At 32.7% G+C, this 72,089-nt stretch overlaps 1 protein-coding gene across 2 annotated transcripts; it reads right to left on the bottom strand.

The window, feature by feature from the left end:
* Positions 1-33,537: 33,537 nt before the first annotated feature.
* LOC141719094 (uncharacterized) lies at positions 33,538-52,283 on the bottom strand. 2 transcript variants are annotated; one of them, XM_074521475.1, is made up of 25 exons: positions 52,146-52,283; positions 51,837-51,991; positions 51,605-51,714; positions 49,919-50,084; positions 48,976-49,076; positions 48,816-48,888; positions 48,555-48,690; positions 47,290-47,450; positions 46,578-46,702; positions 46,405-46,504; positions 45,851-45,947; positions 44,121-44,172; positions 42,002-42,103; positions 41,770-41,916; positions 41,505-41,667; positions 41,143-41,385; positions 40,896-41,059; positions 40,404-40,532; positions 40,163-40,280; positions 39,820-40,015; positions 39,576-39,687; positions 39,334-39,488; positions 36,052-37,522; positions 35,764-35,958; positions 33,538-34,403 (listed from the first exon to the last, which is right to left on the bottom strand). In XM_074521475.1, exons 2-25 carry the CDS (start codon positions 51,967-51,969, stop codon positions 33,930-33,932), a joined length of 4,923 nt encoding a protein of 1,640 aa, XP_074377576.1. In that variant the 5' UTR covers positions 51,970-51,991; positions 52,146-52,283; the 3' UTR covers positions 33,538-33,929. The 2 variants fall into 2 exon arrangements, with proteins under 2 accessions (XP_074377576.1, XP_074377577.1); XM_074521476.1 differs by having other exon boundaries at positions 51,837-51,988; positions 52,146-52,282.
* Between the last annotated feature and the right edge of the window lie 19,806 nt (positions 52,284-72,089).

Genomic DNA, 72,089 nt, shown 5'->3' with positions numbered 1-72,089 from the left:
CCAAGTTCAGACTCTTTACATCAAACCTCTTGACCAATGTCATGTCCCAATACACATGTAAATATATTACAATTTATAATAATCCAACAATTAATATTTATATGTATACATAACATGTACTTATATTATTACTGCAATGAAAATGAAGATGTTTGTATTGCAATGAGTTACTCCGACTAAAAGACCAATATATATATAGTTGTAAAACTGTGGAAGTTGGAACATATGAGTACTGTTGCATGCTGGCCACTAATTAAAAAAATTAGGAAATTTTGTCCTCAAGTCTGTAAGTTGGAGTACTGCATCTCTCTCGCGTTATGGAATATTCCTCCTCAAGCTTTGGGAGGCGGGAGTGGTGTGCACATGCGTTACTTATTTACAGAAAATCGACATATTTTCACTCTATAAATACCTCTGCTGAACTAGTGTAATTCATTGCAACTACTACTACAACTCCTTCTCTCGTTTCCACTGTACTTAACTGAACCCAAACTTTCTGTTAACATTTCAACAAGTAATTAGGTCTTTGGTTGGAGTACCAAATTAGTTTACATAAAATATAGATCTATCCAATTGGCGAACGATGACCAAATTCAGTGGCATTGTCTTGTTTTTCTTAATGTTGGTACTGACAAATGAAGTAGCTAACATTGACGGAAGAAAGGTGGCGCCTGGGGAAAAGCCACAGACCGCTGTGGAAGTGATGTCCTTGGCGGAAGAGGGTAAAGCTAGCGCTGGTAATAGTGTTGCAATCCCTAGCCGGAATGGTGGTCAGATAAGTACAAAAGATGCCGGAGACGTGGATGCTTTTCGACCAACTACTCCTGGACACAGTCCTGGCATTGGTCATTAATTCTGATATTCACCCTTAACCTTTGCTAACTGCATGGCTGCATGCATGGCTAGCTCAACCTAGGGTTTCTGCAGCAACAAAAAACTCAAAATATTGAACTGTAAATTTAGTTTTAGCTTTTGTCCTTCACAGATATGGTTGTATATATGCAGCCATATATATATATATATCTGTTTTTTCAAATTTTGTTATTTCCATTCTAGTGCGCATGCATTCTGTAAATTAATGTTTTACAATTATCAAAACTTTGTTCTTAGATAAGTCCAAACAAACTCCTTTTTCTTAGAAAAGTCAAGGCAAACTAGGAATACATGTGACATATATAGCATTAGTTTATTAAACTAAAATACGACCGGTTAACTTCCAACAAACTTTCAATATTATCAAATTAGAAGATTTGGAATCATATTAATAAATATTATAGTTATAATTTTAAACATTTACTAGGAAATAAGTAATTAATATGTGTCCCCGATTTCATAAGTAACCAATATTTAATTAGAGTAGTCATAAAATATGGACAAAAAGCACAATTGGTTAAAAATTATTCGCTTAACCCAAACCATGTATTTGGTTACGATTTCTAGTATATTAAAAAATTAAATCAGACTTAATAAAATATAAATTTTAATTTAAAATTATATTTTGATATGTTTACTATGTATATGATTATATAATAAAAATATTAATTTAAATTACATTGTAAAAAAAATATTGAGTTAATTGTTATTACATATATATAAGAATTTAGTTCACCTGTGCTTGAATATATACTTTATATTAGTATTTGTGAAGCAGGTAGTTTATTCAGATCCTTAGTCCATGGACGCCATATTTGAATTCTCAAAGACTAGCATGCTGCTATATTTTTTTGGCTTTAACTGCAACAGCATCAGCATCTGTGTTTTTAGTGCCAGTGTGCAACTGCATGACCATCCTTTTGCTAATTATTAAAGATTAATCAATATTTTGCATGTCAAAATTTTGGCTAATATTTCTTTAATTTCATTATTTTTAATTTAAAAGTTTGCATTTTAAATTTAAAAAATGATGACTTTTTACATTTATTTAATAGTTTTGACGTTAACCAGAGATTAACATTAATTGTAAGAAGAGTATTTTAACAATATTTTTATATTTTCAGTTTGCATATTTTCTTCAAATCTCACTTTCCATCCTAAAATTTTGTAATCCATATTATCAAAAAAGATTTAAAATTATCAAAAACTAATCGATTTATATTTTTGTCATATTCATGCTAGGATTTTAAAATTGGTCAGTTAGTTAATTTGGTTTAGTGTATATAACTTTTTGACACATAATTTTTACTATTTTGGTTGTATCTTAAGTTTTAAAAGTCAATTTATAAAATTTTACGACTCACAGGAAACTTATAAAATAATAAATTATTCATTGTTATTTTCACAATTATGATAAAACTGAAATCAGAAAAAAAAATATAGAAAAAGATGATTAAGAATTTTATAATACGATATTACTTTATTTATAAAATTTATAAATCATAAAAGTACAAGTTATTTATGTATTTAAGTATATATTTTAAGTATTGTACAAGTATATATCATATAATATTATATAATCTTGACAGTTTAAATTAATTTTCAAGTATTAGGATGTGACTATCTTTATTTATTCTCGTTAGGCTTATTTTATTCAGCTAATGATTATTTACTTTTTTTCTTAATATAATACTCCCTCCTTTACATAATTGAGGCTTTTATAAATTATAATTTCACAAATATTTTTAAAATTACATATATATATATATAAATTGAACATTATATTTCTATTTAGAAAAAAAAATAAAAAAATTGAGGTAACTATATTTTATAAGAGTTTTAAAATGCAAGCTGATACCTCATCCGCAATGTAAACAATTGGGTGGGATATATAAGAAATATTATACTTCAACTTATTATACTTCATTATAAATTAAACCTAAACTTGATAAAAGAAAACTGAATTATTTTAGTTAAATTTATTTATTTTGCTTAAATCATTTTGGAATATAAAGTGTTACGTATAAAGTTATAGATTCAAGATAAAATATGGGATGCATATTATAATTTATGTTTATATAATTTTTTTGAAAATATGCATTAAAAGAAATAAGCTATTGCAATAACGTTAATGTTTGATGTCAGAAATATTATAGGGATGTTTTTTGACTGCGTTTCTAAATTTCGGATTGCAAATTATTTTAGTTAAAAATATTAAACCTGCACTGAAATTCTGCAAAAAAATTGGATATGAACTGCAAATTAGTCGATATTAAATTATTATAATATATGCGTGTAATGTGAATACATGTGCTGATATATTAGTTTGGTTAGCGGTTGAGGCTGTTTGTGCGCGTGCGCGGTGAACTGTGAAAACTTGAAAGGTCAGGTATAAGGCTCGGTATCTGGCTGTCTGCTATAAAATATGCTTACCTAATTATTATTAAGTAAAAAATGAATCACTATTCTGAGATAATAGTTTTCCTCGAAAAGGTGAAGAAGATTTGTTACTCTCTAGGTTAGTATAGTTTTGATAATAATTTTTTAATTTTTTTAAAAAAATTAAAAAAATATTATGTAAGTATACTTTAAACTAAACAACTCAGTGGAATTTTATGATCCCCTAAACCATCCATATAACACATTTTAAGATTTTAGGCAACATGATATTAAACCACTAGTTTTAAACTCATTAACCTAAAAAGACTGTATATATGATTTGGGGATGCTGGTTAAGAACCTCTGGTTCTCGAACTTCAAAAGCTACATCAGATATGCAATAATCAATTCAGCACAAAGATACCATAACCTAGCTAGTAGCCCAAAGTTCACCTTGTAACTCCTTAGTTTTGATGATCACAACACAGCTTAATGTCATTGTTGTTTAAGTATCATGACAGCAAGCTATCATAAGACAGTAATCTATTTCAGCAAGCTATGATCACGATTGTCAGAATAACAGCAAGCCAAGATGCACAGTCCAGATTCAACAAGGAAGTCGAATTTCATGGAGATTTTATAGGATCTTCATATATATCAGTTGTAAGGACTTCTCTAATATAATAAACGTGCATGATATATAGAGATCTCATTTATAAAACGTTTTTAATCATTCAAATTGATTTCCTAAAGAATAGGAGTTTGTTTCTCTTTCAAACTATTTCTCCTATCTTCTAATTAAAATATTTTATCCTCTATAAAATAGAAGAGATATTTTCTGTACGTTGGACATCTTTCTTTCTCTTCTATCTAACGTACACATGAACGTTGGAAACCATCCCAACGATCTTACACGGTAGAATTGGATTCTAGCCGTTGTAATTTGTTGAGGCTGTTTTCAAATGTTAATGTGTGGTTATATATATGTGGTTTCTTGCAGTTTTTTTAAGAGAGGACGACTTTGCAAGCAAGAACATATACAACTCCTGATCTTTATTGTTTCTAAAATACTCTCGAGCTCTAATTATATACACGTGTTTTATCTTAGAGAGAGTCTATAGTTTGAGTTGTAAACTTTATCACTGATTTGTATTGTTCAAATTGTATTGATTAGTTGCTGGATAAGTTGGCTAGGGAAACAAGGGTTTAGTGGTACTTGCTAGAGGAGTTTATACTACGGGGTTGTATAGTACTTAGAGAGCAGGTTCTTAAACAGGGTTTCAGCAAGCCATTATCAGCAGCTGGGATAAAGGGAGATATATTGTTGTATCTTGTAGTTGTAAGCTTCATTGATCAATAATATATTCTCTTACCAAGTTGGTAAGGGACCAGGACGTAGACCATAGGGGATTAGGGGTCGAACCTGGCTAAAATTATTGTGTGTTCTATTTACTTTCCTGCACATTATTTTCTGCATTGCATTTAGTCATCTCAGCTTACTATCATTGTCAGATTATAGTTCAGTTGGTAAAATCTCAGTAAGCTATTATCGGGTAAAATCTAAAAGTAATCCTAGTTAGCCATAATCACCTATTCACCCCCCCTAGGTGTGGTTATGGACTTATGGTCATGCAAGGTAACAAATATTCACAAGTATGATTTCTAATCGGCAGTGCAACTTACGGCTAAAATTTAATAAACCTCATTTTCTTAACACTATGTATTGAGCAAAAACTAATAATTTGTGATCAGGCCCTTCATTGAATAGGGCAAATTTAGGTGGGGCACATTTTCAAGAATACATATTTTTATTTATATATAAATTTTAGTTAAAAATTTAGAAAGATATTTAAAATTTTAAATTTTAAGATTAAAAATATTAAAGAAAAAAGAGGTCGAATATAGTATTAATTATTATTTTGGGCAAGTGCTTCATTAATTTGAAAGATGTAAATATGACTATAAAAGTATGAATTAATTACTTAAATTTTAGAAATAAATTAAAACATATTACATATAGATACAATATTAATCGTTAACTAGTACTAATATTATCTAGACGTTCTAATTGACAAATAGAAGTACTCTGTTACTTGACGGGATAATATTTTCCAAACTATATCTATTTTTATTGATTACATTTAAAAAAATAGTACTATCAATTAATTTAAATAAGTTGACATGAATGATAAATCTAAGTTTTTGTTTGACAATTTTTTAATGCTGAAATAGGATAATAAATTGCGTAAATTAAAAATAAGGGCAACAATGTCATATAAAGATCGAGTGGATTAATACTTTATCTAAACAAAAAAGATATATTATAAATATTTTAATATTGAGTTCACTTCAAAATTTAAGGAAAATAATTTTTAATTAAATATTTATTATTTTATTTGATAAAATTATTTTTACTGGGGTACTTATTTTTATTTTAAACTGGGCACACAATAATTCCCTGTTTGTGACTGCACTAGTATGTCTAAGTAGAGAAACAAGCATATATTATCAAGGGGCGATTCACTGAGAAAGTATTGAATGAATCTATATAATCTTAAAGGCTAATATTGCCCATATAAGATTTACCCATAACCCATGACCCATAACCCATGATCCATGACTCATTTTAATTTTTTACACATAAAACTTTATATTATACACATATCCATGAATTTTTCACATTTATATCCACTATAACCCATATAAAAACTAAACTAAAATATCTATATATACACTCCCTTATTGTAGCAACTGAATTATACGTTCAAATTTATTTAGATTCTAATCATCGTAATCTTTGTCACAAACAAACTCAAACAAACAATATCTCTCAGATTTATCATTAATTTCTTTTTCTCCTTTCTCCTTTTTCACCCTTCTTATCTCTCAATTTTGTCATCGTCTTCTTTAATATATTATATATATATACATATATGTACGTAATGTATGTCTGATTTGTTTAATTTATTTGATTTGTACAGTATGAATATAAAATTGTTCCTACACCTATTGCTTCGAAGATGTAATCAGGTTTGTGTTTGTATTTAAGATTATCATTATATTTATTTCAAAACTAAATCTATATAATGCTTTCTCTTCTATTTTTTACATGTTTGAGTGACTTTTTAAAGCGTCTTCTTATTAATTTATTATTCATAATCCATATATACAGTATACTACAATTTCAGACGATTATCAAGACTCAAATTACCCATCAACGTTTTAGGCGATTGAAAGTTCTGATATTCTCCACTCTACTGGTATAGTTCCTTTTGTGTATTACGAATATGTAGACCTCTCATGAAAAAGGGGTAACACCGTATTTGGTTAACTGATTTAAAAGTATGGCTAAGTTTTAACAATAATTTCTTGGATATATTTTTGTATCGCATTTTTCACTCCAACTGTTTGATGTTAGTTCTAAACAACTTTGTTTTGATTTATTTGTAATTTTTTTGCAGAATGTTATACTTTTGTTGTTTAATTCGGTTTCTCTAATTTTTTTAATTATGAAACTTGAAGTATTTTTTTCTGATTATATTATTCTCCATATTGGTTTGAATTTGTGCAGACGCTGGGGATAAATCTCACCATGATTTCAAAAAATTTAAGCCATATATGTATAACTATTTAATTTCATCGTATGTTTGTCGAGTTTGAATCTTTTTATTTATTTTCAATATCAATAAATAGTTGTAGGTTACTATTTCATAGTCGTGTACTTAAATTATATAATTTGACCAGTGGTGTGCTATTATGTTGATACTCACTTATATCGTAGTTCTAGGCCTTCTGAATTGCAGACTGGGGAAGGTAAAAAGCTGATTTTCACCGATGAAGCAGCAGCTACTGGTGAAGATGTGACTTCATTTACTGCAATATTGCCTATTTATGTATGTAAGTGTTAATTTATGACTTTTTTATTTTAATTTTTGATGTTTACGGATGATATTTGACCTGATTTCAAAGGTTGTATATATGTATAGTGTTGATAATGTTTTTTTCTCTTTGAATACCTAGGTTATTATCCAAATCTGACTTTATTGATCCTCTTGATCACCCAACACAAATGTGGTTGATTCAGTTTAGTTTTTTTACCATAACAAATTTATCTGAAACTTATTTTAGGCCTTCCATAACACATGACTAATTCTCTTTTACACGAAGGTTTACTCGTAGTAAATATAAATTTAGAATTCGGTTATATAACTGTATATATTAGTAGCATCACAAACATCTCATAATAATTATATTGTACTCAATAATCATTATAGTATTTTGGCATATAAGAAGTGCATTATGTGATAACCCCAAAAATTTTGAATTTTTTGTAACCTTTATGAATAGTGATTTTGTTGATTATGCTGAATAAGAAAACTTTTCATGTCACGCTATGTAGGGGTTCTTTTATTGATATTCTGAGATCTTATTAGTATTCTATATGGTATATAAGTGTATGTTAAGATCGTCAGAATCCAAATTCGAACACTTTGATTTTTCTCGAAAACCCACCAGATACAGAAAGAATTGAGTATAAGGTAACATGATTAAAAGGATTTTAATTCAAGGATTATAAGAGAGGATCATAAAAGGAATATAAAATATTGAGAAAGGTTTAAGGGAACCTAAGTATTGAGATCCCGGTTATGATCCCTCAAACGATAAACGAGAACGAAAGTTAAGCGAACCGTATAACAGATAAGCGGTTATTAGCCAAGTAATTAGGGGTTAATCAAAGAGGTTAGTGGATGATGATGTCATCACACCAATAAGAAGAAGACAAGTGTAAGAAGATGACATAAGAAAGATGACATAGGCATAGTGACATAAGCATGACAAATGGAGGGATTGGTTGGTTGATTGTGAGCCATTCATTTTTTACCATGGTAAAAGTTAATTAACAAACAAAATAATATTAACCAAGCCAAGCAAATCATAACACAAAACTTGACTTTTCATTTCAAGAAAGCAAGCTCTCGGCCCCTTCTCTTTTTCAAGGAGAAAAAATCAATTTCCAAGATCCAAGCTTTGATAATTTGTGAGGTAATTATCCAAGGTTCCTTATGCATAGATATAGCTATCCTATGAATCTAAGCTTCCATTTCCTTTACAATTTCTTTTAATAAATCATTGAAGAAGAGAGTGAATAGTGTTTTCAAGAACTTGAAACTTTTGATCTTATGTTTTTGTTTAAATATAGCTTTTGTAAGGATTTTCAAGGGTTGTTTCAAGCTCCTTAGTACTTCTACTCTCCAAGGAAGGTATAATCTTATAACCTAGCCTTACTTTTGAATGTTTAGAGCTTGTTATATTTGGTATAGTTCATGAGAAGTATGATTCTTGTATATTTAGAGTTTGGTTGGATTTGTAATGAGTTTGAGTTGTAAATCTTGGATTATTGGTAAATGAACTTAAGTATAACTTTTAGTTGATGTTTGGGGATAGTATAAATTGGAAATCTTGAGATGTTGAGGCTGTTGTAGTGAGGTATAAATGGAGTTTGGTTGTAATGTTGATTGTGGGTTGATTTGTGGATTGATTGGAGTAGCTTAAAATTTGGTAATCACGTAAACATAGCCGTCGTAATGCCCGATATACATTAAACTATTTTTGTTCTTAACTTCAGGACCCGTGAACTCACTGTTAGATTCTGACCATTGCCTTGTTTAGATAGCTCATGTTACGAGCTTCGTTTTGATATGTGGTTCTCTTGAATCCGATGTACGGTTTAGGAGAAACGACCGTTTTAAGTAACGGCATTTCGCGAACGAACCATTACCCCTCGCCTTACTTTGAAACCTTGGTTAAGGCCCTTAAATGACTAAATGGAGTATGAAACAATTATGTAAAGTGGTTTAGGAAGTTGGTAGAGTACTCACGAAAGAATCGCCTTAAAATTCTTAATGGTTAATTTATTAAAAATGGTGGGGCCGAGGGTACTCGAACAACTTATGTGATTCGTTAAGCGTGGAAGTGACCATAAGCGAACGTTAGGGTTCAATTGGTTAAAGTCTAGTTTCTTAAGCGACCGGGGTTTAATTCCGACTTATGTTGTTGTTCATAGGTTATCGGACCCACTCTAAGCTTAAGTCTATACGGGAACACTCAGGCAAGTTTTCTACCCGTTATACTGTTGTTGTGATGTAAATATATGTATATGCATTATCTTATGATAAGTACATGATTGTTATTAGCAAATTTTGCGATATATTGGAGCATGCTGATATGGTATATATGCATGGCTGTTTCGTAATCTTGATATCTAATTGTTGATTCAAATGCTTATAAGTTGCATAATACATATGCTAAAGATATGCAGTAGTTGCGTATACCCTTAGTATAGGGGACCCAAAGGTGAACATTTTCTAAACCGGGAGTCGATGTTCCCGAGTATAATATATATATATATATATACTTATACATATATATATGGATATAGTTTTCAAAACTATCAATCGAATAAGGTTTATTCGATAACTTTATTTTATTTAATGAATATTATTTTGAATATTCATTCGAGGACTTATGATTCCGCTTCTTTTATTAAATAATATTCTTTATTTTATTAAAGAATAATGTTTCGATAATCAAATCTATTTTCGATTATTCAAATAAAGATCGTACTTTCGTCTAAGTATATCTTTGGTTATTTATTATTCAATTCAAGTATGAGTCTTAAAACTTCTACTTCAATTATTTTTATAGAGATTATCCTTTATGGGAATATTATTTAAATAATAATATTAAGATATTTTCTATATATCGGGACAGGTTTATTTCATTAAATCAGCATTACTCCAAACATTATTAAAAATGTTTTAGAGTCTTCAAAATGATTTTTAAAAGTTAGAGCGGATCCCAAAACTCATTTTTATATTTAAGATCTTCCTTTTTGAAGGGGACTTGAATACTCGCTCAAAAATCTAAGGGATCCGGCTGTGTGGTGTATTTTATATTTGCAACGAGGTTGCTGTTTTGATAAATGAATTTATTAATTACCCAACGTTCGGGAAGTAAGTCCATCTATTTGAGTCGGCATAAGCAACATGGGCTCAGTGGGCGTCCATGAAAGTGTAAGTGGCTCAGTGGGAGTCCATCAATGCGTAAGTGGCTGAGTGGCAGTCCAGCATAGGTCCTAATGCGGCCAGGGTGATGACTAGTGGGTAATTCGTCCATCTACTAGTAGAAAATATTACTTATTGGTATCTTTGCCTGATCAGCAAGATATCAGGTTTATGCCAAGGTTTTCTCCTTTCCAAATTCATTGGATATTGCAACTCTGTTTATAATTTTCATAACAGAGGTTTTCAAGGAGTGTATGAAATATATATATAGGTGTATATATATATCGGGACTTAATGAAGTATCTCGTAACTTCATTATTTATAATGATATTTCAAAGATTGAATTTATTCAAGTCTTTCCTTGTAGTCTCATCTATGTGATGAACTTTTGAAACTGATTATACCTTGAACGGTGGTACTTCAAGTAGTATTCGGAAAAGATATAAGTATATTGGAGTATCTTGTAACTTCATATTTTCAACTTATATCTGGTTAATGATTATCTTATGCATGACAAATATTTTCACAAAAACGTTGAGACAAGGTTAGATATATGAGATCACCTTGCAACGATATTTTTATACAGTTATAAATTGGAACTCTGTGTATATTATGCATGGAAGAGGACTTCCAAGATTTTGAAAAGTATATATACATATATGCTGAATATTTTGCGACTTGATCGCGTTAAGATATCAAACTTGGTTCATATCTGCTTGACCAAGACTTTCATGAGTATTATGATGAGAATGATCATATATTGTTAATCATTATATATATTATTTTGGTGGGCTTGTTGCTCACCCTTGCTTTCTTCTTTCATCACACAACAACAGATAGACAATATGAACAGGACTAAGCTCCCAATTCGCAAGCGGATAGGAAACATTCCGCAGTTTCCTGTAGGCATTGATGACGTTGTAGCTGAGGTAGGAACTACCAATAGGCTAGGCTTTCAACTTTTGATATACCAGACTTATGGAAAGGAATATGTAAATTATTCGGAAACCCTTTTAAGGTGTAATGGTTTATAATTGTGAAATAAAATGACTTGTGTTATTTTTGGTATTCATCTCTGAGACTATAACTTGTGGTGTGTGTATATTGTGGGGTCACAGTATGCAGTAGTTGGTTGTTTATAAAGATTGAGTGTTATTAATGGAAATGGAACTCGTGACAACCCGAATCCCCGACCCCGGATTTGGGGGTGTTACAGAAATGATATCAGAGCCAAGCGTTATAAACCTCAAAGATGATATGACATTAAAATAATAAGTTCACTAAGATAATAAGAACACTTTCCAAGTTTATAGTTGGACTACCTAACGTAGTACCACAGTTAAAACCCTTATGGGAACCCTTATAAATATCATGATAGTAACATAGTTCGTTATCGTATAGGGCAGCAGGGCACCGAACCCTGAGGTTCAGGAGCATCAGCATGAGGATGTTTTATTACATGTTGAAGATCAGATTATGAATCCGATAGAGTACCCTAACGAGGTGCAGGATGAGATTCATACTGAGAATGTTGCGGTCGAGGATGTTATCTCAGAAGGGATTGCTGCTGAGGAGGATCCTGACGAGAATGTGGAGAGGACCACTGAGGAATTGATGACCGTAGTCAGAGCGACTACCAGAGCTAGGATGGCCGCGAGGGTGGCACTAGAGGATGAAGAGTTACCAAGGGCACAGAGGATAGTGAGGGCAGAAGGAGTGGGTCCTTTCACAGCACCAATTATACCAGTAGCAGACCCTCTCCCAGAGGTTCTTGTAGATGTTCATGAGGTTCCACCAATTCCTGTTCCCTCCCTTGTACAGAGCCCAGCACCTACTGAGGAAATGCCACCTTTATCTCCTGCACCATTGTCACCCGATACCGTGCTTAGTTATCCATTTGGATCTCCTGGGTCTGCACCTCCTGCACCCCATGGAATGCTAGATGCTACCATTCAGGCTTCTCTCATCGCTGATTATCATATGACTTTGGGTGGCCTTTCTGAGGCCTGTAATGTTAGGAATGATCTATTGGATCGACTTACTGCATCAAGGATTGAAGGCGGGGTACTTCCGGCAAGATTAGCTTATAGCATGGACAGGATTGAGGCTACCACCCGAATTACAGCTAGAGGCCATCTTGAGGGCCAGATTGATCCAGCTCTACTTGTGACTATCTTAGGCCTCATCACCGCCTTAATAGAGCAGGTTATGGATGTTGTGCGTGCCCGCATTTCTTGATCCACAATAGTATGCAGAGTCAGAGCGATCAGACAAGGATTTCATGTAGCACCGCTTTTGGAGGATTAGCCTAAGTTATGAATGATTAGTTTTAATGACTAGATGATTATCTATGGTAGTACTTTTGGGATAGAAGCGATCAGATCAAATGATGTAATTCTCTTTCATGTGTTCAGTTCTTGTACCCTCGAACAAATGGTTATGTATATATTCGTTCCTTTCAGTTCAGATCAGTTTGTTGTGATAAGTTCATATTGTTAATTGCACTATTAACACTTAAGAGTGTCATGAAGTTTATAGAACTTGAGAATTCATAATTTACGATCATGTAAGGACTGAATGAGGGAAAGACTTAAGCAAAGTAAGTAAGACAAATATCAAGAGATTCTCAATTTTTTTTCTCAAGCATTATGCCCCCATGAGGAATAAGATTAGGGGCAAACCCTGAATATGATAATCAAGGATGTTGTAATCAAGATACAAGGAACCCGAAACGTAATGAAGTGGAAAACGAGGATTTTAAAATATAAGATGACCCCGATTATGGGGAGTAGGAAGAAATATTTAGACTGAGAAAACAGAACTCTAGTAAGGAAGGGAGCACCAAGACGGTACTCCTATGAGGTAATTATTGGACCTGCCTAAACAAAACTAATACTTTTACCCACAAATACCACCTTGAGGAAACAATATGGTGTGAAATTCTTTCATGACCTTTAAGTCGCTAAGCTCTCAGAGTTCCAAGGAATAAGTTGACCCAATTGAGGCAAGAGCCTGGCTAAAGGAAATAGAGGAAGGATAAGGGAGTTGGGTATGAGGAAACCCTAAAGACCTGTATTAATAGAAATAGAAAAGTGTGTAATCGTCAGGATGAGGGTGATTCACCATGAGTTAAAGTTGATGGTTGAAGGCATAAGAGGTACATATACTTTATTCCCTTTAAGTTGGGAAGATTCGAGGAAACCTTGAGATAGTTCGAAGGATAAATAATGAGACGCGGATGGACTGAGGAGGCAAGAAAGTAGGAAATTAGGAAATTGGATGAAGGAAGTGACCTTCAAGAATGTGAAGTGTATGTAACACATGTGACTTGATATCCAAAAGGGAGACACCAAGTACAAAAGATATCCCAACATTGAGATGACTGTTGAGATAAACAACAAAAGTAAAAGAGGATTTGGTAAAAAGAAGTTCACGTTGAACACGACCAATATCTTCCAGAACATCCATGTTATCATTACCAAATCAGGAAAGAAAAGTGGATAATCGTTATTGTCTTTTGGAGGCCATATGGATTGACCTCATTTTGGATAAGGATATTATTATGAAATTTGGTATAGAATATCGAGGTGGAAATGATTGAATAAGATACCCTTATCGGGGATATATGACTTGATTTATCCATGGGAGGATGTAAGTACCTTTTTAAAGGTGGAATTAAGGATATAACCTTAATAACTTGAGATGAACCATGGGGGAATGCATAAAGGTTGACATTTCACCCTTAATAGGGACATTATGAGTTTGGGTAATACGGAATGAAGGATTAAGGCAACAATAACCTTTAAGGATTAGTGGAGAAATTTTTCAGAAGTACATAGATAATGGTTCTAATATTAGTAAATGGTATTTTGATATGCCCTGTATCTAGGGAATACAGGAGGGACGATTCAAGGATAACCTTAGAGGTTTTACAAGGAGAAAGGAAATTTTCAAAGTTCTCAAGAATAGAAATTTTGATAAATGAAATATGGCGTAAGTATAATAATGCCATGTGGGCACGTGTTAAACCATAAGAAGTATAGATTGAACCAATGGAGGTCAGAATTGTTAAAGCAAGAAGGACCCAAGATAAAAGACGTCCTAAGTATGATCGAGAGTCAGCCGTGACAATGTTCACATCTAAAGACCGAGGCAATAACTTATGGAAAAATGGTAATATTTTTTTTTCTTCTCACCAAAGCTTAAAGAAGAGCATTTTCACACAAGCAGTATTTTGAAATGAGGTAGAAAATTTAGTTGAAGGTGGTTAAAATGACATTGATTATAAGGAACTATTACTATTAGAAAAGGCCAATGAGGTGGCCGACACTTTGAGTGTAAGAAGACAATTATCGGCGCTCGTGCCAGAGGAATACAGTGACGATGGTTAAAGCCGTGAAGGTTGTACTATGGTTTGAAAGATTGACATTCCTTCTGATGATTGTGCGATACTCAACCGTAATAGTAGTTTGGTAAAGATTTAATTCATGTAATCGCTGTGAGCGGACTATCTATCTTAGAAGGTCCTATCTTGAGAATAAGCCAGGACCATGTTTCAAAAAGGACTAAATGAACCTTTGAGCTTCATGTCTCCTAATATAGACATATGATTAAGAATGGTATTAACATGTTATCGTTGTTTTTATTGAAACTCTTCTACAATTTTATCTGCTTCATGTCATATGTACGCCAAGTTCAGGAGTGTTCTTCATGAATCATGGAATGGCGATTATGTTTCCTCTCTAGAAGATTTCGGTACGGCAAGAATGGACTCCATATGATTAACTATTAAGATCCAAGGAAAACGAATGACTATAGTAGGTCTGTGGTGGACTATAGAAATGCATTAACGATTCCTTGAAAAATGAGGCGATAACAACCGTGGGAGTTGTATAGGAATGGATGTTGAGATTGAGTACCACTAATCGGGTCGTGGTGATGTATACGTTATTATTGATAGACCAACTAAGCCGAACATTTACCTATGATATATTTATTCCTTCTTATCGATAAAGAGTAGTATTACTATACGAAGAAGGTTGTGGTATAGCAATAGATTCTAGTAACTATGATGTCTAGAATGAAATCCGAGATTCGATTTTCGCTGTCGAGGGAGTTTTAACGGTGATTGTTTATAAGCTCGAGCAAGAGCATGGGTCCATATAATGATGGACGGAATAGTGAAAGATTCAGGAACATGAATTGCGATGCTATAATACTTGATGTTGATATGTACGTATATGTTTTATCTCCAATAACAAACCTCTATAGTTCAGAGGTAGATTCCAAGCCAGATATTTTGTGGCAGTATATTTTATATATATACAATTCTCTTCAATTCGTTCTTTTCTCTCCTTTTCATTTCATATAAGCTGAGAAGAACAACCCTTCCAGAAGGGGGGTATTGTCGAATGACTATCTATCTGTGTGATAGCAGCCTAGTAGGATACCATCTATTGTTTAATTACTTGTCAAGTACTAAAGGTTGGCCACCTTCTGTACTAACTATGTGATGTAACAAGTGTTCATGATCATAGTGATCGCTCAATAAATTCTTTTACTTCTATATGAAGGACCAAGCTTTCGAAAATGGAGGCAGCTAGAAAGGAAGTAGTATCAGTATGGTGGTATTCGGAATGGAAACGCATTCGTGATACTAAGGTTGACGCAATTATTAAAAAGTTATCAAACTCTAGTGAGTAAACGTATATCTAGAATAGTATTCTGTACGGAAGATGGTAACGATTATGAACTGGAAAAAAATGGGTATTGAGAAGCAAAAGCTATAATGCTAGAAGTTATGATGAGAGTCTGTGCAATAGACTTGAAAGAATTTGGAATGATCACTTAACGCGGATTGAGTTTTCTTATGGTAATAGATCATATGTCAGTATCGAGATATCGCCTTATGAGATCCTTGAGGGAACACAATGTCGATCTCTCTTATGTTAGGATGATGTTGCAAAGCGCAAGATGCTCGGACCAGCAGTGGTCCAAAGGACCAGTGATATAATAGATCTAATCAGAGGACGGCTGGTAGTAGCCCAAGATGGACATAAGAAGTATGTTGATTTGACACGAAAGGACAAAGAGTAGGAAGTAGGGGACCTAGTGCAGTTATAGGTATCCCCTTGGAAAGGATGGATGAAGTTCGGAAAGAAAGGAAAGTTAAGCCCTCGAATTGTTGGACCCTTTGAAGTATTAAGACGTATTGGGAAGTTAGCATATGAGCTAGCACTACCCCCGAACCTGTAGCAAGTTCATAACGTGTTCCATGTATCAATGTTAAGGAAGTGTAATTCGGATGCCAGACGAATAGGGGCGTATGAGCGCATAGACATGCAACCAGGCGTAACCTATATGGAGCAACCATAAAGGGTTATAGATCGAAAAGGGACAAGTGCTTAGGAGAAGGGTTATCAAACTAGTCAGAGTTGGTGGTAGAACCACAGTGTGGAGAATTGACTTGAGAGTTAGAAACTGCAATTCTAAGAAAGTATCCCTATTCACTTTCTATCTGATTCCGGGACGGAATCCTTTTAAGGAGGGGAAACTGTAATAACCCCAAAAATTTTGAACTTTTTGTAACCCTTATGAATAGTGATTTTGTTAATTATGCTGAATAAGAAAACTTTTCATGTCACGCTATGTAGGGGTTCTTTTATTGATATTCTGAGATCTTATTAGTACTCTATATGGTATATAAGTGTATGTAAAGATTGTCAGAATCCAAATTCGAACACTTTAATTTTTCCCGAAAACCCACCAGATACCAAAAGAATTGAATATAAGGTAACATGATTAAAAGGATTTTAATTCAAGAATTATAAGAGAGGATCATAAAAGGAATATAAAATATTGAGAAAGGTTTAAGGGAACCTAAGTAATGAGATCCCGGGTATGATCCCTCAAACGATAAACGAGAACGAAAGTTAAGTGAACCGTATAACAGATAAGCGGTAATTAGCCAAGTAATTAGGGGTTAATCAAAGAGGTTAGTGGGTGATAATGTCATCAAACCAATAAGAAGAAGACAAGTGTAAGAAGATGACATAAGAAAGATGACATAGGCATGGTGACATAAGCATGACAAATGGAGGGATTGGTTGGTTGATTGTGAGCCATTCATTTTTTACCATGGTAAAAAGTTAATTAACAAACAAAATAATATCAACCAAGCCCAGCAAATCACAACACAAAACTTGACTTTTCATTTCAAGAAAGCAAGCTCTCGGCCCTTTCTCTTTTTCAAGGAGAAAAAAATCAATCTCCAAGATCCAAGCTTTGATAATTTGTGAGGTAATTATCCAAGGTTCCTTATGCATAGATATAGCTATCCTATGAATCTAAGCTTCCATTTCCTTCACAATCTCTTTCAATAAATAATTGAAGAAGAGAGTGAATAGTATTTTCAAGAACTTGAAACTTTTGATCTTGTGTTTTTGTTTAGATATAGCTTTTGTAAGGATTTTCAAGGATTGTTTCAAGCTCCTTAGTACTTCTACTCACCAAGGAAGGTGTAATCTTATAACCTAGCCTTACTTTTGAATGTTTAGAGCTTGTTATATTTGGTATAGTTCATGAGAAGTATGATTCTTGTATATTTAGAGTTTGGTTGGATTTGTAATGAGTTTGAGTTGTAAATCTTGGATTATTGGTTAATGAACTTAAGTTTAACTTTTAGTTCATGTTTGGGCATAGTATAAATTGGAAATCTTGAGATGTTGGGGCTGTTTTAGTGAGGTATGAATGGAGTTTGGTTGTAATGTTGATTGTGGGTTGATTTGTGGATTTATTGGAGTAGTTTAAAATTTGGTAATCGCGTAAACATTGTCGTCGTAATGCCCGATTTACCTTAGACTGTTTTTGTTCTTAACTTCAGGACCCGTGAACTCACTGTTAGATTCTGACCATTGCCATGTTTAGATAGTTCATGTTACGAGCTTCGTTTTGATATGTGGTTCGCTTGAATCCGATATACGGTTTAGAAGAAACGACTGTTTTAAGTAACGGCATTTCGCGAACGAACCATTACCCCTCGCCTTACTTTGAAACCTTGGTTAAGGCCCTTAAATGACTAATTGGAGTATGAAACAATTATGTAAAGTGGATTAGGAAGTTGGTAGAGTACTCGCGAAAAAATTGCCTTAAAATTCTTAATGGTTAATTTATTAAAAATGGTGGAGCCGAGGGTACTCGAACGACTTATGTGATTCGTTAAGCGTAGAAGTGACCATAAGAGAACGTTAGGGTTCAATTGGTTAAAGTCTAGTTTCTTAAGCGACCGGGGTTTAATTCCGACTTATGTTGTTGTTCATAGGTTATCGGACCCACTCTAAGCTTAAGTCTAACTGGGAACACTCAGGCAAGTTTTCTACCCGTTATACTGTTGTTGTGATGTAAATATATGTATATGCATTATCTTATGATAAGTGCATGATTGTTATTAGCAAATTTTGCGATATATTGGAGCATGCTCATATGGTATATATGCATGTCTGTTTCGTAATCTTGATATCTAATTATTGATTCAAATGCTTATAAGTTGCATAATACCTATGCTAAAGATATGCAGTAGTTGTGTATACCCTTAGTATAGGGGACCCAAAGGTGAACATTTTCTAAACCGGGAGTCGATGTTCCCGAGTATAATATATATACTTATATATATATATGGATATAGTTTTCAAAACTATTAATCGAATAAGGTTTATTTGATAACTTTATTTTATTTAATGAATATTATTTTGAATATTCATTCGAGGACTTATGATTCCGCTTCTTTTATTAAATAATATTCTTTATTTTATTAAAGAATAATGTTTCGATAATCAAACCTATTTTCGATTATTCAAATAAAGATCGTACTTTCGTATAAGTATATCTTTGTTTATTTATTATTCAATTCAAGTATGAGTCTTAAAACTTCTACTTCAATTATTTTTATAGAGATTATCCTTTATGGGAATATTATTTAAATAATAATATTCAGATATTTTCTATATATCGGGACTGATTTATTTCATTAAATCAGCATTACTCCAAATATTATTAAAAATGTTTTAGAGTCTTCAAAATGATTTTTAAAAGTTAGGGCGGATCCCAAAACTCATTTTTATATTTAAGATCTTCCTTTTTGAAGGGGACGACTCGCTCAAAAATCTAAGGGATCCGGCTCTGTGGTGTATTTTATATTTGCAACGAGGTTGCTGTTTTGATAAATGAATTGATTGCTTACCCAACGTTCGGGAAGTAAGTCCATCTATTTGAGTCGGCATAAGCAACATGAGCTCAGTGGGCGTCCATGAAAGTGTAAGTGGCTCAGTGGGAGTCCATCAATGCGTAAGTGGCTGAGTGGCAGTCCAGCATAGGTCCTAATGCGGCCAGGGTGATGACCAGTGGGGAATTCGTCCATCTACTAGTAGAAAAGGTTACTTATTGGTATCTTTGCCTGATCAGCAAGATATCAGGTTTATGCCAAGGTTTTCTCCTTTCCAAATTCATTGGATATTGCAACTCTGTTTATAATTTTCATAACAGAGGTTTTCAAGGAGTGTATGAAATGTATATATATAGGTGTATATATATATCGGGACTTAATGAAGTATATCGTAACTTCATTATTTATAATGATATTTCAAAGATTGAATCTATTCAAGTCTTTCCTTGTAGTCTCATCTATGTGATGAACTTTTGAAACTGATTATACCTTGAATGGTGGTAGTTCAAGTAGTATTCGGAAAAGATATAAGTATATTGGAGTATCTTGTAACTTCATCTTTTCAACTTATATCTGGTTAATGATTATCTTATGCATGATAAATATTTTCACAAAAACGTTGAGACAAGGTTAGATATATGAGATCACCTTGCAACGATATTTTTATACAGTTATAAACTGGAACTCTGTGTATATTATGCATGGAAGAGGACTTCCAAGATTTTGAAAAGTATATATACATATATGCTGTATATTTTGCGACTTGATCGCGTTAAGATATCAAACTTGGTTCATATCTGCTTGACCAAGACTTTCATGAGTATTATGATGAGAATGCTCATATATTGTTAATCATTATACATATTATTTTGGTGGGCTTGTTGCTCACCCTTGCTTTCTTCTTTCATCACACAACAACAGATAGATAAAATGAACAGGACTAAGCTCCCAATTCGCAAGCGGATAGGAAAAGTTCCACAGTTTCCAGTAGGCGTTGATGACGCTGTAGCTGAGGTAGGAACTACCAATAGGCCAGGCTTTCAACTTTTGATATACCAGACTTATGTATATTATGAATTGCAATAATGGCAAGGAATATGTAAATTATTCAGAAACCCTTTTAAGGTGTAATGGTTTATAATTTTGGAATAAAATGACTTGTGTTATTTTTGGTATTCATCTCTGAGACTATAACTTGTGGTGTGTGTGTATATTATGGGGTCACAGTACGCAGTAGTTGGTTGTTTATAAAGATTGAGTGTTATTAAGAAAATGGAACTCGTGACAACCTGGATCCCCGACCTCGGATTTGGGGGTGTTACACATTAGTTATATACTCTCAATGTAAATTTAACTACCAGCAATCCAATTCTGAGAAAACAAGTGTTGCAGAGAGATAAAGAAAATATTTCTCCAATCATCGGTAGTCAATCTTTTTACCCTGCTTGACTACACCTCCATTATGTTATTTGTAAGTAATAAAATTGAAGTTATTGTTTTCTTTAGAAGTTCAGGGAATATTAAAACTCTACTTGAATAAAAAGTCATTGCATATTTACAATCCAAAGCATTCTAAATGATCAAAGGATGATGTTAATGATAAAGTTCCTGAAATCTACAATTCTCGCCAAAATAAGAGTTCAAACAAAATTAAAAACAATTCTCCCCGGCAACTAAAAGATTATAAACGATCAAAGGACGATGTTATTTTTTTTATTTTTTTATGTTTGTTGTAATTGAATTCTTGACGTTTGCTGATTTTGTTTGATTGGTGAATTTGTAATTGGATTGTTGTGGTACTGCAATTTATGATTGTGGATGTTGGTTTCATGCTTTTTGATGTGGGTCTTTGTTTGTGATTGTGAAATGTGTAGTGTTGAATAGTTTTTGAGTTTTTTCAATGAAAGGCTGGATTTGTAGAGCTGAGTATTACATTAAGGATTGAGAAAATAGATGATTGTAAATGATATTTTTATGTGAATCTATCTACTTTTGACTTTTGAGATAATATAGTGATGCAGAGGAATTGATGCAACGCTTCAATGTAATTCTGATTGTGTTGATAGTTTTACTCCTGTTTTTATTTATACTTCAATATTTTGATAGCAGAACTTATGTAATTATATCTCAATTTTAGGAAGTGTCCATGAAAGTAAGACCTAAGGCTGAATAAAAATGTAAGTGCCTTTTTTAAATAGTTTATTTTGAGATGACTTATCTGCAAGTAATATTTACTTTTAATTTGATATAATGTTTAGAATCTCATACATGTTCGGTGAATGGTTTTTATTGAATATATTAAGTATGAGAAAAAGAAAAATTCCTTTTGGGGCAGGCATTTAGATTGTATTAATAATTCGCACCCCTAATTTTTCTTAACGATTTCGTCCTTTCAGTATGATCCGGGGATTTTTTTTTACCAGAAATTGATGTATTAAAACTCATGTGTTTCATTCATGCAGCCAAACTAGCTCAGGTTGCCTTCGGAAGAGACGGTGAATCTTCAATGAGATCATATGGTGCTTTAAAAAATGTTCAAGCGACTCGAGCTACTGGAGGTAATTCAACTTTTTTATTGGCTCTCATTCAGCCGCGTTAAAATGATTGGTGCATTTGAATAAGAATGTGTTTCCTCATGTGAAGGTGTCGCTTCAGGTGGGAGAAAGATGAAATAATACAAGGAACCATGGGTAGGTATAGCAATAGCAGTGTGCTAGATACATAATTTCTTTTGGAGTTAATAATGTTCCTTGCTCATTGGCTTTCTCTCCATACCTTTATAGGATTACTATACAAATTACCCTGACTCATCCTCTGAGAAGACCATACTCTAAAGATCCAGGTATACTTTAAGGTTCTTCACAACTTGGCAATATAAAGATTCAAGCTACTTCTGCAATCACGTCTTTCATTTAACATTTTATATTACAAACTTTATTAACTTGGCCCAATTGTTTAATACATGAATTTCTTATAACGATTAAATCTATCTACTTTTGACTTTTGAGATAATGTAGTTATGCTCTATGATGTGGTTAATAATCTCAAAGGATGGTATTAAGACAGGTTGCTCTTTACAGTATTTGTCATTGGTAAATTTGCTAAAATGTCTGAATAGTTGTTTCATTACACTTGAACACTATTTTTCTTTCTTGTAATTTTTTGGAGCGTGTTTTATATTTTGTGTTAAGCTACATTGTCAAGCAGCCTTTTTCTGGGTATCTTCAGGCCATCATAAAATAATTTATCATATTACCTTCTGAGACTTTTGATATAGTGTTCCGTTTGCCTAAAGATCTAGAAACATGGTTTTACAGGTGACTTCAAGCAGGGAGTCTTTACTATGTTACTGTCATCAATACAGGAAATCGACTTCTTTAGAAATCAGTGATAGAATTTGTCTAAGATTATCTGATCTTTTAATATCACGCTTTGGATCTTTTGAAAAAATAATGAGTTATTGGGTACCAAGCCAACTTATATTTATTGGGTTATGATGTAAATTTGTTTAATGCGGTAACACAAATAATGAGCTATATGGCTAATTAAGCTTTTGGGTAGGGATCATTTACAATAATTTTTTAGGTTTGTTTCTTCTTTTCAATGTTGCACTAAGTATTATTGTGGTTACCTTTTAATAAGAGATAATCCTTGATTGTTTATTTTAGTTAGTTATTATTACTATAAACTAAATTTAGTTTATGTAGGAAAAATGACTAGAGACAGTTGAGGCTTTCAGAGGCAATAGATTTCCTCACCTCATGTAAACTATTTGGCTTTTCTAGAGTTTTTACCCATGTCGGGATTATCCAATTCAACCGAGTCTGACCCATATATGTAAGTGGCACTATGTTCTTCTCAACTGAAATTCGTTAATTTCCTAAAATAACTCTCTTATCTCCCATAAATATGGAAACTACTACATCCCTGCCTTATCTTAGGATCATTGTCCAATTTTTCATTGACTCTTGTATTATGCAATTTTCCACTTAGCGGCAAAGAAAAAATATTGTAATTTTTTGTTTTTATTGATTTGATAAAGTGATACTCAATGGACAAATCAGGGATGGCTTCATCTCATATACGATACACATTGTATTTACCGTGTCTCCGAATTCTGGCTCAACCTTTGTCTCTCCTTTGTTGTAAAATCCGAGACGAATAGCGTTAGGTCCATTGTCTCCTTATTCCCAAGAATGGTCAACCTACATAATTTAATATAAAGATTGTATTGTTAAATATTTGTATCTTCATATTGATTTTATTATCTTATTGCAGATTTAAAGTGACAAGGTTAGTCCCAATCATGACTTCAAAAAATGTCGGACAGGCCTCTGAATAGAAAGGAATTTACGATCCTTATAATTGACTAACCAAGAATTGCTCAGCATTTTATAAAGGGAATAATGATCTCAATGTTTTGAAGGCGATATTTTCTGCTAGAGGTATTTTAATTTTTCTTTTCTATGTTAGTACAGAGCAATATGAATTATTGTCGAGTGCATTGAAGTGTATAGACTAGAGGTTGAATTTATTCAGAAATATTGAGGAAACACCCTCGGCAGTTTGGAAAAGTGAAGACAGGAAAGAAAATGCAGCAACACAATCTACTAACAAATACCAACAAGGCACACCGTTTGACAATTGTATATATGTGATGGTATGATATTTCCATGCAGTGCTTACATTGGTGATGCTTCCTTCTCATACGTAGTATCCTACAACATGTCACAAGGCCATTGTACAAGTACGGCAGTATGAGTTCACCAGCCAACCATTATGCTTATTTATCTGAAGCATCAGCTACTCATTTAGCAGCCTCATATCTAAGAGTTTCAGCGGGTAATCCCTTCGTGTGAACAAAATTTAGAGAAGTCACTTATATTTTCGATAGAAAAATCTTTAAATATTGTAAATTGTACTAAATTAGAAACTGTAGATGCACATTGTCAAGATCTTAAATGTTAGTAGCTAAAAATTGACGTGGATACAAACTGTAATTTTCTCCTTTCCTTTCAACTGTGAGGTGTGGTTATTGTAACCACAGAGTGATTTACTTCTTTTTCTAAATATTATTATTATTATTTAATATAAGTTTGGAATGTGTTTCTAAAGAAAATTGATCACTAGGCAATGGCGATACACACTATCAATCAATTTTCAAAATTCAAAATTGTAACTAATTCTCACATATCTCTCAAGAATGGCGATACACACTATCAATTAATTTCTTCTTCTTTGTTTCTCTTCTTTTTTCTCCTTCTCCTTTCATCTTTATTCTATCTCAGTTTTCGTCGTCTACTTTAATATATATTTATATATGTATACGTGATTTGTTTAATTTATTTAATTTTAAAAGTTTGTGCAGGATGAAGGGATAACCGATCGCACACCCATTATTTCAAAATTTATAGTTCAGATTTGTGATATGATATTTTCTCTACCTTCTTCTTCTTTTTTAATTTACTATAGTATTTTGATTTTTAAATGATGTTGTTGTGTGAATATAAGTTTGATTTTTTATTGATATTTTTTTCATCCTGTATGAATAAAAGTTTGTATGTGTGTATGTATATATTTATATGTGCGTATAAATTTGTGTTTGGATATTGAATTTAAGATTTACGTGGTTATGTGAGACTGTTCTTTTAAGTCATCGAGGAGAATTTTGATGCTTCTAGGGAGGAGGATAAATGAAAGGCGATGGAAGTAGTTGATGAAGGTATTACATTATTTTTCATTTTTGTTTGTGTCAGTGTACCCGATGGAGTGTTTGACACAAAAAATTATGAACAGAACATATTTTTAGAACATCAGGTGTCATGTCCTATACATACATACAAATCAAAGTTTTCTTGAAGAAATTTATGATTTTTCTTAAATATATTGGTGATACAGAATGTGAAGAAAATGATGGGAGATTAAAAGCCAAATGTGCACCTCCGCAGAAGGCAGTATATGACAGAGTTGGACTACTTGATAAATTGATAAATCAATCAGTCATCTGGCAGCCTTGGTGTTATTTGGCGCACAAGTGTTTCTAATCTGGGTGTCATAGGTGTTAATCTTGGTTTATAATCGGTGAATTCTACAGGAATGCATGATCTATTTTACAATCTCCAAATACTTGAATCTGCATATTACAAAGTCATGCTACTATTATTCAAATTTATTCCTCTACTAATTATGCAACATTATTCCTCTAATCACATCTTTCCAGCATCTAATGCAATTTTTTTTAATTTAGCAATATCAGTAGTTCCTAACTATACTTTCTGAAATCCGGTGTCAAAACTACTACAGTATCATATTATGTCCATAGATTGTTGTGTGACCTTTATCTCCCAAATAGTTGAGATATATTCATTAAAAGTTTTATTAAAGTATTCTGCTGAATTCTAATATAGTAGAAGGCGTGGTGTATTTTATTAATAGGTGGTTAGTTAATATAATGAAAGCTCTGGTGTGTGATATAATCATTTAGTATTGAGTAATTGTAGTCGGTAAAAATTCTGAATTATCATACTTATCATGCATACTTGATAATTTTTCTGAAGTATATTAAGTATATACTCTTCTTTGCATTTTGTTGGTCTGAATATAATGTGGTGGATTGAGAATAATCAGATAATATCGTATACAATTATGTAAACTTTTCATTTTCATATTGATTACATTTCAAGGTTGCCTATTAGTTCTCATTGTTTCTCACATTGATGATATATATTGAAAGTTCATCAGTTTTTGTTTGCACCTTATCTCCTCTTCATTCTTATCTCCTGTATTTATGTCCCTGAACATTTTTTTATGCATCTAAATTTTTAGGTACTTTCTTTCCTTCGACCCCCTTTCCAGCCAACTAACCACAATATTATTTTTGCCGCAAGTACTTCATGTTTGGCCATTTTTATAAGAAGATGTTCATACTGGTATGTTTGACCCTAATAAGTAAACAAGGTTGTACATTTAATTTGTGATTTTTGCTGATTCAGAAGTTTTGCCATTCTTGAGTAAATAGCCCCTAATTATAAGACATAAGTCAATATTGAAAAGTTGTCTCGGTGAAGAACTTAACCATATGTTAAGGATCCCAGAAAAATATTCTTTGTGTAGCGCATTGAAGAGGAGAACACTGTCTGGTTTTTTATAAAAATGTTAACAAATTTATTGATGCAAACTGTTCTATTTTTTTGTGATGATATTATTTTCCATAAGTATTTTTGAAGTTAGTTAGTAGTTTGGGTGATTTAAAATTTGAACTCCGATGTAAATTTGAAAATTTACAAAGTTTATAATTTCTCATTTTACATATAAAAAGTTCTAATTATGATTTTTCCTATAACTTACTATATCATTGTTTATTAACTTTTTTTATTAAAAGATTGACATAAATATATTCATGAAATTTTTAAGTAATTTTGATGTTAAAATATGAAAGCAAATATATTTATTCAATAAAAGTAAAAATATAACATAAAACACATTAAATTTGGATAACTTTAGATATAAACGTATATTTTTGGAGTAATGATAATTAGCATTAACCATATAATGACATAATGATATGTACGGTTTGAATATTAATAATTTTCAGTGTGAAATTTCTATCCACCTACTTATCACCTACTAATCACATAGCGTATTATTTACGTGAAATTATAAGAATAAATTAAATTTAACATCCCATTTTATTCGATATATTTTGAAATTATAAGAGTAAACAATTAAATATACAAATATTTTATACTTTAATGGATTTTATTAAAGATCTTAAAAATATATATATTATTCAGAAGTTTAACGAAAATATGACAATCTTATTTTCTTTCTAAACAAAAAATATATTTAATTTTTTCATATTAATTATCATATAACACAATAAAATATTGTGTAATGACATCGGTACTACTAAACTACATAATTTATATAATTATTACTAGATTAGAAGAGTTATATAAAAAGAATAATATTATTAATTGAAAAATATAGTTATTGATATTTCTATCTCTATTTAGAAAAAATAATAAATATTTACTTATAAGTTAAATTTTAGTAAGATAATAGTATACAAAATATGCTGATATAAATTTTATTTTATTTGCATCAATAGATTACATTATTGTATGTATATTATTTGTTTTAGTTAGTCTAATTATATTTTAATTTTAATTTTGTTTAGTATTTTTTTTCAAGGATGACTTTTCTTAAAATCTTTATTTTTATTTTTTTAAGTTTAAATCAAGTGTATAATATTTATTTTTTCCTGAATCAATAGTATATGTTATTTTATTTTTAAGCTTGTTTAATAATGTAATTTTTTATAGCCAGGTCAATAATATTTATCATTTTATCTTAGACGAAGGCACATTATATCAATCAAATCCAACTAATTTTATTTAATTTATTTTAATTTTATTTTAACGTGAAATAAGAATATAAAATTTATTTTAACTCGGATGAAAAGTGTATTTTAATAGCATATATTTAGAGTATATATTATAATATCCATGTTATAGTAATATAAAATCAAACTAAATAGGTGTTATAAAAAAAATTATTTAATTTTTAAATAATAAAAATTAATTTATTAAAAATTAATAGGTCCTAAAGAAATCAAAATTTTACATCAATGTTTACATTGCTACACAATTTGGAGCACTACATTCCTCTACAAGTAAAGAATGTGGATACTTGCCTAAATTAACCCCAACAATAAGTATAATAAAATGCTATGGCACTTCAACGATATAAACTATATAAACTGCAATTCAAGAAATAAGAAATAAACAATATCATTTTCTTTACTCCAAAACTGTTTGGTAAATTTAATGGTCTTAATAATAGAACCACTAGGGTCAATAAAAATACAAACTTTATACATGCCATCATCAACGCTAATCAATTTGAATAGTAAAGCTATGAATAAATTAGAATTTGAATTGATATCAATTGGAATATTTCGACTTCGATATAAATTAGATATTAAATCGAAAGAAAAAGTTAACATTAGCCGAAATAAAATAGAATTAGAATTGATATATAAGATAAATCCATTGTTGTGTCAGTACATGACCAAAATTTTAGATAAGAACTCTCTTAAGCTTATTACTTAGAGGATCTTAATGTGTGTCATATTGATTCTAATATTACAATTTTTTTAAAATATTTTTCCAGTACTTTTTGAATCTTAATAATTTTATTTAAAAACATTGTGTTATAAAAAACGATTATATTTCAAATGAATAATTACCACAAAATAATTTAACAAAAAACTATCACATTTTTATTTCAGTACTTTATTTAAAAAAATATATCATATTCTAAAACAAAGTATTTATTTTTTTAAAATGTAATTAATTTAATTATTAATTTTTGAAACTTTAAGTTTTATTTTTAAAAGAACATATATAATAGCTTAATTGCAAAATTAGTGTATATCTTTTTTTATACCTTTTAATTGCAAAATACGAGGCGTCGCAAAGAAGACACCGATAAACTGTCAATAAATATCTTATTTTCATTTTATGCCGATTTTAAAATTATTGTATATCTTCTATTATACTTTTTACTTTTTAGTTATAGAATATGAGGCGTCGTTGAAAACGAAAACGAGAAACAGTCAATTAATATCATACTTTGCTTTTAGTCCAGTTTCAAAATTATTGTATATACTCTTTTATACTTTTTTATTTGCATAATACGAGGCGTCGTCGAAAACGAAGCCGAAAAACAGTCAATATCTTATTTTGATTTTATTCCAATTTCAAATTTATTGTATATTATCATTTATACCTTTTTAGCTGCTGAATATGAGGCGTCGTCGAAGCCGAGAAACTGTTAATAAATATCTTATTTTAATTTTGTTCCAATTTTAAAATTATTGTATATCTTCCATCATACTTTTTAGTTTTAGAAACGGGGCATCATCATAAACGAAACCGAGAAACAGTCAATTAAAGTCAGAGAACAATTAAGTTTAAGTTCCACATGATCAATGACTATTACTACTCTAATTTTTATATATTTATTATCTCTATGTTGTGGCAAACACATTATTTAATTTAAGTTCTTAGGTAATTTGCATTGTCTATAGGGACGCTTCTAATCAGTTATCCTCGAAAACAATTCATAACGATGAAACACAAACAAAAAAAAGCCACGTAGTCTTACCTCATTAAGAGTAAGATACAACTGAACTTATGTCCCAAGCATATTCAAACAAACAATAAGTTGAATATGTTACAATCTTAAAATTCATTCAGATTACATATTATCCAAATATATAAATTTAAATTTCCCACCAAACTTGAAAAGTTACATTTCCCATATATTGAAAAACCAGTTCATCATAAAGTCTCAATTGGTTGTATAGAACAAAATCATCTCATCCATTCCCAAATCGACAATCTGTTTCAGTATGCAATGCATCCAATTAACATTCATTCTCATCCATCACCAATGTTGTAAACGTACTTTTATCCCATATTTTGTATATTGGATAAATATTATTCCTCGTTATACCTTTTTTAGTTGCATAATACGAGGCGTCATCGAAAACGAAGCGGAGAAACAGTCAATTGACATCTAATTTTCATTATACTCCAATTTCAAAATTATTATATATCTTCTTTTATACATTTTTAGTTGCACAATACAAGGCGTTGTCGGAGACGACGCCGAGAAACCATTTCTAAAGATCTTATTTTGTTTTTATTCCAATTTCAAAATTATAGTATATCCTCTATAATAGTTTTTAGTTATAGAAAGGCGTCATCGAAAATGAAACCGAGAAATAGTCAATTAATGTCTTATTTTGATTTTGTTCCCATTTCAAAATAATTGTATATCCTCTTTTATACCTTTTTAGTTGGAGAATACTAGTCGTCGGCGACGCTGAAAAATTATCAGTACATATCTTATTTTGACTTTATTCTAATTTTAAAATTATTGCATATCCTCAACGATACTTTTTAGTTATAAAAATGACGCCGAAAAACAGTTAATAAATATTTTATTTTGATTTTATTCCAATTTGAAAAATATTGTATAGTTTCTTCGTCGAAAATGAAGCTGAGAAACAGTCAATACACCCACGATTCCTAGCAATAAGACGGCAGCATATATCTTATTTTAATTTTATTACATAAAATTGTTGTATATCATGTTTAATACCTTTTTAAATGCGGAATACGAGGGGTAGTAACTTTCAATAAATATCCTATTTTGATTTTATTCTAATTTCAAAATTATTGTAAATCGTCTATTATGCTTTTTACTTATTGGATATCGAGAAATAGTAATATTTTATTTTGATTTTATTTCAATTTCAAAAATATTTTATATTTTCTTTTATACCTTTTGAGTTGCAGAACACCCGACGATGCTGAGAAACCGTCAATAAAGATTTAATTTTGATTTTATTTCAATTCCAAAATTATTAACAAAAAAATATAAGCAAAAAAATTACATTATTTTTTATTCATGCTTCTTCTATTAAATACACATATTTTATAAATCAAATATACATATTAAAAATTCAATATATATATAGAGTAGATTAAACAATGTAAATAACTAGCTTCTCACTTATGATTGAAGTGATGGTTACTCTATAGTAGTTTGTAGTAAAAGTGAAATCCAAACGTTTTTGACGAGAAGATGTGTAGTAGTTTGTAGTAGAAGTGAAATCCAAACGTTATTTACGTGAGAGAAGATATGTCAATTTGTCTTGCACAGACATTTTGGTCGTAATTGGGAATTTACACATTTTTACGAAATTTTAATATATTGATGTTTTTCTATAATTATTTTTGTAAATAATGATTTTTGCCTATTATTTAATTTGACTATTATTTTCTATAATATATTTGTAACAAGAATTTTGGATGGCAGTGTAGCGCAACATTCGTGGCTATATTATGTTATATTATTTCTGTAAAACCGACATTAAGGCTTTTATGGTAAAATATAAATTTAAATCGCCAAATTAAATGAAAAATATTATTTATTTATTTATTATAAAAAAATATATAATTTATAAAAAAAAATGAGTTAGCACGCGTAGCGCGGACAAAGGTCCCTAGGTTGTATAAAAATGTCGTTGAGAACGCACGATGCCAAATTGTTACTCCCTCTTTCCCGAAATGTATTTCCTATATTGACTTTTTGTACTGTTTATGGTAAGCGATTGAATACTAATTTACGTCTAATTTATAAAATCAAAAATAGTCATGAGTAATTTTGTTGGATTCGTATTTATGAGTACTTTAATACAATGAAATTTTTATATTTAATATTAATATGAAATTAAAGATATTAATAATTAAAAGTGTGAATTGGCAAACGTGTCCAACACAAAGAAGAAACTTTTTTAGGGACGGAGGGAGTAACAAATGCAAAGAAAATGACAAACAGGAGTTGCTTAACCCCCAACATCAGCAGCGCTATAGATTGCTGCTGCTGAGGTGCTTCCTTCAAATTTATGCCCAGCAAATTCTCCCCTATTGGTGAAAAGTTTCTCATTCAATTCAACCCAATATCTCTTAATATATATCGAATTTGATATATGTTATATATACACTTGATCTTGACCTTTGAAGGTCAAAAATTTATATCAAATTATTTTTGATTGTACGTGTAATGCTTGTATCGAATTTACCATTTTCAAAATCTATTGTTCGATGTTTCTCTATGAATAAAAATTTAAAATTTGGATATATTTAAAGGGCGAGTGATTAATACATGCGTGAAGATCCTAAATAATCATATCTTAATAATTATGTATCAAAATATTCATCAACATTTTAACTGATCCTAAATATCTATCAGATAAATCTCCACTGTTTAGGGTGATGGGTGATACTCCATTGGAGTGTCATGTAATTTGATTTTATCCTAAAATATTAAAAATCGTAAAATATCAAGAAAATGATTCAAAAAATTATTATAAAACAAATTACTGATGCTTCATATATAGTAAGTACTATACTCCACTATGATTTGCTTATCATCCTAATACTATACTCCAACACTCGTGATACTATACTATTAGTGGAGGGGAATATCTGATGGATATTTATGGCCGCATTGTTTTGGACAGGGGACCTCGAAAAAGCTATTTTGATCATTTTCTCATTTGATATATCCTTAATTAAATCTGGTATTAGTTATTTCATTTATGACCCTGTAATCTTTTTAATTAATTGATTTGGTTATTCCCATTTATGATTTATGACCCTGTGATCTTTTTAATCAAGTGATCGGAACCGTTAGATTCAAATACTATCTCCATTTATGACCATGCGATCTTTTTAATCAAATGATCGGGACCGTTCGATTCAAATACTAAAAAAATATACTGATTGAACCCCACCAACACCCCGCCAACAGCAAATATAATACCAGATTCGAACTCCACCGATAACATATTATTATTTATACACTATTCACGATTCAAAATCTAAATCCTGCCAACAATAAATTATTATTTATAAATATACTAATAAGGTAATGATCCAAAAAAAATTAATATAAAAATATAATGAAGACCGTGTATCGCACGGTTATAAATCTAGTATTAATAATATGACCTTTTTAACAAAAATTTAAGAGAATATAATTATAGGTTAAAAATTAAAATAGTTCAGGTTCAAGTGATGTCATAAAGTATAAAAATATTTCCTTGCAAAATGATTATTATTGAAATCATTAGTATATGATTAGTGTAAGTCCATTTTTTTTATCATTTTTATGTCTAGGAGTATTTTTTTTAATTATCAATTAAAGTTGGGTTAGTTTCACTTTAGAATTTCATAAAAATCCAAATTTCTATGGGACTGAAGGAGTACTTGAACGGCTTTTGAAACCAGTAACGTCCCACTGGAATATCATATGGAACAAATTCAACCAAATACATCAAACACTTTGGGACAATTACTTTCAACTTGTTGGCTCGGTCCATGTACTAATAACAAGTACATGTGTTTGTGTGGAAAAAGAGTATCAAAATAATGCGCCTCAACTAGAAGCTGGCTCAAAAAAATTATATTTAACATTATAGCACACACTACATCAATATTACGATCCAGGAGTCCAGATGGAAACTGAGAATTGAGAAGGACTGTTTACCCCAGTAAGAAAACCATTCCAATGAGAGGCTATATAGCAATAAGCAATAAAGGACATAAAAACACCATAGAACTTATTCACATAATATAAATCATAAGACTATTTTACCTAAAAATAATATATGATACACCAAAGCTATTTCCCATTTGCTTGATCTTCCTTGTATAGATTTTGGGCAGCAGACAGTAGGCATACAGGACTGATGCCTGAACTTGATCACCGGCCGATTTTCATACAATGGCGTCTAATGTATCAACAATCTCAACTTAACCAAATGGATTTGGCTGAGCAGGACCCCCAAGGGCATCTGACCTTTTAATGCTTCCCATGCCACAAATAATACATCCAGGTGAAGAAAGTGCTGAAAACTTGGACCCGCAGAGATCACAAACATCGTAACCAATAGTTGAAAGACGACTTAGTGTGGCAGCGCAAAATTGTGAGGGATCTTCTAATGGATCAATGGATTTGTTAGTCAACCCCCTCTGTACACACATGTCAATCAGGCTTCTTAATTCATCTTGTTTGCTTGGAGGAGCTTTAGATAGGAGGAGCTCAAGCATTTGCTTAGCATAAGCAAAATTTTGCACATCCATGTTCCTTTTAATAGCAGTGCGGATGCAGTTTATTCTATGTTTTGCTAGAAGAGGTAATGAACCCAGGTGACGAGCTAATCTTGCCATTTCATCCTTGGCACTGATGGCACTAGGACCTTGGACCTTTTGTAACCGCCCAATTTCCTGATAGTGATTAGCAACAGGGGATCAAGCATCACAGTAATGTCTGATGTAGAGGGTTCTTCACCCTTAAATGTCAGTATCAATGAAAAAACTAAAGCCTTTTAAAAATGGTGTTATTGTTATATGAATTTCCTTATACTAAACCAAAACTATACCCGCTGTATCTCAATAGTTTGAATTCTTTTACAGGTAAAATACAGAAAAACTGGAGCAACCACAAAAAGTAAATATTTTCTCAAGTCAATCCAAGGCAAAAAGTTACTCAATTTAAATTTTAAAATAACAGATAAGTCTGTAGGCCAGCGAGGTTAATTATCTGACTAAGCAATTGCTTTTAGTGGTAACTTTTTAGCTGATAGCCATGGCCAGGTAGCTCCATTAAACTTTGCGTCCCGAACTTGAGTTACTACTGGCATTTAAAACTACATATCACCATTTAAATGCACTTGCATCTTAAACCCTCATTATCCATTAAAGATAATTAGCACCACTTTGTGCCACTTGTAAGCTTCATTTTCAAAGCTAGAATCACATTTGATAAGGTGATGCTTATTCATAGTGCAATATGCATACATGGCTGAAATGTTGGCTACTAGTTGCAGATTCTCGAAATTTAAAATGTAGAGTGCAAGTTGGACGAGATTGAGGGACTATCCTAATGGTAAGGTCATGGGGGTTTGGTTCCTCACTCTTCTTCCCAAATAAAAATCTAAACTCTTTATTAAGAAGAGAAACACCCTTTTGGTGGAACACAACAGTAATAAAATACCAAATTTTGGTTATCGCCTTAATTAATTTCACTCTAAACTCGGGTTCGATACTACATAATTATACAAGATTATTTAATTTAACTTCTTTGATTTCACCAGGGCTTGGTTCCCTATAATTACATAATTAAATCATATTTATTTATAACACTCTCATCAGGTTCAATTCTCTGCAAGTACAAAATTAAATTAATAATTTAATCTCGGCCCGTGCGAAGCACGGGTAATCAGCTAGTATATAGAACATATTAAAAAAGGTGCAACTTGACCCAAGTCCAAAGATGTAAACCTGCAACTAGCTCAATTAATAATATGTACCCAACAGCCAAAGGGCTCGACAGTGACAGCAGAAAAAGTGTCTGCAGTAACTTTACAGTCCCCAACTTTGATTCCAATCCCAGATCTATCCTATACTTTTTAGAGCAGTATACAGCCAACGAGTTCTACAGGAAATTTTCTAACAAAAATTCAATTTGCTCTGTTTAGTGTAAAGACTATGCATTGACTTTCACTTTAAGGGAATAATAATTAAATTCAAGTTAAGACAAGAAACAAAATATTTAGAAGACCCAAGTTCATTAGTCCACCAATACCTGAAGAAGAGTAACTGCGACCTTGTACTGGGCACAAATAGTGGCTTGTGCCTTAATGTCAGCTCCACGAGATTGATCCTTTGCCAATGCAAGAAAACCTTCATCAAAGCAGGATAATGCGTCTGCAAGTTGATTTTGCTCAAGATGGACGAGTCCAGTCTTAAAACAAAATGAAGCAGCTGCCCCACGAGGAACCTGAGATGAGAGTAAAATGACAGGGCGAGAAATTAAGGCTGGAAGCTTAAAAGGATATAGTACTAGTCTACATAGTAGAGATCATACAATTACCTGTCCAGGACGCACAGATTTTGGAGAGGGTGGAGCTGCAGGTTTGCTTGAATTGGAAGTACCAGGACCTTCAAGAGAGCTAAGGTCAAGGGGTTGACTGGAGATTTGCTGTTGAGACTGAACCAGTTGCATGCCAGAAGGTTGTCCCATATATTGTGGTACCTGAGCCTGTGGCATGCCAGAAGGTTGTCCCGCAGATTGTGGTGGTACACCACCATCTGGAAGCCCAAAGGACATAGTAGGATGTGGAGCTGCTTGTGATAGACTACCATCCGACGGACCAGCATCAGCTACCGATGCATTACTCTGGTTTGGTGGAACTTTATTACTATTAAGCCCTTGAGAATTCTGATCCATTCTTGATAGGAAAGTACCAGGAGGAGGCAGTGATGCAGCAACCTGGAGGGATGGTATTGTATTCTGGAAAAAATCCTCTGGGATGGGTCCAGCTGCAACTCCAGGTCCCTTAAGCATGGGAACACTCTGTGATACAGGTGCAGCCTGTGTCAGTGAGTCTGTTCCAAATGGATCAATCGGGGCAGAAACTGAAGGAACTGATGAGATTCCGACACTAGTAGGAACAGTTTGAGGATTTAAAAGACTAAAATCTGGTTGTGCACCGGTTAATGACTTGGTCCTCACTGGTGGGCCCAGTGTCTCGCTGAGTTTAAACTGTTTGGTGGCTTCTTTTATCTTATCCACGTCAACGGTAGCAGAAGCAACTGGTTTCTCTCGAATTCTTATACGTAATTTTTTAGACTTGGAAGTACTGTCCTCATCACTGCTGCTACCATCACCAGCAGTACCATACAACGACTTTTTAAATTCTTCCTCGGCTTTAGCCTGCTCATCAACAACATATGTAGAACCTGAAGACTGAGCAAGAGTTTCTAAGCCCAACAATGACTCGAGCTTGGAATCACCAACAGGCAACCCGCTCGTCTTATTAGATGTCGAAGTAACTGCTGACGTTTGTAGTCCATTTGCCCTAGTTTCAGTGCCTTCAGGCTTAAAAACTTTAACCAGGCTATCTTCCCTCACCTCAACAATATTGCCCCTACCTTTAATCAACCCAAGGTAAACTCCAATATGGTCCGTTACAATAGAAGGGATGCTTCCATCATCAGTTCTCATGTATGGTGTCACCTCAGCTGCCAACTCCCACTGTGGTATATCCTTAAGATTGGTAGGCGTCTTGATCTCCCAATTCCCTCCACCCCATTCAGGTCCTTTAGGAACCATGCTTTCAGCAGCAAAGTTGGCAAATATGCCTTGAGTCCATCCAGTAGACCGGACTCTTAAGATCCTTTCGCAGTATCGCCTCAACTCTGAGTCGGTGCCCTCTTCTTCCAATTTTTGAGCGAGACGACGCATCGCACTAGGATTTAGGTGGCAGATAAACAGGTCTAGCATGCTCTCAAAATCACCAATAACTTCAAAAGTTTCTTTTGCACTGTCAAATTGTCCATACCTGCAGTTGAAATTATTAATTACCGAACCATACACATGAAAGCACGACCAACTAAAACAAACACATGGCTATTGAAAACAAAGAAACATGCAAACGAAGGGCCTTCACTTTGATAGCTTTCGCATATGAAATATGTATACTAATATATAGAGAAGGATAAGAAATTGAAGTGTAAATACTTGGATTTCATAGCACAAAGGGTTAACAGCAATGTTTACATTAGGTTAGCAATCTATGCTTTTCAAATTGTCGCCCAGTAAAAGGCGTGTTGAACAGAAGAACCTACTACAATAATGCTAGGACAAACATTTTTTTTTGTGCTTAGGTAATCAACATGACCATTCAGTGAATCCGTATTATGTTACCTCATTCTATTAGGATGCATAAGTCATAACAATCTACAAATATGACATGAGGACACAAGAAAAAGTGCCATCTCATCTCAGAATGATAGGTCAACGAATATATATATAACTATAATATATCAGATCCTGTAAGTAGCTTCATGTATTAAATAAAATTTACGCAGGTAACCAGCAAGGATAAGTAGTTGGCACTCAATTTGAAATATAAATACAATAAGGGATATTCCCGATAGCACCCTTCTAGTTTTGACTTTTTCAGATGGTAAAATTTCTTATTTTTGACTTATCAGTGATCCCCTTGTATTTTAAGTTTCACATATTTTAAGTTAGACTTATGTTACGCCACTCTGTTAATCAAACATTAAAATATAAGTAATAACTACATTAGCCATTTAAACTTCAAATTTTCTGCACTTCCAACACCTCTAACAATCTACTATTAGAAACCGTCATCGAAATATTTGAACAAAAGCATATTTCAAAACTTCAGAAAATATTTGAAAGGATATTCTCAATGATAACATTGTCCTATTAACTTCTACAACTACTGCCACTAGTTTTTTGACTCTTGTGTGTGACGCCCTTATATTTTAATGTTTGACTAACATTTAGGGTAAGGGAAAGGTATGATATGTATATGAAACTTAAAGTAAAAGGGTACCACTCATAAGTCAAAAACAAAAAATGACACCAATTGAAAAAGTCAAAAGTAGATGGATATTATTGAGAATACCCCATACGATAAAAGTTACTAACTAGTTCCAGCTATATGTAAACCGGCCTATATATTTGGAACTTCATCAGAAAAAAAAAAGTTTTAAATAATTATATTTACATTCTTTTATTAAAAGATGTATACATTTTAGAATTAATAAATATTTTAAGTGGAGCAATTTTTAGAACATCCTGAAAATGTCAGTCAATTCATGCAATGTTTTATTGCTACCTCGAGTTCATGTAAATTTGGACGGATGGCTAAAACATATAATAACACATTCCGAGTTCTATATTAAAGCATGTGCAGATGTACATAATTTATGAAATCATGCTACTTGAAAACTATTAAATGATGCATCTAAGGACGCTATCAGAGAAATAGGAGACTGCTTTTTAAAGGCATCCTTTTATTTTGGAATATCATTTCAATATCCTCCCGCAAAACAGAGTTCTTTTCTGGTGAATAGAAAACTGGATCCCTTATAGAAATATCACCCAGCCTAAATAGAGTTTAGGGGTAAAGCAGCTAAAGCATTAAAAGTGAAAATTATATTTAAAATGCACAGATCAAACTTTTTCGTTGAACAGCGTGAACTAGATATATGCTAGGGTTTTAATCGAGGATCTGATTTTGAAAGTGACGCGAAAAAAGGTCCAATGGTCAACTTAAAAGAGAAATATGAACATTTAGAGCTATGGCAGTTCCATTTGTGTTACTTAGAAGCATACTTGATACATGCATATCCTAACTGGCGAAATCGGTGGAACAAATGAGAGGTTGGAGGGCACTGTGGATAATCTCTTGAACGAAGGAACTCATCCTTTAGAACAGACAATGCAGTAGAAAAACGACGAGCTTTGATTGCATAGGTTCCCCGCAACACCTAAGTTAAGTAGTTACTTGTTATATATGAAGTAAACTGTTCAACAATTAGTAAGAAATTCGATAAATTACATCTTTTAAAACTCACCTGGGTAAATTGTGGACCAGATTGTGATAATGACACTGCAAGATCTCCACAAACTAGAGAGCCAGTGGCAAGAATATCAAGAGATCTTGGTGTAATGCGCAAGCTGTCAAATCTTCATGACAAATAAATATTTGAGCTGTCAGATGTCAAAATCATTCAAACATATGATACTATGGACTATAAATAGAATTATCTGTGATTAGAAATCAAGATACCACACAAATTAAAGCATTGGACGGCTAACCTTGATGTTATTTGATATAATGTTTCTGACAGGTCAAGCTTCTGTTCAAAATATTGTTGCATGGTCGCGAAACCAATAAGAAGAGGCTCAAGAAGCCCAACAAGGCAATTTTTTATCTCAATTCCCTTTTTCTGTCTAGGACTTGCTTCTGTTGGGTTGGCAAGCAATAATCGATCATTCAAAGCTCCTACCAGAACTGCATGTAAGAAAGTTTACCATCATCACATTTACGACTAAGGCACAGCCAGAAAAACATTAACCGTAGAACAACAAGAAAAGGATTAGCAGCCTCAAAGACCACAACAAGAAACCTTAACAACTGCAGCAAACATTAAATATTCACCTGCATTTGGCATGCTAGTTGAAAGGATTGTTCTCACTTTTCCATCCCACCCAAGCACACTGACAGCAGTTGCAGTAGAAAACAAAAGTGCAGGACCAACCCAGAGAAGAGATCTAAAGTGATAAATAGTTAAGGAGTCTTTATCGTAATGGGGAAGGGGGACTAATTACTGATAATGTGGCATCATTCAAAATAGCTAACTTCGTTATAAAAAAACAGAAACAACTGCATGCAAGGATATTGAAGGAAGCCCTTTATCAAATTTTGAAGAACTTTTAGACAGTACATCTAAGTCTGCGGAAACAATAAGCACCCTTTGTGTAGTTAGTATTCCTGCAACAGATCCCCTTAGAGTTTCTTGCCACTGAATCTGAAAGCAGATTAATAGTATATTAAGTAAACTAATTTTAAGAATTATCTAAAACGAGAAAAATGGAGATTTAAATTATTCCCCAGTAGTCTAAAACCAGCATTTGCTGGTAATTCTTTAGGTTGGATTTTCAGATACTACATTAAGCAGATATTGCTATGTAGAATAGTCCACGAAACTTTTTTCCAACACTCACAAATAAATATTTGACGGATGTGGGATTACAAGGACAAAGAGAAAAATAAAGAAATTTTTATCTTACAATAGCCCAATCCCCCCCCCCCCCCCGCATCCTACACTGTATCCTCATATACTTCTTTAATTGTCTGCTGATGAAATTTACCAGAATTATAAAATACATACCTGAAGTACAATCTCGTTTGTTTTCAACTTAATTGACTTCTTGCCTTCCGCTCTTGTAGATGAAAATTGGTCCTCGTTATTATCAGAAGTTGAAAGTCGGTATCCTTGGATGAGCTTAGACATACCAATCTTGTGCCCATGAGTAGCAAAAATAATAGTTGATTCTAGAATACAGAAGAATTGGATCAGTGTTATTTAGAATGTTGACACATAATATATAAACATCAATTACAGAATTCTGAAGCACCTATTGGAGTGGAAAAGATGCGATCAACTTCACTATCAAACATAAACGGAATTGGGCCTTTAACAGATCCAGTATCTGTATCATCATCAATTACTGCAGTGGGATTTTCAATGGCTAATTCATTCTTTTTAGCAACGTCAACTGTAGCCCCTCCAGGCAAAATATATAATGCAACTCCACACTTATCCTCATCAAGTATCGCAAACTGATTGTCATTAGGGCCAATAAATGCAGCATCTTGACCTGGTGGAATCGTGAAAATGAATAAACTAATTCCTATGAATTTGTACTATGAAACAAAAATATTCAGCTATGTAGCAGCCCATGTTTAATATGCAAAAATAAATGTACATCAAAAGAACCTTTAATAGTGCTAATTTTACTGTTAGCCAACTGTGTGTCAGTATTTTCCCAGTAAAGCGCCACTTCATTGGTAGTTCCGTTAAACTCATGTACCACAAGGAATAAATGCTGCTTTCTACTGTACAAAATGTACTTAGGATGAAATTCAATATTCCCAGGGATCTGAAAATGAAAGACAGATTTTGCTTCAAAACTAAATGACTCAAATAACTATAAATGCAGAATCAAGTATCAAAACTTGTATGGATATAAGATCAGCCCTACCGACGTGTACAGTTTTTTGTATATAGTTTCCGCTCCAGAAGTTAAGTTATAGGCCATAAGGTTTGCACCTTCCACGTAGAAGGCTCTAACAGGATAATGAAGAACTCTGTTCGGTTTGTTAAAAAAATTGAGCTCCAGGTGTAATGGCTGTGACAGGATTCTTATTTAATCAGAAACAATATATATTATAAGAACATAAGATTCACAAATTATCCCAATCATCCAGAGTTACCTGGCAAACAGGGACATCTTTCAGCAGATGTTTAGTATCTACTACACTGATGAGAGGCAACCGAGATATTGGTGCACTTTTGGCATGTCCTTCCATAAAATGCTGCAAAATTAAGTTGAAAAGATAAAAGTCAACACGACTAAATGTAAAGATAGGCATATACAGGGTCACATAATAAACATAAAAGACCGACTGCAAGAAGCACATATGAATAGCCACAAACATAAACAAAGTTAAACTTCACAAGATGTGAAGCCGGGCTGAATACTATTCAGTTTTCTACATAAATAATTCTTGGTGTTTTAAGACCATTTAATTTGATTATAAGCAAAAGAAGGTAGGAAAGAGCGGGATAAGGGACACTAAAGTAAATACTATTAATAGTGACAAAGAAGCAATCTAAGATTTACTTTCGTCGATAGATAAAGGTTAATGTATGTAAGAAAAGGACTTGCAACACATTAATAGTATCTTGATAGCTGCTGAGGTAAAGAATTAAACACTTGATTAAGAATGTCTCTTCTACGTTAACTGTTGAAGGCCATATAAGCTAATCAGCAATTTGTACTACACGCATAAAATTTTGGTAATGAATTCAGAAATTAGTGGCCCCAGCTACTATTTATTCTTCTTTATGCCTGCAACACTTGTAATCTAGCTTCGTAGACTGGCAAATTTATCCTACTTTTACCTCACATTTTCATAGGACTAACATAAACACCTCTGATCAACCGCACACACTGCGAATAGTATATATGTTGTTTTGACAAAATAAAGTATGAGTGAAAACTACTGATCCTTGAAAAAGGCTGTCCCTTTTAAAAGTAGGTCCAGTAGGAGAAGATTATTAGTCCAGACTCCAGCTTTGGACTGGGCGAAAAATTCCATCATTAAACTTATGTCAACTGCTGGCGTCAATTGCCTTCAAGAATTGAAATCTCTGTGCTACAACTGGAATACTAGACACTATTATGTTCATGTTCATGCTACATTATTCCAAATCTTCGGTTTCAGCCGCCTTACCTGTGTCAGACTCGACACTTCTTCCATTTCAAAATTTTTGACTGTGAACACTTTGACAGACTCAAACACCAAATAAGATATGAAGTTATGATGTGAAACACTTTGACAGTCTCAAATACCATATATGAGAAGAAAGGAGAAATAAGAATACGCATAAATTTTAAAGTCCTCAAAAATAACGCTTACTTTCAGTTTTATCATTAGCTTTTACTACAAAATTTTATTTAATAAGCCTGTTTACCAAAAAATATATCATGTCTAGTAATGTACCCGATTTTTTAAATATTCAGAGTCCAACACTCGAATATTGGTTGTTTCTGGCACTTTGTACTCGACTAACATAGCGTTCATGTATTTCTATATCATCATGAATCATTATACAACCCCTTCCATTAATTTGGTCGACATTAATATTTACTCTACCTATTATTCAGGCGATTGACTTCAAGAAAATTAAAATTAAGTTGCGAGTTAGCAAGAAAAACAAAAGAAAAATAAGTTATAGATATATAATTCTACATGATGTAAACCATAAAAACTATTGTTAACTAAAATAAAGTTTCCTGTGAAATCACAGTACAGCAAAGTGTAATATTTATTTCTAATTTTTATCTATTCAAATTCTATTTAATAACGTAAATCACAGTACAGCAAAGTGTGATATTTATTTCTAATTTTTATCTACTCAAATTCTATTTAATAACGTTTAAAAGCTTGATTTAAATATTTACAAATGAGTATGTTTTCAATTTTGGTATAACTGCATCTTAACAGAAGTTCTACATAAAATATAGCATTGAATTTTATCCTACAAAATTTGTTAACACTAATATGCTTCATTCCTCAGTGTCCTTTTAATATTGGAACTAGGGACAAAGACATGTAAACAGATTCAAGGACATTGGAAGAATGTGAGATTACAAGATGCTTTCTTCAGTGAATGTGTTGTTGTTTGATGACACATTCGGGACAGATATTTTGATTCAAAACATTAAGAAAATGCATTGCACCTCATTTTGGTACAGGTCATTGCAGTATGCATATTTGTAATAAGAAAGGGTATCAACTAATCAACTTAGAAAAGAAAGTAGCTTACACTGTACAAAAAAGCCTTCCGTGCTATGTCCGAGATTGTAAGCTGATTTTGGCTGAAAAAAGAGGACACAAATCATCAAGACGCGATATACTTTATCAATATTACAATCCAGATAAAAAGTAATTTAGTGCATTAAAGACTAATCAACAAGATTAAATAGTCACAAGTTCTTCACAAGTATCAGGAATTTAACAATAGACTAGTTACTGTACTTCACAAATGATCCAGCCTGTATCTTGGAACTCATTAGAATTTGTAACTCCAATCATCAGCACAATCCCAATTATCACGTAATAAGAACAAATATATAGATTCATGAGCTAAACTATATCCAATCAAGTCAAGACATAAGTGTATAAGCACGTTTGACCAAAGTAAAAAAGAGTGAAATAGTAGCACATGCCAGCCTAACCTCTTACTAAGAAGCATGACGTAATGTGCAGAAATATTTTTGTGCAACATAAAATAACCGAAGGCAGAATATATGTCAAAGAGCTCCCTGATACTTGAATTAACTAAGATTCCATATTTCTATCCAATAAATAACTTAGTTGCAAGCCTCAACTCTCATTCGGTCATAAAGCCTCTCTGTTCCTATGCTAATAAATTTCGATCCATAATCCTCGTCTCTATCACATCTTGCACATTCCATAATGCTGCTTTTATGTTTCACATGTTCTATGGGTTTTCTTGCATACTAACAGAGGACTAAAGATACCACCATTATCGCAGCTAAAGCCTCTATATCAATTTCCAACTCTTTCAAGTTTAAAATCAAAGTTCTATAAAACAAGGCCAGATCCTAAACTTTCCCTCAATATCAGGGAAAATCTTATATTGCAACCCTAGATTTTTGACTTGCTTCTCTATGTTCCATACAAAAGTTCTAAATCAACAATAAACTTTACTTTCAACTCCCTAACAATATGGGTACCAATATCCCTCATCAGATCATTCTGGTAATGTCTTGCTTAATATCGAATCATGGATAAGATGGTGAAACCATGAAAACTAGGATAGTGAAATTCCAAATCAAGTTTAAGCCCAATAATTATGATTTCTTAAAACTTGTGTCCCTGCTGGAAATATACATCAAGTTAAATGTCGGAATGCTTATATCTGTATGTAACTTTTTCTTTGTATTCTGTAAATGCCTACTAGAAGTGATCTACATGAGTTTTGAGAACCAAAATTATTTGAAATGACGGCATGCAGCAATCTTCATTGAAAATAACAAGTGGTAGATGTGTATATTTCCACCTTAAAGATTCTTCAAATTAATGAATATAAGAGGCAGCAAAAGTCCTATTTTGACGAACAGGATCATAAACAATCATTTCGAAAATTTATATTACACAGAATACAGCTTGTGACAAAACCAACATGCCACCCTATAACCAAAGTTCAGGAAAACATGACTTAGTATGAGGAAATAATAGAATAATTATCCTTATGAATAATCTGCTTGAAGAAAAAATAATATATTGCATCCCTTATTACTAGAATTAATCTGCCTTGATAGTATTGGGTTCTTTGTTTACTGCAAAACCATATGTGATTTATCACTCGGTCGAGAAAAATGATGCATCCAGATGAAAAAAATAGCAAAAGAATTACGTGGAAAATATTTGCACAATAGTACCACAAAATAAGGCAAATAAAAATACAGAGTTCTATCCACTCAGCACTTTGACAAAATAGCAAGTTCAGCATAGGAGTCTGCAACTCACCCTTTTAGGTGATGTTCTTGCATTTGTGCTTGAAGATGATGGTCGGCTAAAATTCCTGATGATCCCAGGGATGAGAGTTTTTCCTTCAAAACAGAAGCTGTAAACACCTTAAAGTTAAATTCAGTAAAAAATATTATTAAAAGGTAGCAACTAGCATTTTTTATGCTTTGCAGCTAGTGGACCTATGGGGTAATATATCAATACAAATTCCGTCATGACATCCATATGGCGCCTGTGGAGCTACCATGTAAACTTTCTTCATGTAATATAGTTTATTACAACTGTAGGTACTAATTAGCAATAAAATATTTTGAAATAGAAGTCTTTACATAATGTGTGGTCAATCATTCGTGAACGGTTAGCATTATTATTGTGACCAGAATCAACATATATAATACAATTAGATAATACATATGAAATTACACAATTATATATAGTGATACAAGTAAATAGTAAGTACTTGCATCATAATTAAAATATGAATATTACACAATGACTAGGTGAATACAGGTTGGAAAAGCACCCAATTTGAATACAATAAGTATAGGAATCACCTGAAGATCCCCTTGCACTTTGCAAAACAGCAAACAGCTGTTTCCTTCCTTCCCTGGTGTAAGCAGCTCGATTTTTTGAATTTTCGCTACCTGCCAAATTCTGTTCTAACACAGTCAGTCTTCGTTCCTCAAAACACAGTTTGATATCTAAAATGTACTTTGGTTTTCTTAACTGCAAACAGCAATGTTGCTAGATTCAATTTTGGATGAACTTCAAATGCTTTAATTCGCGGCAAGGGATATACAGCTTCTCCCCCTTGTTGAGATAAAATGCGAGGGATGTCAACAGACTCGATTGCTGTTGAACAAGAGTAATAAAATTTGAGTGCATCTATATCACATTTATGTGACTATAAATGTAACAGGATACTAGCGCACAATATTTTCTAAAGTATCATGATATAAGTGTGTGCTATATATTGTCCAATTTATATTGTTCAAAAAAGTCTTGCTAGTTTCAACCATTATTACTATAGAGCAAAACTACATTACATTTCAAGGTAACAATGTTTGTACCAAACTCATTGAAATCTATGAAAACTTTCACTTGCTAGGGTATGGAAAATTATAAATGTCATAACAATTTACAGCATTCTTTTATAAAGGTAATGTATATAAGTATATGTACACGCCTGAACGGCATGCTTTTGCTAACATGTAAATAACTTATGATGTTGATGCGTTTTAACCACCATCTCTTTGTGGCAGTTCATGGATCCTAGACTCCTAGTATTATATTTCAAAGTGAGGATCAAAAATGAGATGCATATAATTTTAAAGCATGACAACTGGATCCTATTAGCTCAATGGAATAACGTCTTTACTTCTTCAAAGCAAATATACAACAGTGTAAACGAAGAAATATTTTAAAGTTTAATGACTAACCAGCAGGCTCAAAAAAGTTTGCTTGTGTTGGAGGTCTATTGGGGTTTAGAATAACTCGTGTTTTCCACATTTGTAGAGCTCCATCTTTAGATAAAGTGACAAGTACACGCAAAGTTGGAAGCCAAGCAACTGAAGTTATTGGTTGGGAACCCACCTGCGTGCTGAAATTAGAGCAAATTCGGAGGTCAAGACCGCAAAACTATTATAGAGGACCATGATAAGCAGCATTATAACCTTTTAAAAGATGTGCAATTATAACTTACAGCATATTGACCAGAATGTAAATCGTAAAATTTCCATGTAGGCATATGATTAATGCAGAGTAGGACTAAACTATATTAGTTAAATATTATATAACTTCTAAGGTACAAGTGTTCTTGTAATTCAGTAGATGCATTCTCCATCAAAATATTTTAATATTCAATTTAGATATATGCAATCATTATCTATGAGGAATCTGGATAACAACTAGAACTAGTTTCCAACATCCATGAAAGGGTTTCACATATACATGAGGGGATTCAATCATATTCTATTAATCAGATTCTATATATTAAGAATTCATGAATATTTTATCAAACTAATAATTTAATTGAGTTTTTACTAATTCCCCGTGCAGATATTGACATCTCCTCTTTCTAACCTATTCTTACTCTTTTCATACATCACAATAACTACTCCCTCCATCCCACCCAATTCTTTACATGGGGTTCGGGCACGGAGGTTAAGAAAAAATGTAAATTTCTGATGGAAAGTAAGAAAAGTAAGTAAAGTGGTGGGACTAAACAGTACTTAATGTATTAAGTGGGTATAGTGGAGAAAAGTAGTGGATGTAGTTGATTTTTATATTATAAAATTTTACTGCTTTTAGTAATTTTTGTTATGTAAAGAATTGAGAGGGATATCCAAACAAAGGAAGTGTAAAGAAATAGATGGGATGAAAGGAGTAGTATATAAAATACTTCCAATTAATGTGACACTAACTTTTCTAGCTATTCTAAAACCTTGTGTCTGGACTTAATAGGACCCAATTGAGAATATTGGGGAAAAAGGATTCAAACTCAAGCCCTCTGAGCTGTGATACATACTGAGCATAAATTATTGATGCCTGATTCATGAATGTTTCTAAAACGTAATCTAGGCTAGGTATATTCGATAAGGATCACTTCCTGAAGCATGAAGCATGAGAAATCCAAAGCGAAAATTTTAAATAAGTCAAAACTAGAAAGTAAACAGATGTAACTAAGATTTATGACGGTACATACATGCCAATCATAATAGGTCTCTCCGTTGAAACATCCCATGCAAGAAGCGTACCCCTTCTATCACCGACAAAAACCCATTCCAATGTTGGATGAAAAGCAAAAGCACCAGCCCCAAAGAGTTTAATGGTATTATCAACTGCAATTAATGCCCCACAAAATGTTTTTTATAAAAAGAATTTAGAATATCAACTAAAAGTACTTGAATATATGATATTTACAACTTTCGAGAGACATAAAAGAATTGCTCTACTCTAGTATTACGTTGTAGTGTATAAAGGACAGCATATGTTTGGATATTGTATGCACGGATAAGACCATCTGCATAAGCTACATACTGGCAATAAAACAAAGGAGAAACTGTCAAAATTAATTATTTAAATACATGACACAACATATTGTATCAGTTATCCAAACATGTTACCAGCACAGCTAGACGAGGATGACAAGCAAGATTCACAATAGGTTTCTTCAGATCGGTCTTTATTTTTGTTGGCGCTCTTCCCCCTTCAACAGTTCCAACAACTTCATGCAAGAAAAAGGGTAAACAACTCTCAGGTTTCGAATTAATATTTTGTTAGGACCTATCCAGTCCTTATATTTGTATATATATATATAAAGAAATGAATTCTTTTATTGATAAACACACACACAACTAGGTGGTATTCGAGAGACCACCACTCTCCACAAACACACATAAATCAATCTTCTTTCTTCCTTTCTCAAACATATAAATGGCTTCCCTATTTATAACCCCAATCTCAACTCACAATCCCTAAATTAAAGCTAAAATATTATTATTCCCACCAAATCCTCCCTTTGAAATCCATAACTGATGCACACACTAATTATTCAGATTCGTAACTGACTTAATATTTATTCTATTTATTATGTTTCCTAACATATTTTCAAGTTAGACATGAAGAAGATTTGTGATGATTAATTTAGCAAACTTTAATCATCAAAAGAATCACATATGTAATATAGTGTCTATCTAGATCGGATATATAATTTCCACAAAATCACAAATACCTACTCAAACAATGTCTCATATAAAATTACAATTTAGTCAGAAACTTGACTAATGAAAGTGGTAATATACTTGATTATCAGAGTCTTAAGTAGAAAATGATACAACTTCAACAATTTAAGACAATGAACAAAATAAACAAATGAACGAGAAGGTTGAATGCTCAAACAACATCTTGAGAGTTTTCAAATGAATATTATTGGACCCCCCCCCACCCCAACCCATAAATATATATCGAGCTATTTGCGAACATGACTCCCAAACAACTGATCAAGTACTCACAACACTCAAACTGATCAATGACCATTTGAAAGAATGTATCAGATTAACAACAAACCTGTCACACTCATCCTACGATGGAAACCAAAAAATGCTACAGGTAGGAGAGGAGTCAGAGCAAGATGGACTTCAGTGTCAATGGATATACGTTCCATCCTCTTTTCAGGTGAATGTAACACGCAGGTCTGCTCGGAGTCAAAATCACATGATCGGATCGTACAATCCTAAAAAATAAAGTAAGACAGAACAAGAATGAAGGTAAACTGAACAGTAAACATGAGAGAACCGATCTATACTATAAACTAAGTAGCCTTTCACATTAATCTTTCCCACCACCAAGTGAAAAGATTGAGAAATTGTTCGAGCAACGAAACCTCATCAAATACAAGCAAACGAAGAAAACAAACAGAGCAAATAAAAGATACATCTGATTGCAAGTTAAACACTAGTCAGCAAGCCAGCTCTGTTACAGATGCCTAGTTTAAAAACAAAAAAGTTGGTCAAGACTCGAAAACATTAAAGACCCAACTATATTGGCAAAACATTATAGACTCGAAAATGTATGGGTATCGAAGATTCTGCAATCGACAATTTATAAAAAATCAAGTTTCATAAGAGCTCATGAATCCAAAGCAGAAAAAAATATGTACAACTTTAATTAGCCGAATGGATAACAATGGGTGAGTGTTCAAGCACTATTAATCAATCTACTACCTTTATTGCAATACAACTCTGTAGTTCTTGATACTATTTAAAGAAAATGTGTTGCCTAGTCGTATACATTTTCCAGTGCAATTTGTGGATGTTTATCTTCATTTGTGGCATTCTGGCATAGCCAACTTAACAAGTGAAGGCTAATAGCATAACTTCTTAGCCCATAGGGCAATGCTGACGACGAGAGACATTCAACTAATTTTCCTAACCTAATCCACCTCTACTGAAATATGTAAATTCAAACCAAACCAAAACAAAGCAACATGATCCATCAATTAGAAACAAACAAAGGAGTCAGTAAAACGACATCTGCTAGACTCTAAGGAAGAGAAATTCAACTCCTGACTTCTTCTCTTGCTAAATTATTTACATTCAAACTCCGACATACTAAACTAAAGATATTAATATTAACACAAATTGAGATCACATTTGATACGGATACAATTTGATTGTCAAATATCTATGAAAAGATCAATATGCCAATCTGATGCCTACAGTGTAGCCATTGAAGAGAATCAAAAAATCCTTCCAGACTGGAATTAATAACTTAAGAAAAATAGTCAAAAAAAATCTTCATTATTTGGGCCATCCTTCCCCCATTCGAATTTAGGACAACAAATCCTGTCATTTTCTCACGACTCCCAGACCGGGGTTAATAACTTAAGAAAACCAGTTGGGTAACTGAAAGAGTTTGTCTTCCCATTTAGAATTGTACATGTAAGTACATATGAAGTAGAAAAATGGAATCTGTACTTCTCTTCCTAGGCTGTCTATGGTGTCATCCAGACAATTCACAGCAGTTTATCATCTCCGGCCTTGTCATTTTAATTCACATAGCTTACGGTAAAAAAAACTCAGCATCATAACTTTGGCAAGTTGCATATCGAAAATCCCACACTTCAAAATTGCTGTGGAACTTTAGTTACTAGTCAAAGCCATAAAATAATTATGTAAACTAACACAACTTAAATACGTTAAAGACCGTAAACAGCCGCCTCAATTAAGCTAATTCACCGCAAAATAAACTGACCTCGAGTATAGCAATGACAGTATGACCACTTGTCGGACTATAAGCCATACGAACCACAGCCGCTCCCATGTCAATAGACGAGATCTTACTTCCCGTGTAGGCATCGAATTCTACATTATAATCAAACATCCCAAATTCCACATCAACATACTCGTAAACACCCGAAACAACTATCTAAATTTCCGCAACAAATTAAAACATACGCATTAACACGAAAGACGTTAAACAATACCAATGATGTAAGTTCCGATAGCAGCAGCAATGAGAGTTTGCGAAGGATGAAAAGCAGCAGTATGAGGCTGTAACAGTTTCGAATTACGACCAAAATGTCGAAGATCTAGATGCTGTACTGTTGTCCACTCCATCGATCTTCTTCAATTTTCACTTCTAATTGACATCAGATAACAATATAGATCAAATTAAACAATACAAGTCTTTAATTAATTAATTAAACAGCATGATCGTGGACTTATGGTACAATTAAATGTGAATATGTAGATAAATGAGACAAGACTAGATGGGAGATTAAATGAATATTTACCTGGAATTAATGAACAAAAGAAGATCTGTACAAGTACAACATACAGAAATTTCTAAATTGAAAAGTTGAGAGAACAGGGGAAGATCTGAATGTCGGGTCAAATTGTTATTGAGTGAACTTTATGGATTTAGTTTAGCCCAGATTCGGTTCAAATACATTTTATAATTATTCTTGGTCCCAAATTAATTGGAAAAATGGATCAAAATGCCGCTATTTTCGTAAAAAATGTTTAAAATATAAGTTTTCTTAATTATGACTCAAAATGTCAGTTTATAACCGGTTATCATGCCCCATTTTAAAAATAGGGCAAAACGCTACACTAACCAGCGTTTTGTCACTTTTTTTTCGAAAAAATACACTTCATGCTCCTTGAAGCAGCGTTAAGGTTTTGATTTTTTTTCTTTTAAATTTTTAAGTTTTTATTATGCATCATTTTAAGGTCGAAAACAACACTTAATATCACGTTTTTAATAGTTATTTTCAAATAAATATTTTTAAAATTTAAAGATGTACCCTAGTTTAACAATTTTAAATTTTTTTAGGGTTCAATAATCTCGTTTTGGGTTTTAGAAATATTCAAAAATTGAATAAAAGTAAATCTAATTTAACAATTGTTAACATTTTAGGGTTCACCAATCCTCATTTGGGATTTAGAAGTATTAAAAAAAAAATTAATAAAATGTACATCGATTTAGAGTTTAGGATTTAAAGTTTAGGGCGTTTAGACCTTAAACTTTGGAGTCTAAACCCTAATTTAATTTAGGGTTTAGGGCCCCTACGAACCAAAAATTGTTAACTATAAATTAAATAATTTTAAAATTTAAGGGTGTAATTTAATTTAATAATTTTTAAATTTTTAGGATTTACCAATCTCACTTTGGGTTTTAGAAATAATTTAAAATATTTTTTTATTAATTTAGGATTTAACAATTTTTTATTTGGATTTAAAAAAAATTATTTAAAAAAAATCCGTGTAAAACACTATATGAAGTAGTGTTTTGGGGTCAAAACGCTACATGATGTAGTGTTTTGGTGCCAAAACACTGCGTCATGTAGCGTTTTGGCTATTAAATATACTAGCATAAATCTCGTGCGATGCACGGGTTTCCATTAATATTTTAAATTTTTATTTATCAAGTTATAATATATTTTTAAAATATTTATATAAATATATAATGATTATAAATTTTTAATAAAAATAATAGAATAACATGTGGTCGTAATTTAGTAGAATAAATAGACTATTTCTAGTATTTTAACAATTTAGTAGTTTAGCAGATATGTAACACTATTATTTATATCTTTTAATAATAGGATAAGTTGTATTCGTAGTTTAGTAGGATAAGTATACTATATAGTAGTTTAATAATTTAGTAGTTTATTAGATATATAACACTATTTATCTATTTTTGTAATAATCAAAATTAGGGAATTATCGTTGAACCAAATTATCTCTATTCCGGCTATTATAATATAGTATAGATATATAGAGAGAGAGTCTTACTCAAATGAGAACCCCATTGTTGTGAGATATGAGAACCAGTCTTAACCACTCATTTTTAAATTTTATGTTAATCTTCACCACACATTAATTTAAATATTTAAATTTTTTATCATCATCTTTTTTTTAATTTCACCATCAGCCACCTCTGACTTACGACGATCACCATTCCCGACCACCACCAACTCCGGCGACCACCGGAAAATCACTACCCGCAAACATAAAATCACCACCGACAAACCAAAAATCATCACCGCAAAATCGAAAATCACCACCAGAAAATGAAAAATCACCGCCAGAAAATGAAAAATCACCGCCATCAACCGAAAATCACTGTACTTGACCTCTATTTCTTCCAACCAGATTCGGCCAATAGCTCAGTTCATTTACTCCGATCAATAAAATCATAACAAAAATTACCAACACTGCAAAATATATTATAACCACCATAGAAAAATCAATATCACATATTCATCAATTCCGGCCTCACCCACTTTTTTCACCATTTCCGTCCAACCACAAGCTCTTAAAAAATCACTATATATGAATATAAACAAACTCCAGGCAAACGAAAATCACTAACTTAGAATTAATTACAATCAGAGATTGAACTATTGACATAAATCAACGTTACAACGGAATATGAAATCGACGTCAAAGAATGAACCAATTCCGACTCGATTGTCGAATAAATCGACGGTACCACGATCGATTCGTATTGAGATGGACTAAATATATGAGATCTAATAACGTCGTTTAAGTTTCATAAAGCTTTGTAAAACAGAGATTAAGCCATAGAGATTTTGCGGGATGGGGGGGAGAGAGAGAAGGTTAGGTATGGATGGGGTCTAGATGTGTGTATTTAGGTTGTATGTATAGTGATAATCACATTTTTTTGCATAATTTCATACATATTTATTGTTTGCTTTCATATTTTAAATAAATTAATTTGTATCATTCTCATCATTTTGTAGTTATTTGGAAAAATGAGAAATGTGAAGAAAAAAAAAGAGAAAAGGGCAAAAATGGAAGAAATATAATGTCACCAAGCAACTTGAAGAAAAAGTCAAAAGAAAGAGTTGGTGGAAATCAAGGGTCAAGATCAACAAAACACACCTCTTGGATGACCAAGATTCACCCAACTATACCCTAAACCCTGGTTTTTTACTATAAATACCCCCCCTTCCCCCTTGTATTCCTCACCTTAGTTTTATGTTAGTTTACCCTAAGTTTAATAGTAGCTTCTCTTTTCTTATTTTCTAGATCTAGTTTCCAATTTTTAAGTTTTCAATTATTATAAACACTCTTTCTCAATTAACGTTATTCAAATCTTTTAATTTTATTGCTTCCCTCTCTTTACCTTTATGTTTTTAGCATTTGTCATCTTCATTTTAGTTTGAGCTATGAAATCTTTCCAAATCCTGGTGATACAAGCTTCGGCACAAAACTTCATTTGTGTTGGGGTTCTATTGCCTCATTATCAATAATTTAGTTCTATTTCTGTCATTACTTTAGTGGTAGCCGGGTACATTTTTAGTTCTATCCACTAAAATCTTAGTTTGCCTAATAAAGATTGCCTTGATTTTTATTTTGGTTTATGTTGCTTTTGTGCTTTCATTACCATGCTTGTCATATTTGGAGATATCAATTGTCACCCCCAGTTTAGCATATTTGCCCAACTCTTTTTAGTTTGCATCCCATAATGCCTATTTCATTTACTTAAACCCAACTTCTTTTGTTTTTTTCTTACCCGTAACTCTTTATTTTGCATGTTGTAATTAAGTAGTCATTAACTAACTTTAATATCTAGTTCTTAATTGCATAACTTTAAATTTCTACTTTAATATCCTTGTCATCATTAATTATTGTCATTAATTATCCTGATGAGATTTGTTAGTGTTAGGGCGAAAACACGCGCTAATATTCACGCAAGTATACGCGTTCGCAAGTAATATAGAATATTTTCTAGTTCGTTCCCTCAGAGACTCAGACTAAATTATTGTCTAATTAAACTCACTCACCAATGTATGATTACTTCTCAATGTTAAGACACTAACACTTAAAATTGTTGATTAAATATTAACTATAATTAACTACTTAATTAATCACTTAACTAACACTTCAATTTATCAATAATAAAACACTCATGAGATCACAACTTCATTATTACTTCCTTTTATAGTCATTGTTATTACCTTTAGCATGTGACATTAAATGATATTAATCGAATAACACGAAACTGATAAAAGCCAACTTTCATTGTACTAATACCATTCTACCAAGCATCCACAATTAAGATAGAAGTTGAATAGTCATCAATTATGTTGAGTTCCTATATGTCTACAGAAATTGACAACACAACGATTTAAGCACAAGTTATTCCTTTTGATTACATAGGGCAAATAAAACTGTTAGAGTTACCCAATAATCATGCACAACGTACATGAACCTATGCTAGCATGGCAAGTTCTAAATCTCAAGATCCACCGTCGCTTCACAAGAGATTAACACCCTATCTTATATGTTCGCGACGCACATAAGACGAATACGCACAACCAATACTAGATATCATGCAATCATCACACACTAAAGTATTAAACGATTAACTAAAGAATTCCATAATAAATCTGTTGCAACCCCATGATCACGATTAGCCCATAATAGAACTTATCATCATCATGGGTTCATATGAAATCATGATAAACAAACACAAGAAAATAATAACTAAACTAATTATATTAAAACAGAGTACGTCACAAGAGTAAATAAGTTCAAAGCAAGAAAACTAGCATCCAACGTTACAACGAAACAAGAATCACAAGAAGATATGGTTCCTCTTCGTTGCGGTGTGCTAAATCGGTCTTTTTCCTTATCTCATTCGCTTCTTGCGTAAAAACACAATCTTCTTTTAATCCCCCCTTGTGAAAACGTCTCAAATCTACTTATATAATAGTCCCATAAAACTCAGATTACATAGAAGTGGAAACCAAACAGAAGTAGAAGTCCTAAAATAACTTGTCTTTTTTCCCGACCCTGCGCGGCGGCCGCTCAGCAATGCTGAACGGGCGCTCAGACCTCTACTGGAAAAAATCTGATTTTGCTCCGTTTCTTCGCCGTAATCTGCCCGTTTCTTTCCTCTCGCAATTGAGTGGTTAAGATTTAATCTAAAGATAAAAAGTGTGGTTGTGATTACATCTCAATTCTCACATAATAGTGGAGTTCTCATTTGTGCAACTCCCTATATTTATTTATTTATTTATTTATTTTTATATATATAACGCTGCACGATGTAACGTCTTGAATTGACATTTTTGGCCATTTTTTCCAGAAATGACATTTTAGATTATTTTTTACCCCAAAGTGACAATTAGGGTCACCACCCAATTAATTGTGCCTTTACTCCCGAGTTTTTAAAAAAGGAAAGCAAGCGGAGGATAAATAAATTAGTTTCACATTCCTTCATAATCGTGCTCCCGAATTTTTAAAAAGAACAAAAATAAGTGTTAATGAATGCAAATTTGAAAATATTTCACTCTAAAACTTTCACTCACAAAATGAGATGAAAGTACGTTATCTACTAATCACTTCCTTCTTTTCCAGTATAAAACTCGGGAGCAAGCCCTTGGGTATATAAATAGTGAATACAAGGTAAGTAAAATATTAATAAAGGTAAAAATTATTTTCCCGATTTATATTAGGGTCTTGTTCCCTGCCCAACACATCATCACTTCATTGTCGTTATATAGGATTAAAAAAAATTAGCCTGTCAAGTATAATATCCGCGGGAAGCAGGTCTTCCGCGGATAATTTTGACGGAAGGGACAGATGTTTTCACGGATATTATGTGCGGAAAGGCCAAATTTTTCAGCTAAGAAAAAACCTAAATGATCACACTTTACTCCTTGTGACATTTGAAGCTAATTGGAAAGCTAAATTGGGGGACTTCTTGAAATTTTCTATCATAGTTCATTACTTGCATTAGGTAAAGCTAAAAATATTACCTTTTTTACTTTCATTATGGATAAGACGTTTGCTAGATTTGAAGGTAGATTTTTTTTGAAAAAAAGTGATATAAATGTTCATAATATAGTAAATAATGATGTCGATAATTGTAGTGGTAGTTGTTTGTGTAACGATAATGTAGATTGTGTGAATCTTGTTCATGATTGTGATGAAGATATTTTTGTTAGTGAAGATGTATTTGAAAATAAAAGTTTGTATGAGAGTGGTGATTTTAATGCATGATAGTAGTAAGGAAAGGGATAAAAGTGTTCTTGAAAAAAAATTGTAATTCCTTTATTGAGTCGAAGTATTTCCTAATTTAGTAGCCGCGGAGAATATAATTAGGGTTTACACTTCGAAAAATGGGTTTACAAATAAGATTCAAAATACACAAAGGCGTGTGATTATAATAGAGCGACATGTAACCGCCGCCCAACGTAATTTAATCAAGAGCTTTTATGTTTCGTACATCCAACCTAGACAACAAATGAATATATTTGGAAAATTGCATGGGGGTTCGGAGCAAGTAATTTTCATGACCGATATTTGAGAAAGGTGGTGCGTGATTTTAGGAAGGACAAATTGGGTGGGAACGATGCTCAAGCGGGATTGGATTTGTTACATCAGTTAGACAATAAAAGTGGAGGAAAATGTTTCATTGAGACTCTTATTAATGGAGAAGGAAGATTGAAGTATCTTCAATGGCTTGATCCTCGGTCGTTGTTAGCCTACAAAAAATTTGGTGATGTTGTTGTGTTCAATATGCATTTTACAGGGGTGAACCATCACTGTCAATCGATACTCTTTGAATTTGCACTAATGCGTGATAAATTAAAGACTACATTTGAGTGGGTGTTGAGTACTTGGTTAGAGGATCTTGAAGGGAAAGAATCATTGGCTATTATCATCGATCAAGATCAAGTCATTGGGAGGGCAATTCAATCTCAACTACCGAATACGACACATTTGTTGTGTTCGTGGCACATTAATAACAAATTAAAATAGAAGCTCTCAACTTACTGTGCAAAGGATGTTAGTGTTTGTGCCCTAGAGACAATACTATGATGTTTTAGTTTAAGACATTCAGATTATTAATGTTTATGTTCTATCGATTATTCCCTTTATAATTTATTAATTCTTAATTTACTGCGATATAAATGTTAGATTAATAAATGTCCTTGGAATATGATATGCAATTCTATATCTCTAAGTACGTTACTTAGAAATGAGATTATGAGAATAGTATCAATATTCCTAAAGGTCCCTGGTCGAGTATTATTATTAAGGGACAATAATAATGCATTAAGACTCGTGTGTTTGTTGACTGATGATCACATCTCATTGATCATATGTGTAGTGATACTAATGTCGTATGTATATGTACATGGTGCTGGACAGACCTGATGTGAGATTCTACATGTCTGTTGTGTCATAAGTAATTCTCACAGTGATAATGATGTAATGGTCCTTAGACCTGAAGTCATTATATTTCTATACGAGAATTAATATACATTGATTCCATTAAAAGTTATCCTTGACCGGGTAATGATAAAAGTGGACATTGGGTATATTATTAATCGTATGAGAAATATGAATGATCTAGATGAGATTTAACCCTCCTATTTTAGGAGTGATATTATTGGCCTTTTGGGTGAGCTAGACTATGAAATGCGTGGTCATGCTCAAATATTGATTTGTTATGATAGTCTACTCATTGATCAAGAAAACTTGGATTAAACTATGATGAGGATGACACATTACATGCCTCTAATTTAATCTATAATATTTGGTTAAAGGGATTATATTATATTGTACATTATTCACGAAAGGTTAAATCGATCACTAATTGAATTATTATTACTTGGGTAGCAATGTTGTATTATTAGATGCCGCTCTTTGTTTATGATTTTAAATTATATTTATAATTCGTTGCCAACGTAATAATAACCTATAGAATCACACACAAAGAATGCTTGAAGGATTATTTAATTTAAATTGAATTTAAATTATATTAAAGTAATTCAAATCATTTATAATATTAATTAAGTATGACTTAATTAATTAGATAAATATTGATATTCGAATTTACTAATATTAATTATGAAATTCATTTGTTAAATAATTAAGTGTGATTTAATTATTATACAAATAGGAATTTTGAATTAATAATAACTCCTAATTAGTTAAGAGTTATAACTTTTATTATACTATCTATATAATATCTCTTGTGTGGCTGATTTTGAATGAAGACTTTTACTAAAACCCTAGCCACCAAGGGAGAAGATGGAGAGAGCAAGAAAAAACGAGTTTGTGCTAGTACACATTCAATCCCTGCGTTCAAGCATTCGTGTGGATACCGATAGAGCGTAAATCGCGAGAGCGGGATGCGTGGTGATTGAACAAGCTTTGGATCTCCATTAGTCAACCAATTTGTAAAGCTTCTTAAGGTAAACAATCCGATCTACGAATTAAATATCTATTTTTTGCATGGATCCTACGGCGGGTTTCGAAAATTCTGATTTTTCACGTTTTTAATTACTGTTTCCGTTGCGTTTATGTGCTCGAAACCCTTCAATGGCATCAGAGCTACTTGCGAAAAGTGTTTAATTCGTTTATATGTTTACTGGTTTTATGATGATAACATGTATACAATATTCCATGACTGTTATGTATGTGATTTTGTATATTTTACATGTTATTATATTTATATATACGTATGTATGTATATGTTTTGAATATATGATATTCATGAGAGTTGTATAATCATATGATGATTATATAATCTATATATATACTGATATATACATGTTTTGTGTTTGTTCTTATTATAAGAATTGTATTTGATACGATGTTGAATCGGATGCCGCAAATTTGCTGAAATCTGAGTCTTGTGTCCGATTTTGGCGAACGAATATGTTATTTCATATGGAATCGAGTGTCTGGACGAAATCGATAGCAAAATCTATCATCGACTGATATGTAAGGCGTTTGACATTGTTTAGGCCCTGTAATCTGCGATTTAATGTTATCAGATTTAATTTCGAATTTTCTGATTTTTTCAATATTTGGTTTTTATGATTAGATCATGATGGATATGTTATGTTAAGATCAGATTATGTGTTTTAACATGTTCTTATGTGTTAATTGAGCATGGTGGATGGTTATGGCTATGACCTTAGGTTAATGGTTTTGTTTTTTTTTAAATACGGCTTGCATGTCGTTTGATCTTGTAATTATTAAATCTCGAATGTAACTCGAGTTCTTCTTGTAAGTTCATTAGATTAGTTTTTATATTTCATTTTTGTAATGTACACGAAGACATGAAGATTTGAAGATTAAGGAAGGGTAATCCCACATGGAGGCCATCCAAGGAAGCAATACAAGAAAGAAGACATGTAATAGTTAGCTTGTATTTATTTTTCACCTTAGATTGACCTAGATCTTTGTCATTAGCTTGATGAAGATCACATAGGATAAATCCATAACCAACCACATTTATTTATTGCACTTTACATATATATGCGCATATGATGAATGTATGTGTAGAGTAGTTTATAAAGATGCACGCTTAATTAGATTAAGGATGTACGTATTAAATACGAAACCCATGCCATGTTTGCTAAACAAGATAAAATCTGTAATGACTCAAGATTTTAAAATGAACAAACGATTATGAGATTCTCGTGTTTATGAAACACGGAATAAAATACAAATTTTCTTTATTTCTAACATGGGGCGATTTTGTCAAAAGCGGGTTCATTGAACTTGTAAGGTTGTGGGTTTTAAGCTAGACCGTTGTGACTCCCTCACTACCGGGAAATCAAATCATTGACGAATATTGATTTGAAGTATTTTATTCAAGGAAAATTTGGGAATCTCTTTATGATGGGATTATGATCGTTTTAAAATTAACAAAACCCTAAAGTTAATATTAAGTTGATCAGATGCCTTCCAATGAGTCCAATGTGTTAACCCCTAGATCGACAAGGAGTGGGTTCGCCAAAGCGAAGTACTCCCATCTATCGTGGGAGATGTGTTGAAGTATATTGATACTTTTTGACTATTGGGTTTGACTTAACTAAGTTACTACAATAGGATTGTGAACTTAGAGGCATAGAGTTTGGCGAGATTTATTAGATAAATATGAACAAATATTGTTCCACCAAGCTATCCAAAAGTTATATAGTTGATATAATTGAAAAATGGTGTCTACCTAAATAATCATGTTTTAGGAGAAAAGCCAAAGCTGACCTAACACATGGTGAAATATGGATCTTGGCTCACTAGAAAGGATATAGAAGATATTCTTTCCGAATTAATAGTTAGGGCTATTGATTTGATAAAATAGTGGGAGATATATATTGTGAATATATATATATGAATAATCACTTGAACATAATTTTATGATCATCTATAAACTAAGTCATTTTATGCACTTTAATATTGTAGATATCAAATGACAAATAACACAAATAACTTCTCTATGTAATAGTCCTTGAGAAGGACAAGCTGACATGAAATAATTTCCTCAATTGACATGGGAACTTGAGAATTGTCCTCAGGTTCAAGGATGTCACTCAAACCCCTCCCTTATTTCTTCTAGCCGAGAATGAAACATGTGCTGAACAAAATGCTTACCAGAAGCAAATTGATTATGTAACTGATGTTTCATACTCATGCTTGTAATTATGAGTGCTGAGCTTTAGAAGCAATAAGAGCATAATGATGCTTATGATATGATTGAGCACCTTCAAAGGATGTTTGAAGGATAGGCATGTCAGAAAGATTTAACAATAATAAGGCACCATACTTTTGCATTAATGGGAGAATGATATCCAGTTGGACCACATGTTCTAAAGATGATAGGTATATGTACCTTGATATTTTGAGTTTCAAGAATAGTCTAGAGACTCAGCTTGATTTGATCAAACAATCTTTGAACAATTTTTATTCTTAGTTTGTTAAGAACAAAAGGAATGAGATAGACATAACACTCACTGAGTTGTTAAGCATGTTTAGAACTGTTGAAAATAACACGGTAAAGGCATGAATTACGTCCATATTGATGATGTACACATGGAATGCAAATGGGAAATGAAAGTGGACAGGCAAGGTGAAGATTTGATCTTATTCGGTGCCAAACCAAAGTCCAATCCCATGGGGCTTTTGAAGCTTGATAGTGGTGTTGCTAAAGGAGATGATTGTCATTTCTGTGGAAATAATTGGATGATTGGAAGTTAAATTGTCGAGCTTGTTTGGAAGATCTAAAGAAGAAGATTAGCAATGGTCAAGCTTCAGGTATCGGGTTAGAATTGGAGCAAAAGTTGTTGCTCTAGTTGACAATTCTCGATACCTAATTTTGCCTATACAGGCGAGATTGAGAACTTGATAAATTGTTATTACGTGTCTGCCTTTAGGGGATACATTAAATCAATTTCTTGTTAGGACAAGAAAGGTTTTCATTTTAATTAAATAAACAATAGTTTTTTATATTATTTTAATGATAAGGCTTATAATGTTGCACAATTAGTTAACAATTTATATGTTCTAAGATGACTCAAATCAAATATTACCTCCACCATTGTCGTTAAGCCATATTAATGAGAAACGCATTTTTGAGTTACATATAGATGGATACTTGGATAAGTTTGATTTTGAATCATACAGAAGATGCGAACTTTGTCTCATTGGCAAAATGACTAAAGCTTCTTTTACCTGATCAGGTGAAAGGGCTACCGAACGATTATGACTTATACATAATGATGTATGTGGTCGAATGCGTATGATGGCAAGGGGTGGCTTATACTACTTCATAACATTTATTGATGATTTCAGTAGATATGGATATGTGGTTCTTATGAAGAACAAATCCGATTCTTTTGAAATTTTCAAAGAATATAAAGCCGAAGTAGAATAGCAAACAAGGGAAAAGTATAAAAGTTTTACGATCAGATTGTGGAGGAGAATACTTAAACCTAAATTTCAAGAGTTTATTGAAGGCGTGTGATAGTGTATCATAACTTACTCCTTCTGGAACACCTCAATGGAATAGAGATTCTAAGAGGAGAAATCGTACCTTGTTGGACATAGTGTGATCGATGATGAGTCAAGCAGATCTTCCATTCAGTTTCTAGGGTTATGCTCTAGAAACAGCTGCATACACACTTAACCAAGTTCCGACTAAAGCGGTTCAAAATACTCCGTATGAGATATAGAGTGATAAATGTCATAGCATGTCATTTATGAAAATTTGGGGACGTGGAGCGTTTGTAAAACGTTTAGCCTCTGACAAGCTTGGACCAAAATTAGATAGATGTTATTTTGTGGGATAACCAAGTGAGACTAGGGTATAGTTTTTATAATCCTTCCGAGAACAAAGTGTTTGTTTCTAAGGCCGCTGTATTTCTTGAGGGAGAACTACTTTATAAGAAAATCAGTGGGAGAATAATACACCTCAATGAAGATCGAGAACCACATGATAACATTGAACCAGAGTTGGAATAAGATCAGGATGTACATCAAAATGTTGAAAGTAATCATGTCCAAGAATCACAGGTTATTCGTAGATCTAGTAGGATTCACCATGAATCTGGGAAAATTGTGGATTTCTTTTTACTCAAAATGGTGATGTGATGCTTACGGATAATGATAAATCCTCTCACCTATCAAGATGCTATAAACCGTCCAGACTCTGAGAGATGGCTGAAGGCCATGAAATCCGAGATAGAATCCATGTATCAAAATAAAGTATTGACTTTAGTTGATCCACTCGAAGGGGTAAAACCTATAGGGTGCAAGCGTGTTTTCAAGAAGAAAACTGACATGGATGGTAAAGTACAGACCTATAAGGTGTGACTAGTGGCAAAGGTTTCAAACAAATTCATGGTATAGACTATGATGAGACTTTTTCATCAGTTACTATGGTCAAGTCCATCAGGATTTTTTTAGCAATAGTTGCTTACTTTGACTATGAGATTTGGCAAATGGATGTCAAAACTGCTTTCTTATATGGGAGCCTTGAAGAGGATGTATATATGATATAATCTGAGGGTTTTGTCGATCCAAAGTTTGCTAAGATAGTTTGTAAGTTGCTTCTATCTATTTATAGATTAAAGCTAGCCTCAAGGAGAATACATATTCATTTTGATAAAACGGTCAAAGAGTTTGGCTTTATTCAAAATGAAGATGAACTATGTGTTTTCAATAAGGTTAGTGGGAGCCATGTGACATTCCTAGTATTATATGTAGATGACATATAACACATATAGAATGACGTACATTCTCTACAGGCTGTTAAGACTTGGTTGAGAAATAGTTTCTCGTTGAAAGACTTAGGCGATGCTACCTATATATTAGGGTCAAGATCTATAGAGATAGATTTAAAAGATTAATCGACCTAGTCGGAGTACATACATTGATAAAATATTGGATCATTTTAGGATGCAGGAGATAAAGAAATGATATGTTTTGATGTCTCATGGGATAGTGATCTCAAAAGATAATTGCCCCTAAATCATTAGATGATAAGGGCCGTTTGAGAAAGCTCCATATGCTTTGGCAATTGGATCTATAAAGTGTACAATGATATGTATTTATCCTGATGTTTCGTATGCTTTGAGCATGACGAGCAGATACCAGTCTGATCCAGGTGAGGGTCATTGGATAATTTTCAAGAATATTCTTAAGTACTTAAAGAGGACTAAAGATTTATTTTTAATGTATGGAGAAGATAGGGAACTGGTTGTAAAAGGTTACACCGATACTAGTTTCTTAACCTAATTTCTGGATAGACATGGATGATTATGTGTCTATGTCTGGTTTGTGTTTTGTCTATATATAAGTTAAATTAGTTGGAATGGTAACAGCAAGAACATTGATGATTCTATAATGGAAGCCGAATATATTGATACTTTTGAAACAACCAAGGAGACTGTTTAGGCATGTCCTTAAGCAATATCACCTTATTAATGAGATTAATGATCAATGAGATATAAATGTAAAGTACATAGTAATGATAGTGTTGCAGACCCACTGACTAAGGCTTTGTCGCAGCAGAAGCACGATTGTCATACTAGTTCCATGAGTATTAGATACATGGGTGATTGGCTCTAGTGTAAGTGGGAGATTCTTAGTGTTTGTGCCCTAGAGACAACACTATGATGTTTTAGTTTAAGACATTTGGATTATTAATGTTTATGTTCTATCGATTATTCCCTTTATAATTTATTAATTTTTAATTTACTGCGATATAAATGTTAGATTAATAAATGTCCTTGGAATATGATATGCAATTCTATATCTCTAAGTACGTGACTTAGAAATGAGATTATGAGAATAGTATCAATATTCCTAAAGGTCCCTGGTCGAGTATTATTATTAAGGGACAATAATAATGCATTAAGACTGGTGTGTTTGTTGACTGATGATCACATCTCGTTGATCATATGTGTAGTGATACTAAAGTCATATGTATATGTACATGGTGCTGGACAGACCTGATATGAGATTCTACATGTCTGTTGTGTCATAAGTAATTCTCACAGTGATAATGATGTAATGGTCCTTAGACCTGAAGTCATTATATTTCTATACGAGAATTAATATACATTGATTCCATTAAAACTTATCCTTGACCGGGTAATGATAAAAGTGGACATTTGGTATATTATGAATCGTATGAGAAATATGAATGATCTAGATGAGATTTAACCCTCCTATTTTAGGAGTGATATTATTGGCCTCTTGTGTGAGCTAGACTATGAAATGCGAGGCCATGCTCAAATATTGATTTGATATGACAATCTACTCATTGATCAAGGAAACTTGGATTAAACTATGATGATGATGACACATTACATGCCTCTAGTTTAATCTATAATATTTGATTAAAGGGATTATACTGCATTGTACATTATTCACGAAAGGTTAAATCGATCACTGATTGAATTATTTTTACTTGGGTAACAATGATGTATTACTAAATGTCGCTCATTGTTTACGATTTTAAATTATATTTATAATTCGTTTCCAACGTAATAATAACCTATGGGGTCACACACAAAGAATGCTTGAAGGATTATTTAATTTAAATTGGATTTAAATTATATTAAAGTAATTCGAATCATTTATAATATTAATTAAGTATGACTTAATTAATTAGATAAATATTGATATTCGAATTTACTAATATTAATTATGAAATTCATTTGTTAAATAATTAAGTGTGACTTAATTATTATACAAATAGGAGTTTCGAATTAATAATAACTCCTAATTAGTTAAGAGTTATAATTCTTATTATACTCTCTATATAATATCTCTTGTGTGGCTGATTTTGAATGAAGACTTTTACTAAAACCCTGACCACCAAGGGAGAAGATGGAGAGAGCAAGAAGAAACGAGTTTGTGCTAGTACACATTCAATCCTTGCGTTCATGCATTCGTGTGGATACCGATAGAGCATAGATCGCGAGAGCGGGATGCGTGGTTATTGAACAAGCTTTGTGTTGAGTAACCAGCTCACCCATCTTTGGGGTATTAATTGCCTTTAGTGTCCACAATAAATTGTGAGAATATTGGGGGTGGCTGGGAATCGAACCTTAGTTCTCCCGCCATCCTAAGCTCTGATACAAAGTGAGTAACCAACTCATCTAAAACCTTAAGTTATTAGAGGAAGGCCCCCAATAGGATCATATATTTAACACTTTGGATCTCCACTAGTCAACCAATTTTTAAAGCTTCTTAAGGTAAACAATCTGATCTATGAATTATATATCTATTTTTCACATGGATCCTGCGGTGGGTTTCAAAAATTCTGATTTTTCACGTTTTTAATTACTTTTTCTGTTGCGTTTCTGTGCTCGAAACCCTTCAAAGGATGCATTTAAAGGTGATTTCAACAATTCCATATATCACTCATTGACCGAAGAAGTTTTTGAGGATGTGGAAAGCTTCGATCTTGAAATACAAGTTGGAAGATAATACATGGTTGCAAGGGTTGTATAATTTAAAGCATAAGTGGATCGAGCCTTATACACGAAATATTTTCTCCGTGGGACAAAAGACAACATCGAGAAGTGAAGGAATGAATGCCTTTTTGATGCTTATGTAGGGTCTTGCACGGGGTTGAAAGATTTTGTTGAGGGTGAACAAAAAACTTTGGAAATGCAATTCATGCGGGAGAAAGAAGAGGATTATAATACACTTCATAAAATTTGTTGCATGCAAATAAAGACCACCTTGGAGCACCATGCCACTTCCATTCATAACAAATAGATGTTTAAAAAAATTCAAGAGCAATTGGTTGAGGCCGCAAAGTACTTTATGGAGAAAGATAAAGATCGTTCCTTGGAAGAGGTAGATTATACGTACTACAAATGTTATAGACCATTAATGCTTGAGTCTAAGATGACCACTTACTTTATTACCTTTAACATGTTGCCATTAAGGGGTTCTTGCATATGTAGAATGTTTGAGCATTCGGGCACGCCCTGTCACCACATTATTATCGTGTTGATAAAGAGGCGTGTGGCCGAATTACAGGAACATTTTGTGAAACGGAGGTTGACTAGGGATGCCAATAGAGTTGATGGTGTGTTGTTTTATCACATGACTGAAGATGATGTCCCATCCTATGATTTGAATCCAACAGAAAGATTTAATCACATGACTTTGCTCACAATGGGGTTTAGTCATAGTTGCATGGCATCGAAGGAACGTTATGAGTATGTCATGGGGGTTATTAATCGAGAGACCGAAATTATTGAAAAAATTCCCGTTGATGGGGTGGAATGTGTTAGAAGTGAATTTGATACCAATGTAACTCGAGAAAATGGAGAGAAGTTGCATGAAACAATGCTTGACCCTGTTATTTCGAAATCCAAAGGACGTAAAACAGAGCACCGGATTAAAAGCCCCGTTGAGGAACTTGCAAGAAAAAAAGGGAAATACTGACATTGCAACATTGGGTGATATGAAGCTAAGAAATGTTTAGTGAAATGGAAGAATTAAGAAAAAGTCAAAGTGTATTACAGTGCCAATGTGAGTCAGGAAAAACATATGGAGATTTCTCAGATTTTGGGAGTTCCTAATGACTTTACTAACACGAAATACTTAGGCTTGCCTTCTTTCGTGGGAAGATTGAAACGAGGGGTATTTGGCTATATGAAAGAGTATATGTGTAAACGTATTCAAGCATGGCAGACAACACTAATTTCTCAAGCGGGAAAATCATTGTTAATAAGGAATGTAGCACATGTCATTCCTTCTTGTAGTGTGTCTTATTTTCTTATTTATATATCTCTTTATCATGAATTGGAGCAGATATCCAACAATAACCAGTGGAGGTCAAAACAAGGGTCAAATCAAAAGGGCTGGAATTCATTATCGTGGAACAACATGAGTGTCTCAAAAAATAGAAGTTGTTTAGGTTTCAGGAACTTGCACGATTTTAACATTGCATTGTTGGGGAGACATATCTGGAATTTTATGCAGAATCCAAATACTCTTATGTCACGAGTCGTTAAGAAAAGATACTTCCCAAATACCCATATTTTGAAGGCTGCTAGAGGACAAGGTTCTAGTTTCTTGCGGTCAGGCAATTGTTCTGTTAAGGGGGAGTTAGCTGAGGGTTTTAGATAGGTCCTTGGGGTGGTGATGACATTATCGCTACTAGAGATCCTTGGTTAAGGAACCAAAAAAGTTTTAGAGTTGAACAGAGTCCTCTAAAATAAAGGAAATAAGTTATACTATACTCCCGACTCGTGGTTAAAGCAGTCTTAGACAATAGGTTGAACTTCCTGGAGGTCGGAAAAGTAATTGACAATTGAATATCAATACTTGAGGATTTAATCGGAGTGTCCATTGTTTTTGTTCGGAAAAATATTAATAAGGTTGCACATCAAGTTGCTCGGATTCCTTGTTTAGTCAATTCATGTCTCCTTCGCGTGTTTGTTGGAGACCCTTTATTCTGATCTTGAGTTTTGAATAAAGTTTTCATTTGATTTAAAAAAGAAAATGAAAATTTACTTTATATTCACCTTAAAATGTACCAAACATTGGAAAAATTGTATAAAATGAATGGGACGGATGGAGTATAAAATTATTTTTATCAAAATATATAATTAAAAATTTAAACCTTACAAATTTGATATTGCAAATAGTTTTAGAGCTGCAAACGAACATAACCGAGCCAAATTTTGTCCAAGCCGAACATAATTTTTTTAAAACGAGCCTAGCTGACCCGAGTTTAAAACCGAGCTGAAAAACTTATTCATGATCGTCCTCGTTTATAAACAAGTTGAGCTGATCCGAACACGAGTTTTCTCATGAACAACCGAGCTCGAGTTGTCCACTAATAATTTGCACATATTTTTAATCGACCAACCTTAAGGTTCAGTGTGACAGCCTCAACCCCGGGGTAGGAGTTGACGTCACCAAACACATTTACCAAAATATAAAACAACAAGATTATTATTAAAATATACTAACTTGACCCCAAACCAAGATCCGATCCAGTTTCAAGTATGATTCAGGTTTTCATTATTACAAACCATTTATTCAACATCGAACACACTCTAACTTTATTCAGCAACTCGTCAGACCTCATGGTCTGACACAAACTACCTCAGAGGGGCCGGGTCCAGAAGGGGCGGGAACACGGGTATGTCTGACTGGTCTTCTAGGCATCTGCGAGATATACATGACAATTTGCAAGGGTGAGCATAATCGCTCAGCAGTACAACATATGAATAACGGAATAAAAACATTAATGTAACAATAATAGGAACATAGCAGTAATCATGATATCAACATTATATAATGGAAATCGAAGATAACTGGATATCACTAACTAGCATGCTTTATCAAAACAACGTAGTAGTGTAAGTACCAGAGTCCAATTTTAGCATGTTATTCACATTTATAAAACCACTGTATCAACTACTTATACCCTTACGGGAATCACAAATCCAAAGTAACGGATATGTAAAGACAACTGATCAGGCTATCAACACCAGACGGCTCTAACTGCCATCCCATTTACCTGTTTCGGAACTCAGAGACTAGCTAGGTCTCTGACCTGCTGGACTAATCGGTTAAATAATGTGCACAACCGAATTAGCCTCTTACGCCACCTCAATAGGCCTACTCTGGCCCCAATATATCCCATATCTGATCGTTTTATCCAGTTTTCAAAAGACATGTACCTATCTCATTTCAAAACCATTCATTTTACCAGTACACATATAAAATCCAGTTCGCAAATCATTTCATTCGAGATAGGTACCTTTCGAAGTTACTTTTCCCCAAAACAATTTGAAAACAGAGATTTATAACTATAGGGGATACGTAACTTAAAACGTTTCTGTTCCATTGCGAGAATAAAACATTTAGCTATTCATACGTACTGAACCATAAAAGAATGGTCAGGGGTACTTACCTTCCAACGCTTTACCAAACCCTAAATAGCTTTCACGCTGATTTCGATCCTGGGAAACTCGATTGGGATCTACAAATACAGAATAACCTATTCAGTTATACCGACATGCTTGATATCCTCAAATCCTAATAACCCAATCCGATAACCCGACTCGTATAGTTATTATACACATAATCACGTAATCCGAACACAAATAGGGGTAACACGTATAATATAAGTACATACGTATTAAAATAGATTTTAGAAAATTTTGGCAGCAACTCATTTGTTTATAATCATACCCGTCGATTACAATCGATGTCAACAATCATAACAATCCACAATTTTCATTCCAATACCAATTCCACATTCACATATCTACAATTCCAATATACAATTTATTTTTGAAAATATTTTATATAAATCATTTTATTTATATATAAAATTTAGGACTCAAAACAAAGTCATCACCGTCCACCGTTGACTCACCGAAGTTCATCGTCAACGGTGGTATAATTTATTGGCGCCCGATATAATACGGGTTCCCAAATAAATTACACCGATTAATTACCAAAAATTTCCCACATAATTTATTTCACGAATATTATTCATTTATTCCTGTAGAAAAAGGAAAATAGAAATTAAAATTATAATAATCAACCCACTGCAAAATTTCGTCCTAACAGTCGAACCCAACTGCAAGGCCCAAACAAAGAAACCAAGGCCCGAATGAACAGGCCGAATAAAGCCCAAAATAAGCAAAACAGGGAAGCACAAAACACGGCCAAAACACGGCCAAGCCGCCACACACCACCCACACTATCACACACACACAACACAGACGCACACACACACACAACACAGACACACACACACACTCCCGACCACCTAGCCGGAATTTACGCGGCGACAACCGGAATTCAGAGTAACAATCAAGGCAAAACTGCACAAAGATATATATATATACAGGTGCATATATATACAACCAATAGAGGAAATCGAAGCTACAACCGGAGTTAAAACA

Source organism: Apium graveolens, chromosome 4, assembly GCF_009905375.1.
Source record: "Apium graveolens cultivar Ventura chromosome 4, ASM990537v1, whole genome shotgun sequence".
NCBI lineage: Eukaryota > Viridiplantae > Streptophyta > Magnoliopsida > Apiales > Apiaceae > Apium > Apium graveolens.
Note: the sequence above shows the minus strand (reverse complement) of the source record. Positions and strands in the feature narration are given on the sequence as shown.

Bases quoted from the DNA above. Each gene is read 5' to 3' on its own strand.
- LOC141719094 (XM_074521475.1), bottom strand. From the start codon at position 51,969: ATGGAGTGGACAACAGTACAGCATCTAGATCTTCGACATTTTGGTCGT. The intron at 46,703-47,289 runs GTTAGTCATTAA...CTTGTTCAACAG, and splicing joins AAACTTTTTTGAGCCTGCTG to CAATCGAGTCTGTTGACATC. The intron at 41,060-41,142 runs GTGCTTCAGAAT...TCTGTATTCTAG, and splicing joins CATCTTTTCCACTCCAATAG to AATCAACTATTATTTTTGCT.